This window comes from Vigna unguiculata, chromosome 7, assembly GCF_037176805.1.
Source record: "Vigna unguiculata cultivar grain cowpea cultivar isolate G323 ecotype 2 chromosome 7, ASM3717680v1, whole genome shotgun sequence".
NCBI classification, from domain to species: domain Eukaryota; kingdom Viridiplantae; phylum Streptophyta; class Magnoliopsida; order Fabales; family Fabaceae; genus Vigna; species Vigna unguiculata.
In genome coordinates, this window is record NC_140798.1 from 40913022 (window position 1) to 40968103 (window position 55082).

General features: G+C 29.5%; 5 protein-coding genes across 11 annotated transcripts in view; 3 read left to right on the forward strand and 2 right to left on the reverse strand.

Annotated features, from left to right (window-relative positions):
• The window catches only part of SOL1 (carboxypeptidase D), an 8975-nt gene extending 8827 nt beyond the window's left edge, over positions 1-148 (reverse strand). Inside the window, exon 1 of one of the 2 annotated variants that reach the window (XM_028081655.2) lies at positions 1-148. This exon is cut by the window's left edge and continues 62 nt beyond it. In XM_028081655.2, coding sequence (XP_027937456.2) covers positions 1-41 — 41 coding nt within the window. In that variant the 5' untranslated portion in view covers positions 42-148. The other variant, XM_028081656.2, reaches the window with a different exon arrangement.
• Positions 149-12911: 12763 nt separating this feature from the next.
• Positions 12912-33922, forward strand: GI (gigantea protein (GI)). Of its 4 annotated transcripts, none has more exons than XM_028079747.2 (15): positions 12912-13153; positions 13826-14047; positions 15265-15336; positions 15515-15569; positions 15684-15826; positions 16205-16479; positions 22145-22200; positions 26749-26986; positions 27076-27226; positions 29285-29494; positions 29607-31193; positions 31925-31993; positions 32303-32521; positions 32980-33072; positions 33238-33922. In XM_028079747.2, exons 2-15 carry the CDS (start codon positions 13940-13942, stop codon positions 33535-33537), a joined length of 3576 nt encoding a protein of 1191 aa, XP_027935548.1. In that variant the 5' UTR covers positions 12912-13153; positions 13826-13939; the 3' UTR covers positions 33538-33922. The 4 variants fall into 4 exon arrangements, with proteins under 4 accessions (XP_027935548.1, XP_085532259.1, XP_027935547.1 ...); XM_028079746.2 differs by having other exon boundaries at positions 12918-13153; positions 13906-14047; XM_085676133.1 differs by lacking the exons at positions 32980-33072; positions 33238-33922 and having other exon boundaries at positions 31925-32059; positions 32303-32456.
• A 1674-nt stretch (positions 33923-35596) lies between these two features.
• On the forward strand, positions 35597-37289 carry LOC114192803 (small ribosomal subunit protein uS13z/uS13y/uS13x). Its single transcript, XM_028082624.2, has 4 exons — positions 35597-35737; positions 35847-36007; positions 36102-36290; positions 36967-37289. Exons 1-4 carry the CDS (start codon positions 35735-35737, stop codon positions 37070-37072), a joined length of 459 nt encoding a protein of 152 aa, XP_027938425.1. The 5' UTR covers positions 35597-35734; the 3' UTR covers positions 37073-37289.
• Positions 37290-38313: 1024 nt separating this feature from the next.
• Positions 38314-42145, reverse strand: LOC114190748 (UDP-rhamnose/UDP-galactose transporter 6-like). Of its 3 annotated transcripts, none has more exons than XR_014996599.1 (7): positions 41954-42145; positions 40949-41141; positions 40380-40564; positions 40103-40303; positions 39651-39812; positions 38756-39104; positions 38314-38530 (listed from the first exon to the last, which is right to left on the reverse strand). XR_014996599.1 is itself a non-coding variant. In XM_085675651.1 (6 exons), exons 2-6 carry the CDS (start codon positions 41076-41078, stop codon positions 38814-38816), a joined length of 969 nt encoding a protein of 322 aa, XP_085531777.1. In that variant the 5' UTR covers positions 41079-41141; positions 41954-42144; the 3' UTR covers positions 38647-38813. The 3 variants fall into 3 exon arrangements, 1 of the variants encoding a protein (XP_085531777.1); XR_014996598.1 differs by having other exon boundaries at positions 38314-38645; positions 41954-42143; XM_085675651.1 differs by lacking the exon at positions 38314-38530 and having other exon boundaries at positions 38647-39104; positions 41954-42144.
• Positions 42146-48997: 6852 nt separating this feature from the next.
• On the forward strand, positions 48998-51622 carry LOC114190080 (uncharacterized). The gene is made up of 3 exons (XM_028078845.2): positions 48998-49314; positions 49538-49618; positions 50995-51622. The coding sequence occupies exons 1-3, from the start codon at positions 49156-49158 to the stop codon at positions 51328-51330; spliced, it is 576 nt and encodes a 191-aa protein (XP_027934646.1). The 5' UTR covers positions 48998-49155; the 3' UTR covers positions 51331-51622.
• The last annotated feature ends 3460 nt before the right edge of the window (positions 51623-55082 follow it).

A 55082-nucleotide genomic window follows, 5' to 3' on the forward strand; every position in this document is an offset into this window, starting at 1 on the left:
AAAAGGAGAAGAAAGAATAGCAGGTTCGTCTTCATAACCATGGACGTGGACGGAGATGTCGGTTTCAGGCATCAGACTAAGGTTGTTTGTTCGTTTTCCTGCGATTTATCTGGGTCACGCTCACGTGACGTGAAAAATCGAAATTTTCAAATTCAAGAAATGTTGTTGCCTTTTCTCTATTTGGGCTCTAAATGGCTGTCTCTTTCAACCTTCAGCCACTTTCTTCCTGCACCTCCATAACTTTCTTCCCGCACTTTCATAATTTTCTTTTTTTATTTAGATGTATTTTTTTGAGTTTTAGATAACGTAGTTAGAAAACTTTTTAAATTTTACAATCTTTAAATCATTTTTTATATTTTTAGACTACAAAATATATAAATTAAAACTAACTTCTAAATTATATAATTTAGAAGTGAAAAATGACTTCCAAATTATATAATTTGGACTTTTTTTAAAACAAATTTCAAATTATATAATTCAAAATTTATTTTACCTCTGAATTATATAATTAGAAATTTATTTTTTACTTTTAAATTGTATATTCTGAAAAAAAAAATAGGAAAAATAATTATGGAGGTGCATGAAGAACTGCTCAATCTTGATTCACCCGTTTGTGACTTTCAAGGCCCATCAGATTCTTTTGATATATTCTTTGAGAAAACAGCTTTTCACATCGTAAAAGTTATTTTCACCTTTTACAAACTTTATAACAAAAATTATTCGTTCAACTAAACTTTAAGCTGAGATAACCTATTATTCTTGTAAGACCTACTATTTTTTGGCTTATAATATGATGAAGAGATGCCAACGTTTAAAGTCAATAATAGCACTATCTTAATTAAAAATTGAATGTATTCATAGAGAAATTATGCGGTATTATTCATATATTACTTTCATGCTATTTACATCTTAAAATAATGAATCCTTACTAATTAATTACGATTACCTTAATGTACAGAAGTTATTTCACTAGATGCTACAATTAATATCTAAACATACCCTTTAATTCAGTTTGAGTCACTTCACTTAATGCATTCAGACAATGGTGAATTGATTTGGATAAACCAAGTTTGGTAAATGATTGTTTTCTCCACGATGCTTGAAATGACGCATCCTCAAATAACTACTATAATCACAAGTTGGGATAAAACTGTAGCTTCAACTTGCAAGATTTTCTTTTGTGCCAAACTGCTTTTAAAGTGGATAAGATTGTATTTTTCTAACAAAAAATACAAATCAATATATTCATCACACTGGAATGCACTTGCTTAACAAAAAAACCTAATTTTTCTCATAATCATAAATCATATTAACCTGAAATTTATTTGAAAATCTAATAACCATCATCATTCATTTGATCACAACAAAATACAGTTAGACACGGACAAATCTGAGAGTAAACAGAAAAAGAAAAAGAAAAAATAAAAAGTAGGAAAGTGAGAAGAATTAATAGTGGAAAACGAAGTGAAACGTTACATCAGAGGGTGATTAATTCCTCTTATGCTAAGTAGCCGCCCAAAACCTTTATAATAGCATATCAGTTGCCGACACAGTGACGATTGAAGCGCGTGAGCCTACACATAAAGCACCTAACACCCTAATTATGGACACGTGTACGGTGTATGCTACACGATGCCATTGTTAATGTAAAGTATTTAATCGTTAAGTCCATTACGGTAAGAGATTGTTCGGGCGTTGAAACTGACAAGTGTACCAATTCTACCTGGCTATCGTTATTCCGTAACCGACCACATTCTTCTACCGCGCTACCTTATTATCATCATTCTAGATTCTTCTAATAATCATACACAAAAATTGTTTTAATTTCGTAAATGTCTATATTATTTAGTTCTTCATTAGTATGTAATAAACAACGGTTAGCAAGACATTGATCAAATTGCAGTCATTAACTAGTTATCACATCTGCTTTCTTTAGATATATAATAATTGCATCAAATTTATATCACCGCAAAGATGGAAACTTTTCGCTAAAGTAACACTGAATAAAAATAAATCAATTTAAAAAAAAAGTAATATACTAATGTTACTTTTAATTTTGAACTATGCCAGCAAAACCTTCATCATGTTGTTGCATGTGAGTTTGGCATTAAGGTTTCCCATAAACAAATAATGATTTATTAGTTTATTGTCGAAACAAAGATTGATGGTTCTCTCGACACTGCAGCAAATCGATAACAAAAATGGGACCACTCTGTAAGGTAATTTTGAACACTCATTAACATTAGTCATTTTTTACAGTAAAACCTCTAAATCCTTTATTTATTTTATTTAGCTTTTATTTTCAAAATTCATCGCAACATTAATTGTTGATACTGTGATATGAAAATAAAAAATAGAAAAAAAAATTCTATTTAAGAAAAATCATAAACAACTGAAGAAATGTGATATTTTTACATGATGCACGTTTAATGCGGGTTCATAATGTACATGGAAAAGTTTAAATTATTTTAATATGTTTTCTTTTTTCCATATAAGAATTCAAAATCTAAATCATTATTTTAATTGGATGAATATTTTTACAATGTTGTTTTTTCATATTTAAAAAGGAAGTTAGTTGCATGAAAATTTGTTTTAACTAACCCCGAGGCAGAAAAGGGTGTTTTGGTCAAAGCAGGATTGGAGAAAGGTACGAATCCGAAGCACGTGAAGACAAGCCAGTTAACGGAGCCAATGAAAACGAACCAGCTAAACCATATGCGCTATAATATATGTTTTTAGACAAACAATGCGTTTAAAATAAATAAGATTTTGAAGAGAGAAATTTAGAAGATGGCATGATGTGGATGATGATGATGGTGGTGTGATGATGATGGTGATGATGGTGGAGGTGGGACCCAGGTGGAGATTGGAAATTTGAATGTGTAGTTAAGCACAGTGAGAGAATTAGATTTGTGTATATCTTAAAATGAGAGGTGATTGGGTATGGCGGAACCGAGTTGACACGGTGGACTCGGGAGCGAGTGAGGGAAAGAAATATCGTAGGGGTGCGTGCCTCTACGACCAGATATTTCTTAGCTGACCCAAATGCTGCCCGGGAGCTCCCAGCCACTAGTGTGCCACGTGTCGTCTCAAGGGAGCGCGATGCGTTCTCCGGGCAGGGACATGTTAAAAGGTCAATGCATACTTCAAATCGAATGAACAAATCTGAATCTGGTATCATCAGGATTGCAAATAAATACTCACACAGACAAAATCATGAGAAAACACGACACTACACTCTTTAACTGTGACAGACTTACTTATATAACCTAAATATTAAAAAATGACTTAAAACATCGTCTTTAGAGTTTTTAATTAATAAAAATATTATTTTGAGATGAATGATAATAAGCGTAATATATTTATTCTACACTTTTTCATTTGAATTAATATATCGATTATATGACAATTAAAAAAAAATCTAAATTCCATAACCATCGTCAACCTTATAAAAACATGAAAATCGATTATTATTTTATTATAATAAGAAAACATAACATCTTAAATTATTTTTTAAAGACTACGACACTTACACCAGTGTAATATTTTGATTAAATTAAAACAATTATAAATTAAAGTCTAAATAAATATTATGAAATTTGTCTATGCAAATTTAGTAATATGCATCTATCTTCACTCTTATTTTAATATGAATTCCACAAATATTAACTTTTAATGTTAAAAAAAAAAGATATTTCGAGAATATTCAATTGAAAAAAATTGTTCAAAATTGGAAAGAGTATTTTATATTTAATTTGATCAAGACTTGTATATAAGACCCACATTATTTTTTTATTCACAAATAAATTTCAATGTACGAACAAATCTATTTAATTTTAAAAATGTTATCTTTGTGGAGTTTAAAATCAAATAAAAAGTAATTGGTAAAACTCTTATATATCTTATATTATATATATATATATATATATATATATATATATATATATAATATTTTCATTCATAAGTCACTCTAATAATAAATTGACTTGTTTATATACCGTGAACTCACATGTTACGTGAATATAAGACAATGATATAAAGAAAAGCCAAATATAGAAATTTAAATTGTTATTATTGGTTTAAGAAAAATAAAGAAATAAATTGTTTTTTATGAGTTTATCATCTGAAAAGAAAAACAAAGAACAAGAAAATATATATTATTGGATTTATTGTTTTATTATTTTTGAAATTAAATAGTTGTAATACAAAAAAAGGGTGTTTTAAATTAATATGAAAATATATAAAATGGTTTTTTTATTTTCACTCACTCTTCGGTACATTTAGAGAAGTGAAAAAACACCAACTCATTTTCTTATATTTTGTTCATTTACGTCGTAGTTCTCTTCTTTCTCTTTTTATTTCACTTTTATTTTCATATTTTCTAATTTTTCCAAATTTTCTTCACATTTTCACTTTTAATTAGACATGTAAAAATTAGTCAATCCAGTTTGCACAAGTTAGGTTACCATGAACTGGGTTAAAAATGAGTGTTAACTCGACTCATTTTATAGTGAGACAGAACTTTTGTAACTCGACTCAACCCATCATAAGTTTAAGCTAATCTACATAAAAAAATAATTATTTATTTATTTTTAAATATTCAACTATTTAAATAATTTTTAAAGCAATCTATAAAATGAAAATTCAATAAAATTAAAGTAAAGTGAACCAACCCTACTTGAATCATAGTAAGCCATTGACTCACATGTTATAAATCATTTTAATGTCTTTACTTTTAATCTAAACCAACATATACTACATACATACATGTATAAAAAAATACAAATGTATTTATAACGGTGTATAAAAAATTCCAATCAATATATTGTGACAAAAGTAGGCATGTGTATCTTAAAACGTAGTTCATTATAATTTCAATCGTTAACTTTATATAATTACTGATTTGGATGCATTTTATCCTTTAAAGTATATTATTTTCATTTTATCATCAAAACATCAGATATATTTTAAGTTAAAATGAGAAATATAGGTTTTGTAAAAGTGATGGTAAAATAATAAAATTAAGATTATTTTTCATTAATGTCACTTAAATAATAAAAAAATAGTCACATTCTTTTACGAGAGTGTGGTGATTAATACGAATAATTTATCAAATCAATTTTCTCTTCTCCAAAAACACATCTATCAAGTGTTGATTTGATGACTTTGAAAAAATAAAAAAATAAAAAAATGGTCATTCAAGTTGAGAACAACATCTCACAATACTTAAATCATGTGAGACTAAATTAAACTCCGTAATACTTACTTGGAAGTTGACTGATATCACTTATCCTTATATATTGGTCTATTCACATTTTTACCTAATGTGAGACTTAAACTCATTGGTATTGTATCTTCCCCTCTATAGACCTAACAATGGTATTAAATTCGAAGGTTCGTATGGTGATCGACTCAGATGAATCATTGTATCGAAAGTCTTATAGACAGTGAGTCAAGTAAAGCGTATTCCGTTAAGATTAACAACACTAGAAGTAAGAGGTACTTGTAGACTCATAAATTCATTGTCTTGAAGTTTTTTGTTGAGAGTGGTGTCTTTTTGATATGTTGAACTTAAATCTCATTGGTGTTACATTTCTCCAATAACTTCCCCTATATAAACCTAACAGAGGGATAAATAGTTGTATTATTTTAGAAACACTTTTTTCTCTTGGAAAACTTATCGATAACTAATTGAAATATTTGATAAAAGTAATCACTACTATGACAACAACAAAAAGTGTTAATTTAACCACTTTGACAAAACAAAAGTTTTGAAAACGGTCATTCAAGGATATTTGTATTGTTTTTAGAAACACTTTTCTCTTTTCAAAAACTTATAGATAATTAATTAAAATGGTTTATCAAAATAATGAGTAATGATATATTATATACTTACTGAACAATATAATAATTTAATCTGTTATTATATTCATACATTATAGTTTTATATATTATCGAAGAAATTGACCTGTAACATTTTTTTATCATCAAAAGTATATTTGAGAGTTTTTTTCTTCCTTTGACAACATACAAAATTTTTAATTCAAGATGTTAAAATCAAGGTTTTTATTTTGTGAGAAAGAACGAAAGAACGAAGGACATTTATAAATCGATATAATATAATAAAAAAAATGAAAACTAAAAACTAAATAATTTGAAAACCAAAAAAAAAAAGTGGATGGAGATCGAAATATACATAAATTTTAATATATGACTCATGAATACATGTATTGGTATATTTATATAATTATTCCATGGCTTACATTTTTCTATTAAAAGCATTTTAATAATTATTTGAATAAATAAAAAAATTTACAAATATAAGTATGAAACTACATACTTTTGAGACATGGGCATTGACATGTTGAAGTTACATTATGATGGTAGGTTGGAAAGAAAACCGCAAGTGGAAAAGCATTTACCCTAGTTTAGGTTGTTTTAATATTTAATATTTAATATTTAATTCAACACATAAAAATCACTTTACACAAAGAAGAATCTTCCCTGTCAAGTAGCACTAGCAGCTACCGAGGGTATCTTTCAACCACCACTAAATAACGTGTCTAATTTTTAAATCTAAAAAAAAAAATGCACTACTCATTACTAAAACAACATTTACGCACTTTGAACAAATTTAATTGAATGTTCTCCTTTCATGAACTAAAAAATGGTTTCTTTGTTTCATGAAAAAAAAAAGTTATTGAAGCCAATGAGTTTAAGTCAACCCTCTGCGTGATATGCCAAGAATACAAGTTGTGTCTGCCACGTATGACCAGTCAGACCATTGTTCACTCCAAAATTATGGACCTCCCAATTTTGTCAAACACGTCTTTCGTTGACTTTTGAAATGCCATCATTCTTAAATTATATTTGCAAAAGGAAAACTTGGTCATCGTCTTTTCCTCTTTTGATATAAACAAAACAAAAATATTGTCTTTTACATCAATTCTAGGAAGTTACGAGAAGCAAAACTCATAAAAGACACCACATGAAAGATTTTCTTGGATTATGTTTTATAGTGTCGCATTATTTATTAATTAAAATTAAGAATAAGTTAAATACATATGTTTTCTTTTAAAATTTAAGATTAAGATTATAACGGAATTTTAAATTTTAATGTGCATACTACTTCAATACACAAAACAGGTTATATGTTGAATTTATTGTATTGACATCAATTGTCTTGTGACAGAGATAGACTAAATGGATGTGTCACTTAGATTGTTGCACTTTTAAATGAAAAGAATTGTGTTCTAACTAATGGTTATAATTTTTTGTCTAGTGGTAAACATTTGATCCTGACGATTGATATCAAATCCAAGGTCACGAATCCGATTTTCGGTGAACAATTATTAAGGAGAAATTATTGCGGACTGCACAATTGTTCCGTAGGTCGGACTAAGCCATAATCATACATTTGATCCTAACAAAATGATCTCATTTGTATATAGTCTTATTGTTTTTAAATTTCATATCTATTAATAACAACAAATATGATTACCCCATAAAAAGACATTCTTAAACGTATTATTATATTAAGATTTTATGTTGAGTATAATATTAATGGAGTGATGTCTCGTCTACGTTATTTTTTTAATAAATCTTTCGAAAAGTCTTCACAAAAAACTTTTTTTAAGAGGACGTCTGATTCTAAGAACTCGTGCGTGGGGATCGTAAAAATCAAACCCAATTGATGTGAGTTGGAATAAATGGAGAATCACCAAAAAAAAAAATGGAAGAGGTGAGAAGAATGGCATAATAAGTAGGAAGGAACGTTACTCCCAAATGACCTCACATTAATTTCCTCACAACACAATAAATATCTATCACAGTGCACTCGACAGCGCAACGCGCCAAACAAACAAACCAACAAAAACTCACCCACTATTTTATTCTATTATTCACCTCTTCTCCCTCCAATAATTCTAACTTTCCAATACCCACTTTCCTCATTTTCATTTTTTTTTTCCTTTCTCTCCAAATATTAATAAGGCTATGTCTATATTTTCGTTATAATAATATTCTGAGTGCGGTTAAAAATTACAGAAAAAAGTTTGAAAATCCGAAAAATAAAATTGAACTGCAGTTTATATTTACGTTTTTAATTCGATCATGTATTATTGTGTATTTCTTAATTATTTTAATACTTATTTAAAAATTGTATATACTTTAGTCGGAACGAATGTGTTGTTGAGTAATACCGTAATCGTCAAATAAAAACCTATGGTCCAAATTAAGTTCACGTGATCTTTTAGTTTAATGATTTTATAATTAAATACACGAACACGATCGATCTAGTTATTTTCGTTTAATAATCATGATTATTTTTTCCTATAGTTTTACACGTGTTCACGTGTCTTATGGGTGGAAAATACACTATTTGCGATCGATTCAATTTGTGAGAAAAAAAAAAATAACACGTAATATGAGAGAGAAAGAAAACATGGAGCGGAAAAATGTACAATAATTATAACACGACATAAGTGACAAACAAGGGATGCTAAAAATTAAGGATAAATTTTACAGATCATTGTACTTTTAATAAGTTTTTAGCAAAGCTTCCATAATTAAAAAGTCCATATATATATATATAATATGATCAAGTTGCTAATTTTATTAATTAAGGGACTTCGTTTAATATCTACAAGAATTATATTTTTACATTTTTCAAATAAATTAATCTGATTAAAGATTTTATTAATAAAAATACTAAATTCAGAAAAATAAATGTGAAGATAAAAAATAAGTAATTAAACTTTTTTCGATTATTATCATTTAACGATCAAGTTTTCCCTACCATCTAATGTTAAAACGTCTACACGGTGCTGATGATGTGACGAAAAATTGACATGCAAAAATAATAAAGTAGGGTTTAATAGACTATTAAATGTGGGGATTGAATCATGTAAGATCCACCATCACTTCTACTATCGTGAGGTTTATTCTTTATTTATATATATATAATTTTAACAAATGATAAAACAGTGTTGTAATATTATGACAAGAAAATTTCTATTAACAATCAATTTTAGATAAAGACAAATAATTACTATTATGAATAAAAATTATAATTAATCTTTAAATTAGTTTCTCAAAATTAGTTATCGAGTTTTCGCTACCAACAAAGTATATCAATTTATAATTTGGTTACTAAACATAAACTATCAAAATTTTGGCTTTTGTAATGGAATTAGTTTATAAATTGAAGTTTAAGAAAACCTAAAATCTATACAAGATAATAAAAAACACATAAAAATAACAAAAAATAAAAATTACAAACACAAACTTTTGTCTAGCGAGGCCCGCTCATCCAGCAAACACAAACTAGTTCGTCCAGACATTTAATATTTTGTAAACTTAAAATTAAATTATAATTTACTTAATTTCATAAATTATTTTTCAATTGTGCTTATGATCTTAGTGTTCTTTAAGTTCCTCATTCATAAAATGTTATAAACTTTAAGGAGACGTGTATCAATATTTGACATTGTCACAAATATCTTGAATTGTAAATGTTTCTCCTCATGTTACTTATATATGATAGGAGATAATGTTTTACCATACCCTCCTTTTTTAAGAACAAATGTCTTGTTAAATTCGTATCACTTGAAATTAAAGAGATATTTTATTATCATATCCTTGTTATTAAAGCGAGTTTGTCTTCAAATTCATACCACTTTAAGTTAGAGACATAGTTTTTGTTACCAAAATAACGAGTTTATAAATTAATCTCAAATTAATCAATAACTAATTTAGAGACTAATTATAATTTTTTATTTATAACAATGATTATTTTTATAACCAATATATATTTTTATTTTATAAATTTATATTTAAATTAATCACTATAATAATTAATAACTTTTAATCACTAAAATTAATTATTAATTATTTTTTAATATATATATATATATATATATATATATATATATATATATATATATATATAATAACGATGATTAAATAAAACAATATCAACCTCACTTAAACTAATAAAGTTGAAATATTAAGATTCACGTTTCTTTAAAAAAAAAGTGTGGATGATTTAAGATATATTTAATGCCTATGCCTATGAATTTTCTATCATAATGTTCACATTTAATTTTCAATTTTATTCTTTAAATAAGAAATTATTATTTTTTAAATAAAAATATTTATTTTATTAATTTTACTCTTGAACTAATTGTTTATTTAAATTTAATAATTTTTTTTATTTGACTGCTTTTATAAACTTAACTATTTTTTAATTATAAAACTACTTATAAAATAAATAAAAATTATTTACAGTAAAATTATAAAAAATATTTATATTTAATTTAATAATAATGATTTTGTATGAATTTTCTATCATAATGTTCACATTTAATTTTCATTTTATTCTTTAAATAAGATTTTTTTAAAATTAAAATATTTATTTTATTAATTTTACTCTTGAACTAATTGTTTATTTACATTTAATAATTTTTTTTTATTTGACTGTTTTTATAAACTTAACTATTTTTTTAATTACAAAACTACCTATAAAATAGATAAAAAATTATTTACAGTAAAATTATAAAAAGAAACGTGAGTGTTTTCACAGGTATAAATTATAATTCTAAATTCTCATTTTATAAAATCTATAATTTTCTCACAATTCATTCTTTTAATTTTTTATTATATAGGTTATGTTTTCTTGGTTAAAAATCACTTTGTATAAAATATTAGAGATTGTCATATGATGCCATCAGCTCTTGTTTAGAAGTAATTTTAATTTTTTTTTTCATATTTTCAATTATTTTCTTTTTGGTATGATATTGCTTGAGGTGGTTATAAACCTTGCTAATGATATATTAATGGTTAAACTAATTTGTGCTATAGTAAAGAATTTAAAATGTATAATGATGTGTTATTATTTTTGAATTTGAGTCTTTTGTCAATAAGTTAACATTTTCTGAAGCTATCATATTTTTCTTTTTTGAAATTTTAATTCAAACAGTTATAAAATATGTAATTTTGTTGAAATGATGATGACAAAGTGAGTACATGATCACGTGCAAAAAACTTAGTTGAAGAAATAAATTACCATAGTTTCATTGATAACTTAGTTATCTAAATAAAATAATAAATAACAAGAAGGTCCGGTCAACTCTACATTATTTTTGGGAGTGGATTTGTAAAGGTGTTTCATATTGTACATTATTTTTTATAGAAGTGGATTTGGAAAGTGCATTTAAGGGAAAATATATGTTATTTTTATTAAGAGAAAGATGGTGATAAATGAAAAAAAATTAGAACATTATTTTATAAAAATCAATGAATGATGTAATAGGTTTGAAAAATTACATAAAATATTTTAATGAATGAAATTAAGTGATTATCATTTTATCTTTTAATATAAAAGTGGTTTAAAATAAAATGTAATTAGTGTAAATTATATTACGTAAGACATTATTTAAAATAAAAAAAGTAAATATGATGAAATTATGATAAAATGTAATGTGATTGATATAAATATAAGTTAAAATAAACTGTGTCTATATCTAACTTATATTATTATTATTATTATTATTATTATTATTATTATTATTATTACTCTTGTTATTGTTATTTTTTATTTCTCTTCATTCAAAGAAAGAAGACCCATCTATCATCTACGTTTCGATGTTCACAAATTAGCTCTCATCACTCGAAACAAACGTAAATTTTACTCGCTTTTCTTTTCACGTACACAGAAAAACTAGGGTGAAAACATGTGATATGTTTAGTATAAGACATTGATGGTTTTAATGTATTAGCTCACCCAATGCATGTTTGTTGTGTGAACTACTCTTAATAACATGTAATTTTGCACAAAGAAAATATAATACACTATACATGATAGCCTAACAATAAGTGCAAATATATATATATATATATATATATATATATATATATATATATATGTGATTTTAAGAAAAATAAATTACTTATATTTTGGATCTCTTTTACTAGTTTTCTTCGTAAATTGTTTATTTAGATTCTTAAATAAATAATTGTTAATAAACATATTTAATATGCATAATTAAAAATTATGCATAGTCATATTTAACTTAAATAATATTTTTAATGATAAGCTCAAAATAAATAATATAAACCAATAAAATTTAAATTAATACTAACAGAGAGAAACTACAAAACATAATTCGCACATGTTAAAATTAATATTAATACATATAAATTACATTTTTAATTTTAAGATTTGGAATAGATTCAATTTTGGTCTCCCAATTTAAAAAAATAAAAATAAAAATGAGCCTTTGAGATTCACAAATTATAGTTTTAGTCAATACAATAGGAATTGTTGCGACGACTTAAACAACACAATCTTATAATAAAGAAGAATATTCGAAATAGAGTAATTTAATTGTAATTAAAATATACAGTGTTAAAAAATAAGTTATTATTTATTTGTATATAATAATATTTTTTGCTTACTAATAATAATAAATATACATATATTTTTTGCTATTAACTTACATTAGTAGTATTTATTTTACTTATAATATATTTATTTATATTATTAGTTTATATAGTGTCAATATTACTCAGTTTTGTATTATATCTACATATAATTTGAAAATAGAATTTTCATTTTTATTAATTAACTAATTAGCTTTATTTTACATGTCACTTATGTCAAATACAAATCACAGATTATAACAATATGAACCTGCAGAAATTTAAAGAATTTATTTAAAGTGAGTTATTTAATAGAACTGTAGGAGATGCAAATAAATTTAACCGAAAGCAATAGGTGTAACTACAAATAAGGGCAAGGTGGATGTATGTATGTATATGTGCAATGATGATGGGCGAACATGGATGTGGATACATGATGATGAATGTGCAGAGTAACATGACGTGACACAGGGTGTGAGGTGAGAGGAAAATATCATTGCCACGTATGCATTCAATCTAGGCTTCTCAGAGCTCCTAAAGATCTTCTCCTTCTTTCTCTCTCCCAGTTGTGTTTGTTTACCCTTTCTCTCTCTTTCTCTCACTCTGCTTTCCACCTTGAACCACCACCTCATAAAACTTCACAATTTCCCATTTTTTCACCTCCATCGTTTCATCTTTGCAATCGCCATGTTTACTTCCTGAAATAATTGCTTATGCACACAGAAGGACTCGGGTACTTTTTTTTGCTGATTTTTTTGTTTTATTTTTATTTAACTGATGTAATCATTTTCATGCCTTCCTGGTTTGTTCATGGTGTTTGTGTTAATTTCTAGACTGGATTTCATCGGCTCTCTCTCTTACCTTTTTTTTTTTTTTTTTTTTTTCTTTTTAAGAAAATTTTGTATGGTGAATCTGAGTTGTTAGATATTTAAGGGGCTTATTTTTTATTTTAATTTGTACTAGCTTTTGAATCTTAGCCGACCTCTGTGGTGTGGAGGGAAATTCCATATTTTCTCGTACAAAGTTTTATTCTCACTACTATTTTTGTTTTATTATTTCTTTTTATTTTGATTTTGCTCTGTTTTGTCAGTTTTTTTTTTTTTTCAGATTTATCTGTGTTTCTGATTTTCATTATTTGGGAAATAGTTTGGATATTTTATAGTGGTGTTAGAGTGAAAAGAACTTAGAAATTATCAGTAATTTTGAAAAGTATAAATGTTCTAGCAGCATAGAGCAACTAGTTGTCGTGCTAAGTATATACTGTTATCTCGAGATGAATTTGGCTGTCTTCCTATTGGCTTGCTCTCTGTCGAAAGTAAAGTTTTTTGTGAAAATTGTTTTGTTTTGATGGATATTGGTGATGGATTGATTACTAAGGTAAAAAGTATCTGGCCATGGTGAACAGGGAATGGTGAATTACGATATTTTAATTCTTGATTGGTAGCATGTTTTGGCTGGAATTTGGATAACGCTTTTAATTGTCAGAGGTAGAAGGAAACGATACCTTGAAAGTAGATAGATGTCTTCTTCTTCTTCTTCAATGGCTGCTCCCAGTGAAAAGTGGACTGACCGTCTTCAATTCTCCTCATTGTTCTGGCCTCCCCCACCAGATGGTCAACAAAGAAAGGTGCCATTTCACTCTTGATTCCCCCTCCCCAAGCCTTTTCTTCTGTAATGTTCTTTTCTCAAAGTAAACTATAACTTTAGTCATTGAATGCCAGTTGCTCTCTTTTATGAATTATGATTAGAATAATGATAAATTATAATATTTTGTTTAATGTTTCAACGTTTGGAATAAAGCTTTTTGGACTTCAGAAGTTAAGAAATGAAATTTCTATATGTCTACTTACTATTGTTGGAGTCCTCACAACCAATTGGTCTAGAGTTTGATCCTTGCTGCTATCATTCTCCTAATGTAAAAATTGAATTTCAGTGCAATGTTAGTGGGGCCATGCATTATCCAAACGCAAAGGGCACTTCTGTGTATTGGGAATGCAATATGAGTTGTCGAGAGATAATTGGTTCATGAATGGAATAGTATCAAGGGATGCATCTTTGTACTGTAGCCTTTGCATGAATCAGCATACGCACAGCCCCCGATGAGACTAGCAGCTATTTAAATTTAACGTTCTAGCTTTTTGATTTTTTTGATTCTCTGGTACTTTTGGGAACTGTTGAATATCCTGAAAATTTAGAGAACTTTCTTGTATGTCATTTCAAAGGTTTTGGTGGGAGTTTCGAGTAGTAATGGCTAGTGGAGACAAGATTCTGCATTGAAATGCAGAATGCTTAAATTTAGACCAGTGTCAAACTTAAGTATATTTTTTCCAGTTGCATCATTTAAATGGTATTTTTTGCTATCGTAGCCAATTATTTCTGAATTGTCTCCTTACTGGACTTTAGATAGGCTGGAGAGCTTTTCACTTGATGTGCAACTACTCTGTATGTGTGTGTTTCTAAATTTCATTGAGGCCTGATGATATTTCTTCTATTGATAAAAAATCCCCTGATAAAAATAGCCTTGGATGGGATGATATAATCAATTGATTTGTAATCTTTTCCCTACGTAGCTTTACAGAAGTTTGCTAAATAACCATGTTAAATGCCCGTCTTTGTATACAAAAGTCAGTGTTTTATGATACATGTAATAAATTAAAATCTCTTCAGTGTTATTTTAATAGTGAAAAATCAGCAGTCTTTTGGTAAATTGTAAGGCTGAGAGTAGTTGTTTGTCAATCAAATATGTGGATTGTAAACATTTTTTCATCTTTAGTTCTGCTATATTGAAAGCTTATTGTTGTTCCATTTTGTTTGTTTTTGTCTTATCATTTCTGCTTTTCCTAGGATCAAATTGCTGCATATGTTGAATACTTCATTCAGTTTACATCCGAACAATTTACTGACGATATTGCCGAGGTATGATAAATGCTCCCATATTTACTGATGAGCCTTGTGAACTGGAACAAAAACAATCTATATAAATTGTTTTTTATATTATTGTTATTGTTGTTATTATTATTACTATTATTATTTTACATGAGAAGCCAATGATTTTATCAAATGCCATTCACCCTGTTCTATATTATTTTGGCAGTTGATCCGTAACCGCTATCCGTCCAAGGAAATTCTTCTCTTTGATGATGTTTTGGGTATTTATGCTTTTTTGCATGTTAGTTTTACTTATGTTTGGCTCAACATATATGTTGTTACCACATTTATTTTTATCTTATGTGAAATAACTTTATATTTTACATTTCATCCAGCCACATTTGTCCTTCATCATCCAGAGCATGGACATGCCGTTGTGCTTCCAATTATTTCATGTATTATTGATGGGACACTAGTCTATGATAAGGCTAGTCCTCCATTTGCTTCTTTCATATCTTCAGTCTGCCCAAAAATTGAGGTATAAGTATAATCCCCTGTTTCATAGCAAAGTATCAAATTTGACTGAATGCCTCATCTTTAACATTATACATGGAAACTTTGCTTAACACATGACTAATTTAAAACCATTCAAATCTTTCTATTATGAAATAAAACAGCAAGTAAATCAGTTATTCAAATATGTGGAAATCTACTCAAGTAAACTTTGTAGAGAAATTTTAGGAGAATCAGTAAGAAATAAATAAATCAGGCATTTAGCTAATCCCTATGAAAGAAAAGAAGTCTCTTGCTTTGAGTTTTTCATCTTTGAGATTGATTTAATATAGCAACTATCTATCTGACTTCAGTTTTTTCAAAGTGGTTCTCTATTATTTTCATTTTGTGTATTATTTTGCAGAATGAATACTCAGAACAATGGGCTCTGGCTTGTGGTGAAATTTTGCGTATTTTAACTCATTATAATCGACCTATTTACAAAATGGAAAGACAATATGGTGAAACAGAAAGAAGCAGTAGTGGCAGTCATGCTACAACTAGTGAACCTATTAATGGGAAATCTGTGCATAATTCTTTGACACATCAGGAGAAGAAACCTATAAGGCCATTGTCTCCCTGGATTACTGATATATTGTTGGCTTCACCAGTAGGCATTAGAAGTGACTATTTCCGATGGTGAGTATTTCTTAGTAATTTGTTCTTAGTAAGTAATAAATAGTTTATCTCTATCAATTTATTTGGCCAGATGTGGTTAATTATGTATGCATGTATGTTTTAACTTTACTTGCACGTCCTAAGGGTTTCAGTTTAAGGTTTGACCTCAAACTCAACCATATCTCATGGTTCACAATTTCAAGAACCAAATGAAGATACTAATTGTGGTCCGATTCACTTTCAAACCATGGTTTATTAGATTTTGAAGTTTGGTTATTACCACTTGAAAAAAAGAAGGAATTATTGAATATATTTTGTGTTTGTAACACGAGCTCTAGTCCCCTATTATAGGCCTTCTTAGGGAAATAGGGAAACTAACATAAAAAGGAACATATGAATAATATTAAAAATATGAGATACTTATCTATTCTAATAATACCGAAGATGTTTACTACAAACATATTTGCTGCACCTGCTTAAGTCGGTGAATGATATCTACCATTCTCAACTTGCTAGTTAGTTCATAGAATCTTGTGATGGGGAGCATTTTGGTGAATAAATTTACCAATCGGAGTTCTCATGGGTGTGGGTGTTGTCTATAAGGCTACTTTCCAATGTCTCTTTGATGAAGTGCTGGTCAATTTCTACACGCTTAGTTCTGTCGTGCTGTATTGGATTGTAAGGTCATAACCAAATTATTATCATAGAATAGTCTCATACTTAAAGTCACCTAGAATGATTTTCACCCATAACATCTCAAATATATTGTGTGCCATAGGTCAACGCCACTTTAGTATTAGATCAAACAACTACATTTTTTCATTTTTACTAGTTTCAGCAAATTTTCTCCAAAAAGAACATGCGATACCTTGAGGTGATTTTCAATCAACAATTGACCTGACAGGTTGCATTTCTATACCTTTGATGGATAGTGTACCTTGTGAATAACAGTTCTATTGTACTGACTTTAAAATATTAGCGGATTCTATTTTCTGCCCACAGGTTTCTTTTGGGAATCATGCATAGCCTACCACACTCATAGCACGAGCAATGTTTAGGCTAGTGAGATAAATAGATGATCTTTCCCACCAGTCTTTGTTATTGAGTCTTCTCTACTATTGGTATTAGACTAAGTAATCTAGCGGTCCTAGAATCAATCAGTTGTAGTGTGGTCCAAAACATAGGTTGAATACCACAACCTTGTGCTTGCTATTGCAAAAGTATCTTGGCTCAATCCTTGCTGGCTAAACTTGGAGTGATGCATGTTGTTCCTATCATTCACTTTGACAATGTGAGTGTTGTCTCTCCTGCTCATAATCTAGTCCTCCATGATTGTACCAGACGAGGAGCTTGACCTGTTATTTTATTTATTATTTTTTAAAGAAATTTTGATTCAAGCTATCTTTCCAACCCAGTTTGATATAATGAGGTCCAAGCTCAAAGTGTATGATCCCTTATCCTGGTCTAGCTCTCACCCACCATGGGCTTGTTGGGTGAGTCTTAATCGAGTATACTTGATTGGGTGTATTAGCATCCAACAAAAGGGTCTATGTTGTGTAATTTCCTTTTGTTTGTATAATTGTAAGAAGTTTGTGATAGCTTGACCTTAACCAATTTGTTCGCAATAGTTGAATCTTAACCTGTCTATTAGCTAGCTTATTTAGCTTGACTCTATAAAATCATATGGTTTTCTATGAAAAGTCTCAAATCTATTTGTCGGGATTTCTTCTTTCTTCCAATCTTGTGGTTCCTTTTTTAATGGGAATTCCAAATGTTTTGCACCCAATTTTCATATTCCTTCACGAGATCAAGTATATACTTTCTTTGAGAGACAAAGATACCTTTTTTTGGAATGGACAACCTCTATCCAAAGAAAGTACCTAAGTTCCCAGCTCCTTCATTTCAAATTGAATTGCTTGCTTCTTCCTTAAAAACTGCTTTTTCAGTGTCATGATCATCACATGCACTGACCATGTCATAAACATAGAGGAGTGTGAGTTTACCCTGATAGGAATGCTTTATGAATAAGGGAGTTATCACCCTGGCTGTGCCTGTACCCCATGGAAACTTGGGTGAATCTTCCAAACCATCCTTGAGAAGATTATTGACAACCTAGAACTTGACAACCTGGTGGTTTAACTTTCCTTGGTTGAGGCTTTAAACATGAACAAAGGTGCTATAACAGAAGGACAGGGTAGAATACTGGCCATAACATGAACAAAAAGAAAGGACATTTGTTGTATTGAATTAAAGCCAATGGCATTAATCCAATCAACATCTAGAAGAGTAATCTCTGGAAACTTTAAGGAAGTAACAATTCTTTTTCGAAACCCTGTTTTGTTTAGGGTATCAAAGCCTAGCTAAAAAATTATGCCACTTACATTGAGACTTAGAAATTTGTTGTTTATGTATTATGTGCCACTATCAAAGAACAGTTGCATGATAAATTTTCCAAATTGAGTTTGAATCATGTAATAGAAGTTTATAAACAGCTAGAAAACTTCAATTTGCTCTTTCATGAAAAAAATCAGTGTAATAAAGGTAATTATCAATATAGAAGAAAAACATTTTGAACAAGATATATTACGATTGGAAGAAGACCCTCATATAAGAATGAATCCAATCAAAGGTTCAAGGATGATATGCTATTTCTCTCCCTTTTGAATAGAAAAGTTAAGCGTTTGCCAAATCTGGGAATCTAATTTTGGATTGAAAGATATACAAAAATAATATTTGGGAATTGAACTACTTATAGTTACTTGAGCACATCATTTTTGTAATTTGTATGGTATATCATTTTCAATATCAAAATTTGTATGGAGCTTATAGGTCTATGAAGATAAGGGCCAAGCTTGTGCTGCCGAATATTCAAATGCTAATTGGAAAGTTCTCCTATTGAAAGGAGATATATTTGTTGTGTGGTGAATTTATTGCGGATGACATGTTTTCCTAGAAAGTAAGAAATAAAGTGTTGTAACAAGGTACCTTGACTTGTTTGTTCAACTCCATTTCTTGAACAAAGAAAATATCAAATTCCTTGTGCTTTGTCTTGTTGGGAAGAATTGGGAGCCAAGGCAACGTTGCTTTTGTTGATTTGAAATATTGTAAGGGCAATAGTAGGCACAACCAGCTCAAATTGTAGGGTTTGGATCCTAAAGACTTCAGTTGAAATTTGTCCTATGTTAGGGCATTTCACTCGTGTTGAAACTAGAAATCAGCATTTAGTTTTGGATCACCAAGATACATATTTGAACCAATAAACGTTGCAACACATGGGAGTAGACAATGGTTTTGTCGGAGGCATCAAAACCTTGTGAATGGGTCATATGGAGAAATACGATAAAGTTGTATGAATATTTTTCGTTTTTTTCTTAAGTTAAAAGATGCTCGCATTTGTAAAACTTATTTATAAGTTAATTTTTTTTAAGATAATTTGAATTACAAAGAACCCCTTAGTCATCTTTGAAGTTTTGAGAATCACTTTATTCCCATGCACAACAAATGCCTTGCCATTGCATAAATCCCCAACACATAACAACAACCTTCTAGAGTAACATCATCCATTGCCTCCACCATATCATGCTTGTCTGCTCCACTATCATCTTCTATTCTCCTTGATTCATTTTCTTCATCCTCATTCACAACTCCCTCCCTTCTTAGGCTCTTGTGTCTCCTTTGTCCATTGTTGTCATCCCTCTTTGTGTAATCTCTCCTCTTCTTGGTTCCTATTCCCCTACGAAAATCCTTCTCCTTTGTGGTGCCTCGGGTTGTGCTACAACAATGGCATTGCTTTCAACCCAAGCAGTAGCTGATATGATGCAAAGTGAGGCTAAAGGGCTTCATTCTGAGGTCCTTCCTAACGAGGTTGATGAAAATGAAATTGCATCAATCATAGTCGTTGTAGTTGTTCTCCATGAATAGGTGACATGTGGCTTTGTGAGGGTCAGTGGCAAGGGAGATGTTGATGATGATGGAGTGGCCATAGCAGATGTGTTTGTTGAGGTCACACAAGGACCTTGGTAGGGATTATGGAGCAAATTAGGTCCTTTAACATGGGCTTTGTTGTTGCTGAGTGTCATAGAAGTGAACTTCCAAAGCAAGCTTCACACAAGTTGAAAAAAGCTCCTAGCTGTAGCTTTTCAAAAAGCTAGCTAGTGATCTATAATTCTTACAGAGGTACTTTCATTTTTTGTCAGAAATTTTATAGGTACTGCTTGACAAAACTGTCGCAAGAAGTTAATCTAAACATAAGTTGGACCCAGTCGCGGAACTTGGACAAAATATTCAGGGATGCCAAATTATATTTATATATTTGTTATATATATTATTTTTTCTTATTAAATAAAAAATCTTTTTATTTCCTCGATTTAAACTATTTTCAGAGTGATTCACATACTTTTCGATTCCTAATCTTCCTAATCATACATGATGGGTATTCTAATTTATGTTCCAAATTAAGGTTATTCATTATGTGCAATGAAAGTTGTAACACAGTCCATAATACATCTATCAAATTTTACCATATGTAGCAAAAAACACAAAATTCATAAATTTCATAATTTAATAAAATTCCTAAATTTCATAATTTAGGATTATATTAATTTTGGAAGAAATATAATTAGGGTTCATTTCAATTTTATAAAAGATTCCCAAAATCAAAATTAGGGTTCATACTAATTTGGGAAAAACTTAAATGAGGAAGAATATCATAATAAGAAAATCATAAATCTAACACACATAAATCATAATAGAATATTAATCTTGATTCATGAGAGATATTATGATGATACGTTTTTAACCTCTCTGGTCTCCAATCTCTATATCCGGACTTATCTTTTTACCTTTTTTTTTTTTGTTTTTTCTAATTGTTATGCCTTATTGATGACTTAATGACCAAAAACCTTATAGTCAAGAGACAAAATTCTAATTTCTTTTGTTAACCAACATCCATCAAATTAATTGTTATTTTAATTTTTAAACAATAAAAATATATGAAGAATCAATGTATATAAATAAGATGATGAGAAGTTGTTTTAAATTTAGTATAAATAATATAATAACATATAATACAATTTTAACATATATACAAATATAAAACATTAAAAATTTTTGGGGAGCCTATGTCATAGTGAAGTTCCGCCAGTGGCTGGGCCAGACATACCTTGAGTCAAATAATGATTCCCAACTCACAGAGGTACCCTAACACTGCCAATACAGGCTAAATATGCAAATTAACCATTGACCCACCTATTGAACTTGTGATCCAGTAACTACTATGCTTTATTTTACATAATTATGATCAAATCTTTCATTTGCGTCTCTCATCTCTCAACAATTACATATCACTTGTAAAGGATGAAATATAAGCTTGTTGGCAGTTTTTCCTGATTGTTAATTGAAATACATGGATTGAGCTGAAAATCATATTTCATAACTGTGAAAAGGAAAGCATTTGACTCATGTTCATTAGGGATTTCCAGTATTGGAATATAGCATAACTTAGTTCAGGGGTACATGATTTTGTTTATCTTCTCAGTAGTGTAAATTATGTATGGTTATAGTCTCTCCTTCTTTATCTTGGTAGAATCAAACAGCTTTCCATGGTATAATAATTTATTGAATTATTTTGTTATGTTTGCACTGAGCATCTTTGATTTTAGTCCATGACTTTGCTGTATGATAACAGGTGCAGTGGTGTTATGGGTAAATATGCTGCAGGAGAACTCAAACCTCCATCAACTGGTATGATAAATTTTGATAATTTAATACAGAATGCTGTTCTTTCTTTCTTTTTTTAAATTCCACAATAATATGTGAACAAATTCATATATAAAAAAGGAGTCATTTCTTTAGAAAGTAGAGAGTTTGGTTAGGTTGTATGTTTATTTTTAGTTTTTCGTAGCACTTAAAATCTGCTTCAAATACTTTTAACCATAGATTGAGTTTATGTTTACACTATATATGCACAGAAGTTGGATTTGCCTTGTCCGTGTGATCTTGTTCATTCCTCCCACCCTCTCTATTATTTATGACGCCTCTCTTCTATCCCTATCGGTTGATCCAAATATGATATGAAGATATTATTGAGCAATTAAGTTTAATTAGTTAGTGTAATTAAATTGCTTAAAACTGATGTAGATAGTTAATCTTATTCTATCTTCAAATAAGTTTAGTATTCTTTTTCCATTTTAAGACTTGAAGAGGATTTTTCTGTTTCAGTCTTATCAATCATAATGTACTCTGGTCTGTGACTTTATAGGGGTGATTTTCAGTTTTATGTTTTGAAAATTTCAAAAGTTAAACCCAGCTTTTGTTGAGTTTTCAGATTCAGTTTTTTAGATTTAGTTTTTGATAAATTGCTGCAATTTACCTTGTCCCAGTGGAAACTCTGCCAATATTAAAAAAGAAAAACATTGAAACATAAAATAATTGTAAGTGACAAATTAACTAAAAAAATGAAAACTGTGAAAAAAAAAATTGACAAAATAAATATTAACCATAGAAACTATAAAAATTGTTAAATATAAGTCACTCAAGCCATCCTATATAACCGTGAAGACTATTGCTGTGTTGACAGTCTTGCTAACATTGGACTGAAAATATATTAGACTTTACTTGGTTTGTATTTTTGCTTTGTATCATTAGTTTTGATTTTTTTTTGTACTAGTTATCAACTCTCAGACTTTAGATTTCTATAGCTTTTTTCTTTGGGAGAGTTGTTTTCTTTTACATGATTTTCGTTTGGTCTTCCATATTTTTTGTATCTGTTTTTTCTTCCTCTTTTATATACATCGTTCCATGTAATGATGGTAGCAGCTTTGAAAGTAACAAAGGTAGTGGCAGTGGTAGAGGTGGTGGTGAAAGTGATAGTAATGATGTCATGACAACAATAAGGTTATAAACAAACATAACAATATGGTTTGCTTAAACTAAACTAAATTTACAAATTGTTTTTTCTTGATTTTGAAAACGAATGTAAAAGTGTTTCAAAATTGAGTAAAAAACTATTTCAACTGGAATTTTACCGAATGCATTTTGATTGAAAATTGCATCTAGAAACCAAAAACTTGCAACTAATATGAGTGATGGCTAAATTAACTAGATTTTGATAATCTTGCCATGCACCTCATGTTTTTTGAAGAAGTATACCCTTGCGAGGCATCCAAAAACGAGGGAAAGGATAGAAAGTTCTATGCAGGAAGAGATGGTATAAGGCACTTCGAAATTTAAGATTGAAAATGTACAAATCACTAAATAGAAAGTGGCACGAACAAGGCTAGTGAAAACCTCTTTGGGGAGTTTCATGTGAAAAAGGAAAACTAATCTTGACCTTCGGTTTGGATAGAGAATTTCATAATTTCTAAGACATTTAAATACATTCAATTTGAATTGATCTCATTTCAAATTATTTCAATTTTCAAATGTTTTGTCCAGATAAGACAATTCAAATTTACTGAATTTTAATTTTCTCGTTTGGGAAAGAATTTCATTTGCCATCAAATGCAAGGACTTATTTATTAGTATTTCAAAAATATCACTATGGATTGTCTTTTTTAGTTGATCTTGGTTGGTATTATTTTTCAATAAATGTTAATCAAGGCTTTTTAATTGGCATTGACAACTTTTTTCTCAACTGACATTGGTCAATATTGTTTACAACTAATATCAACCACAATTATTTAGTTTGCATTGATTGATGTTATTTTTACTACATTGCTGACAAACAATCCACTTATTGTGTAGGGAAAGTTTCCCAAGTCAACATTAGGGAAAAAAATCCTAACAAACTTTTGACAGAGAATAACATTGGTGGCAATGATAAGAAAGTAATCATTGTAGACATCCCAAAGAAATAGTCACAAGAAGCACCAATAAAAAAAATGCAAGTTGACGACTGTCAAAAATAGTTTTCCTAAAATTGGACAAGAAATATTGACTTGAGAGAGAAAGATTAGTAGCAAAAAAAGATAATCCTATTTTAACAACATAAATATAAAAGTAAGTTTTATCAACTTCAAAAAGAAAACCCTAGTTGACATCAACTAAAAAGTAGCCCTCTCAACGACTTCCTTACCAAAATCAAGCTAGAAAGAAAATATGAAAGTAAGAGACAGTTCAAAATAATCCGTGTAAGTCTAAGTTCTACATTGAATAAAGTTGATAAAGTTAAACACTATAAGAAAAACGACCCATAAATCTAATGTTTTGAAGTTTTGGGTTAAAAATTGTGTCAATTACTTATGTGAGTTGGGTTGATGTCACATATCCTTAACTATGAAGTTCAGATATGGTTTCTATGGAGCGTTTCCGACATAGCTATTCAATTTTTTTTTTATTGTTACTATTTTGTTATAATTCGGTGGCCATTATCTAATTAAGTTCTGATTTTTTTAAACCAAGTCTAACTAAATATAAAAATTCAAAATCTGAAAGTGTATAAAATTAATTAAAAGATATGACAATATCTAAACAATTTAATAAGTAATTATTTAGTAATAATTGATTAAATTTTATAATATCTTAAATATGTCAATAAAACTGAAATTAATCATATATATATATATATATACACGGTAGACATTTGCTTAAGTCCATATTTTGATCTTGAACGTTTAATGTGGACTTAATTAGGATGCAGACTTATGAAATTTTAAGAGTCATATTGCAATATGGAATATTATGATTCATATAATTACAAAGAGTTGAGAATTTGTACGAAAACATGAGAGATATAAGAGATATGTTACAAGAGAAATATATATATATATATATATATATATATATATATATATATATATATATATATATAACAAAATATAAAGTCAAATGACTTTACGTGATTTTTTTTTCTAAGAATAAAGTCAAAAAATTATTGATCCGAGAATTTTCCCTTTTTAAATGCGGATTTAGGCAGGATGCGGACGGAATTAAATGAGTGCAGATTTAAGCGAATGTTTAATATATATATATATATATATATATATATATATATATATATATATATATATATATATATGTGTGTGTGTGTGTGTGTGTGTGTGTGTGTGTGTGTGTGTGTGTGTGTGTGTGTGTGTGTGTGTGTGTGTGTGTGTGTGTGTGTGTGTGTGTGTGTGTATGTATGTATGCGTGTCGTGTTCGTGTCTTATATTTTTCACTTTAGTTGTATCTGTGTGTCCGTATTCGTTTCTAGGCTTCCCTATCAGTCTCCCAAAAAAAAAAAGACTCAACCCATCAATGATATTAGAGTCGATGGTTTGTCTTAGTGATCAACGTAGGCTGTTGTGACGACAACAACTACAACTACAACACGAGATAACAACATCACAACCACAACTTAGATACAAGGGTCACTTTATACTTGAAGGGTAATATACCATATGAAAGGGACTCACATTTAGAGGGAAGATTGTTGAAAATAATCCGAGTGAGTCTAAATCTCACAATGAGTAGAAATGACAAAGTTAAACGTCATATAAGAAAAAATGTCCATAAACCCAGCGTCTCAGAGATTTTGAGTTAAAAGTTATGTTAATTCCTTATGTGGACTAGACTGAAGTCACATATATAATTTCTCCCTAATGAACCCCCTATGAAAAAACCCATCAGAGATGTGAATTTGAAATTCTTACTTTTTTTAAGGTGGAATTTGTAATTTTCTTATTTTGAGTAAATGCAATTACTCTCATGTATAAAAATATAGAATTTTGATTTCTTTTGAAATTTCTTACCCTAGCAACACATTTTTCGTAAAGCATTTTAATACCCTCTTAAACTTTTCTATTTAAACACACTATTAGTGTTTGTGTTTTTGATTGCACTAGGTCATTCTATTTAACCGTAGAATGGCCAACTGAAATCCAAATGCTTAATGTTGAAGAATTTTACAAATGCCAAAGCTATTGCATCCTGTTAGCTATATAATAATAGAACACCAATGAGGAAATATAATAATAGAGTACAATGTAGAAATCATGAAGCTTAGGATTTACATATCAAAGTTAACTTTTTATGTTCTTATTTTTATTTGTGATCTTGGTATATTTGTGTGTGTGTTTTTTTCTTTCTTCGATTGTGCACTTATTCATTGCAGTTAATTGTCATCGTTAACACAAGTCTTCTGGTGTGATTGATATCCTCCATGCACTGGTAGGAGATTAGAAATTAATTTTGTTCGTGAAACAACTCTGTAAAAAGTCAAGTTTTATTAAAAAGGGTTATCACTTATATATTGTCACTAATGTTTATGTTTTTAATATGACAAGGAGATGACCTTTTTCTTTTGTCTTTTAGCTTCTCGTGGTTCTGGGAAGCATCCTCAACTTGTGCCGTCGACTCCACGATGGGCTGTTGCCAATGGTGCCGGTGTGATATTAAGTGTTTGTGATGATGAAGTTGCTCGTAATGAGACTGCTACTTTAACAGCAGCTGCTGTTCCTGCACTTTTGCTTCCTCCTCCAACGACTGCTCTGGACGAGCATCTAGTTGCTGGATTACCGGCTTTGGAACCATATGCTCGATTATTTCATAGGTTATTTTTAACTTAAATACCTTTCTTGATTTTTAGTTGTTCATAAGTTCATACGTCTGAGAAAATATATATGCACCTAACCATTGCAGATATTATGCTATTGCTACTCCAAGTGCTACACAGAGACTTCTTCTTGGACTCCTAGAAGCACCTCCATCCTGGGCCCCAGATGCACTTGATGCTGCTGTGCAGCTTGTGGAGCTTCTTCGAGCTGCTGAAGATTATGCATCTGGCATAAGGGTAAGTACAATCCTGATAGACAGAATAACTGCAATGCTGAATTTAATGAAAACATGCATTTTTACTACTATAGTTTTTATATAAAATTTCTGTTATGCAACTTAATTCAAAACCCAATTTATATTGAAAAGTTAACATGTGGCTTGACTTTTTACATTGTTGAATATTTGGTTTTTCACTAGATTTTCTTTCACGTTATATATTTTTTAATAGTTGGTGAATCTGCTAATTTTCTTAAGTTTGTCACTTGTATGGTTCTGTTTCTTGCTATGTTAAACTAGTGGATGTTATAAGCTATTGTATCATTTCATTGAATCTTGGAAAGTGTGCATAAGTTGCTATAGATTTGGAAAAAAAAGTTAAACTACCTCTCCTAAAACTAGTTTCCATGTTATACATGAGAAGTATCCAGTGCTTTTGTTGTTGGTTAATCTTCACCAGAAAACTTGTTTTAGTGGAGTCGTCCTTTCCACCGTGAGTGGGTTAAATCAAATACTTGTAGCTGGAAGTTTTTTTATTTAGTGACATTTTTAGTAATTCATTTGCTTTAATTCATTTTAAGGTAAGGGGAATTGCACTTACTTCTTTATAATAACTAGCATGTTGACCAAAATTTATGGAAAATAGATTATGCAGATTAAAAATTTAAAAGTTTTAAAATGTACAAATTGAAGGATTTTATTTTTATATACTAACAATGTAAAAAAATCTGTACTGTCATCCAATTATAAATTATCATATGATTAAACATAGCAAATTTTGTAATAATTAATTTAAGTTGGTGATTATAAATGAACTGGCATGTAGCTTAGCCGACAATATATAAAAAAATTAAATCATTTACTGTAATTAGTATCACTTTATTACGATTAAATAATTTAAGTTACTATGATTAATAAAATAAAGGTAGTATGTGTTACTTTATTAAAACACAAAGAAAAGTGAGTGTCATTTACAAACTAGTGTGTGAGTGAGTGTTATTTAAGAAAATCTCAGAGGAGGTGAGTGTAATTTCCCCTAAATGTGATATTTGGTTTAACATGTATTTATAACCTTATGAAGCATTATGGAAAGACTTATATTGAAAACATATAACTAATTTTTTATTTTTTTATTATTTAATTATTATAAAATTTATATGCAGTTTTTAACTTTATATAGATGATTTATATGCAGAAGGGACAGTATCTTTATTTTAAATATTTGAATCTCTTATAAGAATTGAAAGTTCAAGGTCACATTGATTTTTTAGTCATCGTGATCATCACCCATTACTATGTTACCCGCATAGTCAACCAAAAAGTAAATCAATTAGAGAAACATCTATAGAACACTTGGTCAGGTTCACTTCGGATCATGTCATATTAGGCACAACACTTCTAAATCCCCCAAACCATGCGTTTTTAAGTCCATATTGAACCTTATAAAGATGACATACGTATCCACAACATTCCTCCTTAGTAACAGAACAAGGTGGTTGCTCCATATACTTTTCTGGTTCCATATCTCCATGAAGGAAGATCTTCTTAATGTCTAATTGATAAGATAACTAGTTTGCATAGCTGCAAAAAAAAAAGAAAAAAAGAGATGGACAAGGATTATCTTAACCGTAGAAGAGAAACAATCTTGGCTAACCACTTGGGTGTAGCCTTGAGCTACCAATTGAGCATTCAGTCTATCAATACTTCCATTTGGACCAACTATGACAATGTATACCCAATAACTCCAACAATGAACGTTGCAAGAAGATGAGGAACGTTTATCTATATTTGATTAGATTCTAATTTTGTCATTTCATCAATCATTGTGTGTTGCCATTCTGATGAGAAAGAGCTTCGTGTAGAGAGACCTAGGAATGATGATGACAGTAATCGCATAGACAAATGTATAGTGTGTAGGATAATAGTGCAACATACAGTATCAATTCTGTATGTGCATTGTAGTGGGATTACTAGCTACAGGATAATATCCTATTGTGCATTTTGAAATTTTCATCTGAAGAAACTCAGATTTAAAACCAATTGACTGATGTGTTTTTCTTTTCTTATGTCAATGAAGCTTCCTAGAAATTGGATGCATTTGCATTTCTTGCGTGCAATAGGGACTGCAATGTCCATGAGAGCTGGTATAGCTGCTGATGCTGCAGCTGCTCTGCTTTTCCGTATACTTTCACAGCCTGCATTACTTTTTCCTCCTCTTAGACAAGTTGATGGAGTTGAAGTTCAACATGAGCCTTTGGGTGGATATATTTCTTCCTACAAGAAGCAGGTTGTGTTCATGTTTACCAGTTAACATTTTTTAATGTTGTTCTAGATTTGTACAGTTATGCATGTAGGATTTTTTTGTACACTTATGATCTAAAACCTTTGTTGTTGATCAGATAGAAGTTCCTGCGGCTGAAGCCTCTATTGAAGCTACTGCCCAAGGCATTGCATCAATGCTTTGTGCCCATGGTCCAGAGGTTGAATGGAGAATTTGCACCATTTGGGAAGCTGCTTATGGCCTGATTCCTACAAGTTCCTCAGCTGTTGATCTTCCAGAAATTATAGTTGCAACCCCACTTCAACCTCCCATACTGTCATGGAATTTGTACATACCCCTACTTAAGGTCCTGGAATATCTTCCTCGTGGAAGCCCATCTGAGGCATGTCTTATGAAAATATTTGCTGCCACAGTAGAAGCTATTCTTCAAAGGACATTTCCACCCGAGTCCACTAGAGAACAGAGCAGAAAGTCAAAATACCTGTCTATCATTGGGTCTGCCTCTAAAAACCTTGCTGTGGCAGAACTTCGTACAATGGTTCATTCCCTTTTCTTAGAATCATGTGCGTCTGTAGAGCTCGCTTCACGACTACTTTTTGTTGTCTTAACTGTCTGCGTCAGTCATGAAGCTCAATTCAGTGGAAGCAAGAGGCCAAGAGGTGAAGATAACTATCCAGCTGAGGAAATCATTGAGGACTTACAAACATCTGAAAACCAGAAAGAATCAAAAAATAGGAAAATGAAGAAGCAAGGTCCTGTAGCAGCGTTTGATTCTTATGTTCTGGCTGCTGTTTGTGCTCTAGCCTGTGAGCTTCAGTTGTTCCCTTTGATTACACGGGGGAATAATCATTTAGTTTCCAACAATGTTCAAAATATAGCCAAGCCTGTTAGACTGAATGGATCTTCCCATATTAGACAGAATGGATCTTCCCATATTAGACAAAATGGATCTTCCCATGAGTTGCGAAATGGCTTAGATTCTGCAGTACGTCATACTCACAGAATTTTAGCAATTTTAGAGGCACTATTTTCATTGAAGCCATCTTCTGTTGGCACTCCTTGGAGTTACAGCTCAAATGAGATTGTTGCAGCAGCTATGGTTGCTGCACATGTTTCTGAATTGTTTAGGAGGTCCAAAGCTTGCATGCATGCTTTGTCTGTTTTAATTCGTTGCAAGTGGGACAACGAAATTCACTCCAGGGCATCATCATTGTATAATCTCATAGACATTCACAGCAAAGCTGTTGCATCTATAGTGAACAAGGCAGAGCCTTTAGAAGCAACCTTAATTCATGCACCTATTTGGAGGGACTCCCTTGTTTGTTGTGGTAGTAAAAGGCAGAATCAATGTGAAAGTAGCCGCTTTGACCCTGGGCAAACATCTATTGTACCTTCAACAGATACATTCCCATCAAAACCTAACCATACTTCTGAGAAAACCCCTTGTTCAAACGAAGCATCAGGGTGTTCCTTGGGTAAAGGTGTCTCTGGTTTTCCATTGGATGCTTCTGATCTAGCCAACTTTCTCACAATGGACAGGCATATAGGATTGAATTGCAATGCACAAATTTTTCTCAGATCCATGCTGGCAGAGAAACAAGAATTGTGTTTCTCTGTAGTTTCACTTCTATGGCACAAGTTGATTGCATCTCCTGAGACTCAACCTTGTGCAGAAAGCACTTCTGCCCAACAGGGATGGAGACAGGTACAAGTACAAATGTTATACTTCAGAAACTTTATCATCTTTTCTTTTTGAATATTCTTTTTTCTTCCAATGGTTGAATTGTGCATGTTTTTAACCTATAGTGGAATTTGAGAAGAAAAATTCTTTGATGGAACGGCCTAGTTCTTGTTAATCATAGAAGTTGGGTTCTGAAAAGCCAGAACTGCAGTTTGAGGATAAATAAGTGTATCATGTCTACAAACAAAAAACATGGGAAAGACTGCCAAAATTATGTAACAGATACATTTGAAGAAATTTCTGATCTGAACTTTTACAAAGCCGAGAAAGCAGCTTCCATAGGGATTAGCATTGAAAATTATTTATATTGAAAAAAAAGACTAAATAGTTGTTCTCATTAAAGGCAGATTAATTGATCAATTAAAAACCGCTACGCTACATTAAGCTGGATGAAGTGTCATACCAAGACAATCTACCACTAAGATGAGATATACTGGGTGTAACTTCTGAATTTCAAATGAAACTATAATAGTATGTGCCAACTGGTGAGAGGTATCGAAGAATTCACATTTTAGTTTCTTGTTTAAATACTACAAATTGGTAAAGGTTGACAAAGTTGCCCTATTGAGTTAGATGATAAGATAAGAGTTATAAATGTGTGCAATGTAATTGTGTGGATCCAAATATCTCTTTTATATCCCTATTTCTACTGTAAAAGGTTCATAATTGACTATTTTGGATTTAATGTTATGTAGGTTGTTGATGCCTTGTGCAATGTTGTATCAGCCTCACCAACGAAAGCAGCTACTGCTGTCGTTCTTCAGGTCCAAAATTTCGTCTTATCATGAAGGATTTCATAAATGACCTTGGCTGCTAACTTGGACTCGACAGTTACTATTTTTTTTCCAAAAATATGTCATTTTTTAAGCAGATTTCCAAATTTTAGGAACTATTATTTCCAATATCTATGAGAATTGGCTTTTACATTTACTGGCTAGAAAGTTCTATAGCTGATACTGAAGTTTCATCTATCCAATGTTTATTCGTTATATATTTCTTTTATAAATAATTATTGTCATTATTTCCTGCATTTTACTTGTTTAGTCACTTTCCTGGGCTTGTTTACTTGTCAGGCGGAGAGGGAATTGCAGCCATGGATTGCCAAGGATGATGATTTAGGTCAGAAGATGTGGAGAATCAATCAGCGGATTGTAAAATTGATTGTGGAACTTATGAGGAATCATGAGAGTGCGGAATCATTGGTAATTGTGGCAAGTTCATCAGATTTACTACTGCGAGCCACAGATGGGATGCTGGTTGATGGAGAAGCTTGTACTTTACCACAGCTGGAGGTAGTGTGTTTCAACATTGCCTTCTCTATACATTATTTAGCTAACTTAATATTTTTATTTTAGTACTCCAACCATGTTGTACACGTAATCAGCTTGGTCTCTTCAAAGTGTGAAGCCTTCAACAATTGGGCTTCCAAAAGATGAGCCTCCTTGTGTTGCAATATATTTCTAAGCCTTTCTATATCTATACAACCAGCATAGTCTTCATCTTAGGTTTTCGAAATGTGCACGTTAATGGACTCACACGACGTGACACATGCTGAGAAAGTTATATCAAAACGTGACTTAGAGATTACTAATCTTATGAACCATCTTTCTAATAATACATCATGATTTCATTTAACAAACATGAATTTTGAAGCAGCCATTAGTGGCAATGTGAAGGGAGAATTTGCTGTTTCATATATTTTTGTTTTATATCTAAGCTATATTTATGTTTCAATAATTGCAATGGCCAGTTATTGGAAGCGACAGCGAGAGCGGTTCAGCCAGTGCTGGAGTTTGGAGAATCTGGATTGGCTGTGGCAGATGGCCTTTCAAACCTTTTAAAGGTCAAAAATTTTCCTTATTGGAACTTAGTGAATACAAATATACTTTTAAATTCCAAGACAAATGCACATTTAGAAAAGGGCTATCCACTGCAAAACCAAAAACTCTTGTGCTTTTTCTTAGTCATGATTACTGATATATTTGAGCTGTAAACAAATCACATGCAGTGTCGTCTCTCAGCTACAATCAGATGCCTTTCTCATCTCAGTGCGCATGTTCGTGCTCTGAGTATATCAGTTCTTCGTGACATTTTGCATACTGGTTCAATCAGATTTAGTCCTAAACCTCGGAGAATAAATGGCACCCACAATCCCTCTTATCAATACTTCAATTTGGATGCCATTAACTGGCAAGCTGACATAGAAAAATGCTTGACTTGGGAAGCTCACAGCCGAATTTCAACAGGATTGTCTATTAACTTTCTTGATACCGCCGCCAAAGAGTTAGGCTGCACTATCTCCATGTGAAATGAAATCAAACTCTGCAACCATCCATCATAGTCTGTGACATTTTTTTACTAAACTTGTAGAAAAGAAAAACATACGTTATTGATGCTTATGGAACTAACGTGTTTACAAATAAGCAACATCATCATGCTAGTCCTGTTAAAAAGAGTCACAGTCATAATTCTAGTATGTTTATAGAAAGCTCATTTTGTATCATGCATGTATTGTAGCTAAACTAAGTTTTCACCAACAACTTGGTCGTGACTCTGGTCTCAATAGAACAGACTTGTACAGTAACGATAGACGAGGCTGTAACCAGGTCCTTTTCTTCATTATTGTCTCATTTTGTGTTATGTTTATGTTGATTTAGCTTGTAATGAAAGTCAGTGATAATTGTTTTGGACTACTGTGTGTTCTAGCGGGCATTTCCTTTCTTCAATCTCTTGATTTTGTAGGCTTTTTATCTTCTGTCTCTTTCATTGTCTGATTACAATGAAATTTTAGGAGGTTTTCGAGTTTCGCTTGATTCTAGTTCTGATCAATCTTTGTCATATATAGTTAAATATCATTAATTATTTTAGTTTGTTTAAAAACTTAATCACGTGCCAATCATAGAAAAGAGTGGTTTATGAAACGTTAGGCACTAGGCTGGTCTTGAAACTCAACTTTGCTTTATCTTTTACTATGTAAGAATTAAACATATTTAACAAACTGTTAAATTTCTTTAACAAATCTTAGTATATAAGGAGGCATTATTGATTTTGTTAGACATACTAATGATTAGTTGGCAATGTCACATATATTGACTAATTATAAATCTCATCAATGTAGCGTGGAAAACATTTTAAGTATGGACAAATAATTGTGAGAAGTAAAATTAGTTTATGTAAAATATTGGTAAAGTTTGTTTAATTCACATAATCATTTTCATGGTAATAAAACAATATATTAGAAACGTTTTAAAATTAATATAAAAATCTAAAAAATGTGGGAACAGTAAATTATTGTTTTTATTTGAAAATATTGATATATCATATTAAAAGAAATCAAATATTCATCATAAAAAATAAATGTTTTATTTGTTGTTTAATAATATTGTTAAAGAAACAAAAATAAGAATTTTGCTTTAATCAAGCAATAGAAAACAGAAAATATAAAGTGGGAGTAACTTTGAAAAATATCCATGGTGAGTCAAATAACATAAAATCTCTAAAATAATAATAATAATAATAAAACATATGTATTTTTTATAAAAAAATGAATATGTAATATTTATCAATTCATTACCTTGTTCATTTTGGTTTAATCTTGATTAGCAAGGAAGAAAAGCAAAACGACATAAAGTTAATCTTTCTTCTTGATTCACAAATTTATCTATTTATTGTAAAATTATATTAGTGACTTTCAGATTAGTCTTTGAAGTTAGAAAATAAAATATTCTAAATCGATGTGGGAAATTTTTTATTATGGCGTAGAAAGCATACGCCTACTTCATCAACAATTATATAAGAACTGTTTTTTATACTGTGAAACGCACAGGACATTTTAAAATATATTTTTTTATTATAAATATAAAATTTAAATAAATGAAAAAAATAAAAATACTAAAAATTAGAATTTTAAGATTTTAATTATATTTAATATTATTATGTGTAAAAAAAATTAAATAATACTATATAATTTGAGTTTTTAAAAATTTATACGTTTTAATTTATATTTTTAGTAAAAAAACTCGTATAATTTAAATTATATAAAAATGATGACTTTTTTTCAAATATTTAAAGTTTTTAAAATAAAAATTATAAATGAGATAGTAATGTAAATGTTTATATCTAAAAATTAAAATTAAAAATTAATTAATTATATTAAATTTATAACTAATATTTTTTAATTAATGTTAATATTTATATTTTTATTAATTAAAATATATTAAATTTAATAAATACTTAATTATATTAAATTTATTCGCCTACTTCATCAACAATTGTATAAGAATTTTCCCTTACTTTAAAAAAGAAAAGAAAAATCAAAGCCCAAACTGAGGTAATAAATGGGCCACTGAAGTTGAACAAGCCCACAGGACAAAACCCTAGAACAGGCTCAGCACATTTATATAACATCACTCGTTGCCAAACCCTAGAGTTTCAGATCCTCATTCAACCAGCACCGATAGCAGCGGCGGCGACCGTCACTCTCCAACGACACTTCCGCGGCGAAAATGGTACGCGACCGTCTCATCTCACCTCTCACTGCTCCTCGACGTTGACCGAAAAGTTTCAATTTTTTAGGAACCCTATCGGTAACTGAATTTGTTTTTACGAATGTTGCAGGCTCTGGTGGCGAACGAGGAATTCCAGCACATTCTCCGTGTGCTGAACACTAACGTTGATGGCAAGCAGAAGATAATGTTCGCCCTTACCTCCATCAAGGGTATTGGTAGGAGATTCGCAAACATGGTTTGCAAGAAGGCTGATGTTGACATGAACAAGAGGTACTTCTTTTGTTCGGTCAGTTTAATTGCACTTGGGTTTATGTGTCTTTGGGTTTTCTTGACATGAGTGTTTTTGCGTTTGTGCTGCTGTCAGGGCTGGTGAGTTGAGTGCTGCGGAGTTGGATAATCTAATGACTGTGGTGGCCAACCCTAGGCAATTCAAAATCCCAGATTGGTTTCTTAACAGGAAGAAGGATTACAAGGATGGCAAATACTCCCAGGTTGTTTCCAATGCTCTCGATATGAAGCTCAGGGATGATTTGGAGAGACTTAAGAAAATCAGGTCACTACTCATTTACTACCTCTATTCATAGTTGGGTTATTCAATTTTGTTGGGTCTGATATTTAGTTTCGATGGGATAGTTTGTATAACGCTGATGCGGTCTTTGGTTTATTTGTGAAATATGACATGTTTAACGAAGTGTGACAAATCTGTTGGTTTGTTGAATTTGATTTCGTTTTAGCGTAGTAGCTTGTTTAATTTGTTAGTTATATTGTAACTCGTTGCCTGGTTTGTTTTATGGATGATCTAGGGAATTAGATAGAATGGTTCTCGTTAACTAATAGTGACATCAGTCTTAATTGTAGTGTAGTTATATTGAAAAGAAGAAGTCTTTCATGATTAATTTGCTCTCTGTTAATCATTATCTTGAATTTGGTTTTGCTGCTATCCATTTAGGTGTAAGATGTCAGTGAGACTATTGAGTTTCCAATTACTTTTTATAACCTTCTTCACAAGTTTGACAGAAGCAAATAATTTTCAAAGACAGATAATTGAAGTATGTCCAATCTAGATATCGTAATTTTAGTGTAATGAGATTAGTAACTTACCATACCATAAATTTATGTAATTAAAAATTTACCAAGGACTTTTCTGGAGAATTTTCTCATTGCTTGTTAAGTATTGGTGTCTACGGAACGGAATTAACTTTTAGGTTCATGTCTTTTCTATTATGCAGAAACCACCGTGGATTGAGGCACTACTGGGGCCTTAGAGTCCGTGGTCAGCACACCAAGACAACTGGCCGTAGGGGAAAGACTGTTGGTGTCTCTAAGAAGCGTTAAGATATTATGTTTTGGCTTTGGAGATTAGATTTTGTTGAGGAGACAAATTTGAAAGAACACTAGACATGTTTTGCATACCGACTTTGTATCAGTTTTATTTAAATGCGGTGACAATTTCAATTTTGTTTGTTATTTGCGTTAAGCTCTACTTATGATGCTGGTTTTTTATTTGTAGAGAACCTTGGATATTATTGATGAAATTACATATTCACTTCAACCCCGAATCAAAATACTACCTTTTTACCTTTCCTTATCCAAGTAATAAGTTAAAGATAATTTTCTTTTTTGCCATTTTACAAAATTTTATAACATGGTAACATGATGAACATGCTTGAAATATTAGTCGATTGTTTTGTATAATAATGTCTTGGGTTGTGCGAATTATATAACTCATCTCATTGGGAATCTAGATTTTTCCTAGTTTTAATGCAAGAAATTAGAAATTTCTTCATCATTATTCACCTTGAAAGTCTTTTTCTTTTTTAAGTTGTCAACATAATCTGTTATTGCAAGTAAGATAAAAATATATTGGGTCTAATGGAATTTTCATATTTTCAATACGATTTGAACTTCTTTTGTCTTTTTCTTTTTTAAGTTTCAACATAATCTGTTATTGCAAGTAAGATAAAAATATATTGGGTCTAATGGAATTTTCATATTTTCAATACGATTTGAACTTCTATTGCCTCTTTAAGTCTCTGTCAAACATTAATCTGTTAATTTTGTACAAAAAGGAATCTAAATATTTGGTTTGTACAAATTTATTGAAAAAAACATCTAAACGTATTGTTCATAGTATCTCCCTGGTTCACTTTAGAACGAATAATCATATCCCAATTCGAGTTTCTATAAAGTCTCTTGTCTATTTAGGTCCTCACACAAGAGTACATCTTTCATGAGGTACTGAATCCAAATACAAATATTTATGAAACCTTTTTTTATATGGGTTACTTTTAACAGAAACTTTCAGATAAATAGTTTTCTGTGCAACTATTAATGGTTAAAGTTTAAACTTTGTCCTCTCTTTTTTTCATCATCACCTTCTTTGAAGTTCTTATCCACAATAAACTAAATACGCATGAATCAAGGTGGAATTGTGAGTACCATTAAAATCTTGTTCTTGACAGAATAATATTTAATCAGACTTTATTTAGCATCCGACCAATTATCCAAAATAAAAACCACATAATTTTTTATTTGCCTTCTTTGTATCAACGTTTAGATCCTACAAATTCCTAAACTTTCTTTGCAACTAATTTAATTTATTGAAGGCGTCCAACATTAATACTTATACCAGTCATCATATAATCTTACATGTGAGAGTATCAATATAATAACAACCTAATCCTGCACTTTCAAAAATAAGTCGCACTCTCATGGGGGAAAAGATACGAGGACCTTTCTGTATTCATTTGTGTGGTGTGAAAATTTTTCCGTCTTCACACACCGCTCTGTATGCTGTTTTTATTGACAGAACCAGAATGAAGAAGCAACAAGAACGGATGAGTGTCACTAATGAAGGAGATGAAAATTTTGCTTGGAACCTAGTAAGCCCTATAATGAAATATATTCACTGGAATCCAAAACAATAAATCATATCAATTAAAAGAATTACAAATGAGATTGAAATAATTAGGTTTTAATTTAAAATAAACAAATACTTTCCTGTAAAAAATCACTTACCCTCTTATCATCTGAACTTCTGTAAATAAAACCCCCATCATGAGTGAATGCTATGAAACTATTGGTTTTCTGTTTTGTTGGTTGGAAGAGAGTGATTCAAACGCTCCTTTCCACCAGGCTTTGATGAGGCATTGCCATACCATATCATTCCACACACAGCTATAACCATCCCTAAAACCACTTGAACATTAAGACCTTCCCTCCCAAAGAAAAAGAACCCCATTGTCAAAACAAGTATGGTCTTCATGTGGCCTAGTACTTGAAAAGAGACCGCAGTGAATCTGCCAATGCAGATAAATTGACTAAGGTTGGTCCCCACTGCTATAGTGCATGACAAAAATATGAACATCTGCAAAATCCAACCCAAATTGTAAGAAACTTGGTAAAGGTTAATACCAACCCAAATACCACAATCAAAAGCAACAAAAGTTCAATTTGTAATTCAATTTACTTCATTCTTGACTTTGTTCTATAATGTATGTATCATCTAAGCTATACACATTCAATGAAATTAAGACTAATCCTTCTGCGAAAATCGCTACATAAATCCCAAAGCTTCCCATGCTGAGTAAGTTTTTAGCTATATACGATAAATTTATAAAACTATTTTAGATGAATAAAGCACATTAATAAGCAGATTGTATATCTAAAGAAATGGGGCATTCTTAAACATAAAAGCATGCAAACAAAACCATATACCATATGCACGATTATCTTATCTACATGCATTTGAAGGTGAAATCAATATCGATTTTAACACAAAGTCATTCATTATACGTACATCCATGTGAATCCACAGATGCCTTTACTCACTTTCTCGGAGAAAACAAATCATCAAGGGTTTTCACATTGAATACAATGGCATTGGTATCTTTTTTTGTTTTCCAGAACTTACCAAAGACCCTGAACTATAAGCAAATTGGTCAACCCTGTTGTTTGTCAACAAGTAGTCTAGAAAAGGGCCCACAAGAAGTAGTGATCCAGCCTGTGCAGGTGCTGTGTGTCCCAATAGGTTGAAAGAACTGAGCGAATACTTCCTCTGAAGGAAATGGACATACTGCACATGAAAACATTGAAAATTCATTAAAAAAAATAGATTAACACTTCTTATACAAGTTTTTTACATCACAGGAAGGCTGATACAGAATCTACCTAAAATGCACTCAAATATTTAAGCATAACATAGAACACTTTTAAGACAGAGAAACTTCAAAATGTTTGTCATATTGCCTACCACTCTTTGTAATGTTGCCATGCAGAAGCATGAATCTAGATTTAATTATGATATTTTAAGTTTGAATTTTGAACTGAAGCAGTATGTCGCATATGGTGGAGTGTCACTCTTACATATTGTTGCATAGAAGTGCTCCACACTGCTACAAAGGCAGCAGCCAAACCTCTGGTGTTAACACTCACATCAGTAACCGTGCAAACACCAACACCCAAGAGAACGACACATATGCTGAGTTTCGTGCCTCTAGAGTACCTAACCTTGTCGAAAACAACTTCCAAAAGGCACGATACAGGTATCATACTCAGCTTAGTAATCTGCAAAATGGTTAAAAAAGAAATGTTAACTTCTGAATGCATTGATCGACAAATAGAGAAATTCAACCCAACTCACTTGATAGAATCCAACTGAGTTCCACATTAGACTAATATTCATTCCAACAACGGAGAAGTTAGCAAATAAAATAAATTTTAGAAGTTCTGGAAAGGGTAAATGCGAAGGCTGGATGTATCCCAGCATCTTTAGTATGTATGTCATCAAAGTTGTAGTAACGAAATGAAGACCTGTTAATGTTGTAGCTGCAGGCAAAGGCAAATCATATTTAAAAGATGATAAGAAATTAATCATAATATATTTATTGGGACAAGGCTTAAAATCTATGGAAATATCGAAAAATATTTTGTCAAATCTTAAATTATCCTCGAGTGTTTCCTATTTCCTCATTATCTCTTAATACTAGTTACCATATTTTCACGTATTACCATGATACGTTTTTTGAATTAGTTAGAAAATTAGGACTAGTATAAATAAGGGTTAATATTCTAGATTTTGTGAACATATCCAACAAATTGCACATTGTAGTATATCACAGTTAGTATTTCCTTCCATTATATCTAAAATTCCATTACTCCAACAATGTAAGTCAAGGAAAGACAACATTAAAAATTGGGAAAGGAATTTACCAAAACTGAAGCCGTAAGTCACCATCAAAGCTTTGTTTACAATGATAACTCCAACAGAAGTGACAACATTGAACACCCAAGCAGCTGCATCCACTGCTGCCTTCTTCTCAGCCCTGCTAGTCGTTGCCATGTTCTTGCTTATTTTTCACAAATTAACTAACTCTGATCTCTTCTAACTAGCCTCCATAGCATTCTGTTGAACCATTCAAATGATGTGCATTGGTCAGTCCATTTAAATAAACAAATACAAAGCCTGGTAAACTGGAAAACACGAAATTATCATATTTAATACAGATGGAAATGTGATCAACGGAATGTAAAACGTCAAAAGCATCAGGACCCAAGATCATTTATATTTATCTATAAACGGTACACTAGACCCAGCTGAAGAATGATAAAATGAACCACTCCTTGAATTAAATAAATCTTGCATCCAAAGAAAGCTGGCATTACAAATCTGTTCTAAGCATTCATAGTAACAACCCCTAAAGTTGTTCACTCATTTTCGGGGCAGAAGACAGTATGATAGCCCGTTTGAATGAAATGTCAATTCCAATTTGGCTTTACTGGGTGACACTTACCAAAGACAAAACTCCTAAATTCACCATAATGTCATATATCAGAAACCAATTCAAATAAATTGAACTCCAAAACGAAGCCACACAATTTGACAATGCGAAGCAATTCTGCGTTCTATGAAAAGAAAAATACAGAGTAAATAAAATTTAAAACTCTTATTTTCCATATCCATAATAAACAGATCCCAAAAGGGATCTCAGATCCAGAAGGGTGACGCTAAAATTTAGTAAATGGTAACGATGTTTTCTAAAAGAGAGATCATAATCAAACATGGGTAAGCTGGTATTTACCAAGATTCAATATTCCTAGTCCCTTTAACCAAGAAAAATATAAGATTGTATGAATGAATTAAAACAAAATAAGGGGTAAGAGTTGAGAAGGATTGAGAATGTGAAGAAAAAATAGGTTGAGAAGAAAGAAACTAACTGTGAATATAGAAGACATTGGGCGTTGGAATGAATGTAGCGTATGGAAATGTGGGTAGAAAGGAATTGAAGAATGGAGAATGCAGTTTGCAGATTGGAGTAGGAGTGGCACGCGCTATGCACCCAAGAAAGACGAGCATAATAAGCATGTTATGTTTCTCAAGTATCTTGTTTTGTCTAATCATGCACGTTCTTCCTCAGCTTTAGATTCATTTTGGAACAACACCACCATAGTAACTGTTTTCTTAAATAATCACAACAATTATATTAAACCATACTATATTAACTGATTCTTGCACTTTGAAAACAACTCTAATCCTCTTAAAGTGAGATATTTGTTCATTTATAGCATGAGTTTATTTATTAACTTTAATTGCATTTATTAACTATACTAAATGCTTAAGAAAATTTAACATTTAATTATTCTTGTTTTTTTATAATAGTAGTTTATCCATTTTTATTTGTACTTTTGAAATGTTGTGAGGATTAAAAGAATATTTAAGAGTATAAATTATTTAATAAATGATACTTGAATATTTTATTAATAAATTATACTATAAATAGATTTTTTATTATTTGAGTTTTATTTTATAAGAATACATTTTTGTAAAATAAATTTTCAATCTTTTTAGTGTTTTTTTTATAGATATTTGATTCGATTCTTCATTTATTTAATTATCAGAGTATGTTATAGGAGTTCTGGCGAAAAGTGTAACCATTTTATCAAATCAGAATTTTAAACATAAAAGTTCATTCTTTAGAGTCTTTTAGTGAAACCTATTACATATAAGGTTGTTAGGCGTGTATACGAGGTTTAAAGGCTCAATATGAATCTTTTTTCGATTAAAATTGTTAGAGTATGATCATATCATTAATCTAAATTCTTCTCTATGTGCAGATATTGCATAACGTGGGAGTAGAGGTCTTCAGTGGTAGTGAAACTCTTTTTGGTAGTGGCTCACAATCCTAGTAAGGGAAACTAATATTTTTTTTAATAATGCTTAAAGTGTTTAATTTGATGTGATGAAACTGTAATACATCATTTTACTGAAAGTAAAGTAACCATGATGATCGATTTGGTATATTGAAACTGTGAAAATGTTGAACCATCTAGTGTTCGCATGTGAAATAAACTATGGTTATATTATTTGTTAGATTTTTGAGATAAATTGTTCATTTCAAAATGATGTGTTAATGAATATGTATGTTTTGAACTTTGAAAGTTGGGAGATGAGTGATAATATATCAAATTAATTAAATTGGTGTTATATTATAATATTTTTAAAGTTAAATTATACTTATTTTAATGCTTAAGAGGAGTAAAAATAACTCAGATAGACCAAGGGACCAATATGATACATATAAGTAGTCATTGAAATTTGATAGGGCCCTAGGCATTGTGTAGTTGTCATTGAGCACTGGTCTCTTTTGGTTGGGTGCTATCTGAAATTTAATTCTAAAGAGCTCCAAAGGTCAAAGCACGGGCGTTGAGCATTAGCGTCTTTCCACTAGGCGCAAACTATGATATAAGTTCTATGAAGCCTTTGTGTTACCCTTACTAAGTGGGGAAAGGACAATGATATATTATGCTTTAGATTACGTATATATGATGATTAATTGTTGAGAAGAGAAATGTGATGTTTGGATTGTATGAATGAGTGATATTAAAATGCTTTAGATTATATATGTGTAAGGATAAATGGTTTGATACGAGAAATGTGATATATGAATTGTGGGGATAATGAGAGTGTAATAACTTTTAGGGAGAGAACGTTATATTGTTTTGAGTTTAGGATGTACAAAAGGGTTTTTGAGGAAATTATTCTGACTTTGCTGGTATTTAACTCACATAGAATGAAAAATATTTAGTTGTGAGAATTGAAAAATGTTCCTACAATTTGGTGCTTTAGAAAATAGGATCGAACCATGTATGTATAATCAGTTTGAATTTATTCAATAAATGTGTCTTCCAGAAATAGAGTCAAATATATTTATATATGAAGAGTTTATATATTATGTTAGGGAGAGCATGGATAATCTAGACATTTAATTATTGTTGAATATATTGTAGATTATTTGAATTATTTAGTTGTGAATATTTTGAGTTATGCATCATTGAATCATGTGAATTTATATATATATATATATATATATATAATATAATCTATAATTATTAACTTAGTTAATTATTATGTAAATTTAATAATTAAAAAATATAAATAGTAACATAAAAGCATTCATAATAATAATTTTAATGATTTTTTTATTATAATACTACATCTATAATAAAGAGTATTCTGTTTAATAATAAACATATTTAGTATTTTTATTTTATTTTTTATTATATTACAAAACATTAAAAAATAGAAATAAATTATTTAAATGTTTTAAAAAATATTTGCACATTTTAATGGTATAATGTATTATAAATCACATTATCTTCTCATTTTTTTTTTCAATATATAGAGACACAGTCTCTCCCACCAATAAGCTGTCAAAGTTTATGATAATATCACATTATTCTTTCCTATTAGCTTTTTATTTATTTAACTTATAATAACTATTTAACTTTTTTGAGTTTTGTGATCTCTCCTTTTAAATAACACCATGAGTATGTTAATTTTGTCAAGAAAAGTTAAAATAATGCATATTTCATCATATGATATACAATAAAGTACCCTAAAAATATATATTTTTTCACTGTTTCTAAATAATCATTTTACTAGTAAGAATACTTTATTAGTAAATAGAAAATTGGGAGACAAGCTATGTTCAATGTACTTTCTTTTTTACTTTTGGATATAATTTAATTAAAAGGTGAGATTACAATAATATTGAAACCTGAATATTTTTTGTTTCTAATGATTCCATTGTTGTATAAACACTAAACTCAATTGGCATATGACTAATTGCTACTCATATTAATCCAACTTCATTTTCATTAAATATCCAATTTCAAATATTAAAGAAAACATACGAGATGTGCTCAATATTTATTTAATTATATATATATATATATATATATATATATATATATATATATATATATATATATATATATATATATATATATATATATATATTACACTGATAAAAATAACATGTCTTAAAAATTTTCGCATCGTTTAAGATAACTAAAAAGATAATAGGTGTGTTTGTCATTATATAATAGACTATAAGTTTATCTCTTTGTGTAATTAAATTCTTATTCTGAAGAATATGGATGTGATGTACTTAGAATCAAAAAGTTGAGAGTGTTATCTCTATGTTATAATGATGTTTGAAAATAAAAATAATAATGTTCTTAATCGATGATAATATTTCCCAACAAAATATTATATATATATATATATATATATATATATATAAGTTATTTTAAAAATATAATCAAATATTATCATGCCAATTTTTTTATTATTTTTCAAGGAGGAATTTGCTTAATAAGGACCATTTTTCTTACAGCAAACTCTGAGCAAAACTTTGATTCACTATTTTTATTTTTGTAATCATTTTTTATTATTCCCTAAAGTGATTTTACAGCAAAAGCCTCTAAAACATTTTTACTTCCAGCGGTCTCAAATCCCGGTGAATGATTTAAGATTTGTTGAACTAATTATATAGATTGAAAAAAAAAAAAAATCCAAATCACATTTAGCTTCTTTCATTCTTCCTCGAGAACTTTATATTCAAATATACAAATTTAGAATCACGCACTTTATTCTAAAAGTCCAATATCATAACATTTATTTTCAAATCTATTCAATCATTCCGTACCCATTTCTAAGAACTATTTTTCAGAACAAAATCATTCCAAACCTACCTAATAGAATTAATCCAATAAATATATCAACTGTTGATAAAATTATCTTTTTCAAAATTTTGTTTGTAATTGAATTCTCACAAATTCTGAAGTTTGAAACTGGAGAAAATTCTAACTTAATTTAAAGAGGGACAACAAAATGAGAGTATCAAGAATATTTCCACGTGTTAGAACAAATATTATGTAAAATAACTCTTCAAAGTTACAATAAAAAAAAATTGATATTTCTATTCGTATCTGGAAACTATGAATGTTCGACTATTAAGAAATATATTTTGTATTTGTCTCTTTAGCAACCTAATATCACCTCTTAAATAAAAGTTCACTATTAAAATAATTCATTGATCAGAAGTTCCATGCATACTTTGATTGATTAATTTCATTTATATACTAATAAATATATTATTGAGAATTCGTTTTCTCAGTGCACACACTTTTTCTTTATTCTTTAAATAATCGTTATTTTAGATTAAAATAATTATATTTCTATTTTTATCTTTTTAAATGTTTGTTAATTCTAATTTAAATATTTTATAAATATATATATATATATATATATATATATATATATATATATATATATATATATATATATATATATATATATATATATATATATATATATATATATACACACACAAATAGGAGTTTTTTCGTGTACATATTTTTCTTCCAATTTTGGTTTTAAGTAATTGCTATTTTAAATTAAAATAATTACATTTTCATTTTTTTAATGATCGGCAGTTTAATTATTTTATTATTTTATACATTTTAATAACTTACTTTTCAATTCAAATAATTATTTATAAAAAATATTTTGGTGTCTCCACATTTTTATTATTAATTATCCTTTAATAAATAACCATTTTTTTTAAATCAAAACAATTATTTTATTATTTTTATCTTTTAACTAACCTATTTGTTAGACTTAAATGTTTCATTTATTTATTTTAAATTAATCATTTTTAAACTAAAATAAGTATCTTTAATATACAACAAAATCATCTACAAAATAAATAAAGGTTATAAAATTTTAAAAATTATTTATATTTATATATATATTTTTTAATGTGAACACATAAGATCCTATAAAATAATGTCGATTTAATGGTGACGGTGATTTAAAAATAGTGAGACAATATTACTTTTAATATTAACAGGTTTTAGTATAGATATAATTGTTATAAACGAGTTTCATTATTTTCAATATACACAATATCTTTAGAAATCACTCTCTTTTAGAGTTTTATGACTTCTTTCTAAGGTTTCTCTTCCTCTATTTGCCGTATAATTGAAGATTTGAGACCGTAAGGGTAATCCTTGTGATAAATTTTTCAATTTAAATTCTCTATTTGCGTAAGTTAAGTTTCAGTCATTTTTTTGATCTTCTTATGTTTTTTGGTTGCACATGAGACTTTTTTCGCTTGCATGTGAGTTTTTAATCTTTTATTTGAGTATCTACTTATTAGTGATCATAACGGTATATCATGATCGTTCTTGTGATATTTCTATGTATAGACAAGAACATCATGTGAAGTTATAAATGTTTTGGTGTTCTTAGAGGTTTAGGGGAGTCTGATAAATTTGATGGTTTGAACGTTGATGATTGTTTTATTTTGATAATGGATTTTGGTTATTAGCATGAATCTATTTGGTGTGTATGTTTGATTTAAGTTGAAAGATTGATTTCATGCTTGTGTGATTTTGTGTTGGTTTTTGTGATTGATTGAATAATTTAAAATTTGAGCAATTTAGCAAATTGGTACAAACTCAAATGCTTTACAACAATTAGTTTTAGTTTTAATTTGAGTGTAGATGGAATACTTTTATAATCATATATCATGTAAAGATGTAATATACTTAATATATTTTATACACTAAATCACCTGTTTTGAATATTATAATAAAATGTTATATTTTATTAATTTTAAGCTATTAGAATGAGATATTACACATGTACATGTATTTTTACCAGAACGCATGTGTTTTGGTCTATGTATAAATAGGATTTTTCTTAATATATATATATATATATATATATATATATATATATATATATATAATTCTTACAACTTTGCCTTAATTTAAATAAAAATAATTACATTTCCATTTTTACCTTTTAATGACCATTAATCCTTATTTAATTATTTTATAAATAGATTAAAATTTACAACTATATAAATAACTATAGATAAAGAAGATAATATTTTTATCCACAATTATTATTTCTATTTTACTCTTACTGACGGTTTTTTTAAGAAATATAATTGTTAAGTAATTTTTTTGAAAGTAACCACTATTTTAAAATCTTTTATATAAAATCATTACAAATTTTTCTTTTCTTTCTTTTTTTGTTTTTTTCATTATATTTGTAATTTCTATCACTATTTTAATTTACTTATAAATGTTAAAAAAAACGGATATACAAATCGACAACGTTTGTATTTATACTAGTATTAATAAACATTGTTCTTTAGTATTTAATAACAAATCATTACATATTTTAATTTTATTAATTTTAGTAATAAATATTGTTAAAGTCATGATGACTTTTAACAATTGATATTAATTATGTGTTCAGTTTCAATAAAGAATATGAAAAGAAAAATTATCTGAAAGAATGAAAAAAAAAAGAGTATAACGGAGAATATTTTTTTATTGTTTAGCAAAGAAGAAAAAGAAGACAAAATAAGTAATATTTTATCACTGGTATGGTTGTGAAAAAGTGAAAAGAAAAACAGAATACACACATACTAATTTTTTGTTATTACATTAAAAATAACTTTTTTTTATTGTTTTTCATCTGTTTCTGCCTAAATACAGAACTGTTTATATTAGATTATGTGTCTTTCCACTCTGTACTATTACCAAACAAAATACAATAATTTCTTTCTATTTTTCCATTTTCTCTGGTAATAGGTATTTTGTCAAGAAAACAAACAATGTTTAAAAATATTTAGTAGTGAAAATGGGATAAGATGTAAAAATAATAATAAAACAAAAATATAACTATGATAAAACACATTTAAAAAATTTATTAGTTATTTGTTGTAAAATCTTACAATAAAACATTAATTAGAAATTTCATTGTATTTTATGAGTGCCATTAGCCCGAAAAGAAAGAAAAGATTGTTTCTTGAAAAGGTAAAACAAAAAAGAAAGATTCAATAAATAGCATTGTATAAAGAATCAGATTAAATTGATTAAAGTTGGATATTTTCACCAAAGTGGTTCAAAGCAAGGGACAAGCTTTTATTACCAATCCATGGAGTGGAATAATTTTTGTATTGGTGGAAACCGATGAAAACCGAAACGCCCTCTTTCTCCTTCACGCATAAAACCCACTCACAACTTCTTCTCTTCAATTGGGCACAGGCACAATCATGGCGAAGAAGAGAAAATCCATAGCCTCAAGCATGGACGAGGTGGACCGAACCATGTACGCTTCATTTTCCAGTGCTGCCAATTCTCTCTCACACCTCTACACTCTCTCCATGAACCGCCACAAACTCTCCTTCCAAGCCGGTGAACGCCACTCCCTTGTAACGATTTTCTCTTTTATCCTCCAACCCCTTTTCGTTCCATATATTTCCTGGACTTTTCCAAAATAAAAAGACTATCTTTTTTTTTTTTTTTTTCATTTTTAAATTCTTGTTCTCGATTGCAATTGAGTTCTTGCCTCGGCATTTTTACTGTTTGTGTCATGTGTTTAGGGTTTAAACTATGTAATTTGTTTTAATTGGTGTGAGCTGTGTCCGATTTCAGGAAAAGCTTTATCAGTGGATCCGGAGGCAACAAGAGGGTGGATCAAGAGTTGCACCTGTTGATATACTCGGCTACATTCAGGTTGGTTTCATTCTATGGTTCTTTTTGTGTTTTGCATGTCATTGTGAAGCAAACAAAATGAGAGAGGCTGAGGAATTATGGCGTGCTGGTTACTGAGAAGATGATGCACATGTATCGTATCAAAGAGCTAGGCTGATAGCTAGAGGAGCTTTGAGCTAGTTTTGCGTTGTTTCTTCCCTAGAGACAAATGAAAGTTTTTTGTGGACTTTCAACCAATCATAACTGAATAACAAAATGGTCATTTTTTACCAAACCTGTTTATAAACAAGCCAAACGGTTTTGTGTAAGCTTTGTAGTCAACCTCATTTGGTGAGATAAGGCTATGTTTCTTTTGTCTAAGCTTTTCCTGATCACACTGTTGAACAATACTGCTGGTTTTGAGAAGGTTCATGTTAATCTTGTTGTCCAGATTTTGATTTAGTTCTCTGGTATTGACGTTTGCTTAATTAATCAGTTGTGTTTTTATTTCTGTAGGCTGGATTTACGCAGGTCTTTACCTTTCTCTAAATTACTTGTTTTCTGCCTTGTCTGTTGCAATTTTACCTTGTTATCATTCGTTTATTTGTTTCTTTTCTTAGTGGAATGTCAATTTTTTCCCTTGAATTAATGGGTGATTTTGTTGATGAACTGAAATTTATAAAGTAAGTGTTTTGTTTGCCTATATGCAAGTTATAACGGAGAATGTTGGAAAGGTTTCTTAGTGTGAGGCATGAATTTTTAAATTAAGTTTAACTAGAGAAGGTCTGAAAATTGGGTAAATTTTAAACGGGAGAAAGCCATCTTGATTTCTCCGATAGTTGTTGCCCTTTTCTTTCATGTGATCCTTTCTCTCTTTAAATTATCATTTTCTAAACTTTAGTGTAATTGCTATTTTAAATTTTTGTGGAAACAAGTGTTTGAAATTTTATGTTTCACTCGTGGGCTTTGAGAAGTTGCAGAATTACATTGGGGAATGCTGATTGCCAAAAGAAGTAGAAAATACATAGGTTTGACAAATGAACCCAAAGTGAAATGGCAAGTAATATATAAATACTTGGCAAGTATTATATGTTACTTAGGTATTTTTGTAGCATTTTAGTTATATTTCACGTTTGTAATGGTGGCTAGGAAGGACAGAAAATGCAATGAAACATTCTTTTTTTCCTTCCGTTTTAAGATTTTTTAAGATTGTCAGTTTTTAAGAAATTGTTATCTCAGAAACTTGTATGCACTTGTGGCTAGTTAGATATATTGCAGTTCTGAAAAAAAAAAATGGTTGATAACATGGCAGGTTTGGGTTACATGGGGATGCCTTTGTACTTCATGCAATGTAATATTGTTCTTTGTTGTTACTGATCACAAATTGCATGAATGAAATCTGATTTTTCTGCTGACAGAATGAGCTGGATTATTGTGGAGAGGAACCGTGTATGTCACCTAGAATTCCACAGCAACACCAACAATCACAACCACTAATGCATGCCACTGTCACTGGTTCAGGCTTTCCCGTAACTACAGAATTTCCTGGCCAGACACTTATGGGGCAGGGACTCAGGTCTGAGCACAGTGATAATCAATCAAAGAATTCCGTGTTTTCAAATGCGTTGTCAAATCCTGTTCGTCAAGTTGGTGAGGTAGGGAACTACACTGAAGACAACTTTCTTCAGCAGCAAAGCAGGGACTCTGCTTCATTCAGTTTCAATGATGCTGCCATGGACATGCATTCAGACTAGTCTTCTGTTTCATCTACTGAATGTGTTTGCTTCACCATCCCTCTACATTACCTGCAGAAAGATTGAATAATCAGCGGAAGGGCATATCTGAGTTTTGATCTTTGTGTCCCTACAGAAAACAGCATTAACTTATTACAACGCATGCTTGTACCATCCAAGTTGAGTAATGGCTTAGGTCTTCAATGTTCTTTGTAAAGTTTGTTGTTGAAATAGTTTAAAGGTATCAAAATTTGTACCCTGATTTCTCTCAGATACAAACTTTATTTCAATGTAGGCATTACTTCTATTTCAAGTTTTCTACCTAAACCTGTCCTCAGGGCCGACTCAAGGATTTCAGGTGTCATGGATGTCCTTCTCCTTCTAATCATAAATATTTTTGTTGTACTTTTTGCTGCAAAATTATCCATAATTCTTTCATAATCAATAATTTTTTTTAAATGTTTTCAGTAAAACCATTTAATCTTTTTCTTTAAAGTTATATGTTTATTAAAAGTTATATTTTAATTACGATGTGTATATACATAATTTTTTTGTGGCTTCCAAAGTGGTTCACCTTGACCATGCTGAATGCTACAATCAGTCCTTTTCACACATTCTGTGCGCTGCAATTCACAACTTCAGGCATCTTTTGTATATCCCTTTGGTTTTCATATCTATTTTGTTAATCCTTATAGCTTATTCTCTGTTGTTTTCTTTATATTATTGTCAATTTGTGAAGAGAGAGAATAAAGACACGATTTAGCCGCAATTCATTCAGCCTTTTTAGGATTAACTTAACAGAGTTCTCAAGTGATGATTCAGTATTGTATACGTTTGATTAAAGCTTGATAGTTTCTAAAAGAAAGAAAAAGAGAAGGGTCTACCTTTGACAAATGCAGTGTCCAAGCATGGAATGAGAATAGAAGGGTAGAAAACTTGCATTGGCCGAGAAGGCATCTTAGCATCAGAAGAATACTTGAAGTCAAAGAATAAGATTGTGTCCATGTGTAGAACTAGTATTATTGCCAATACTACATACAGATGAACTTGTCTTGAAAAATTAAATATCGACATAAAAACATTGATTATTAATTTTAACTCTCATTGTCAACTTTTGACATGATTTAACATGTAAAACATGTATGTATTTGCATATTTTTACATGTGCAATTATTTAACATAAAAATGAAATAATTATGCAGCAATTTTTAAGATCTCATATTTTTTTCCTAAAAATGTATAGTTTTTTAAAATTGATTCTTTTCATAATTTTTACATTTAGTAAAATGTGTGAATAGGGGTATTTGAGTATAGTTCATTATAAAAGGGTTATGGGAAGTAGAAATTCGAGGAGGCAATTTGAAATATAGAACTTTATGAAACGCCCTTAACCTTCCTTTCGGCCCTAATCGCTTATATGGTCAAACAAATATTTAATCTAACTTATTAAATTACTGTTCACATATGACATCATCATCATAAATTAATTGGAATTAACTAATTTAACTTTTTATTCATATAGAATAGATAATTTAGTATTTTATCACAATATAATTATTTAATTATTTTTCATAATAAATATAGTTTGATTATATTTTGTGAAATATAAATTTTATCTTGAATTTAGGGTGTGATATTTCATATCTTTTATTTTTTATTTTTTTATTTTATAATAAATTTTAATGTGATGGTAAACCATGAATAGATTTTGAGATGTAAACATAACTAATGAAAAAAAAAGATTTTTGAGTGGAAAAGAAGATTGTTTAAACTAAAGAAAAAATAATAAAAAATAAGAGAAATAAAAAAGGAAAATTGACAAGTGATTTGATATATATAATAATTTTAAAAAATTATAAAATAATATAATTTATAATTTTATTATTAATACTATCAACATTATTATCAATTTTAATTTTTTATTATTAGTATTTAATTTATATGTTTTTATTATTATTATTATTATATATATATATATAATATGTAATGAATATAATCGATAATAACATAATTGATTATTTCTGTTATGTTATTTCAACTTATTTTTACAGTTCACTTTTTTATTATAGTGAGAAACTCTTTTATGTATGTAAATTATTACTTATATTTATTTTCGTAAGTTATTTTATTACTTTTATACAACAGAGTCAGAAACAAACAGTGTAAAAGATAAAACACATGTATTTAAGACATGTGTTTGATATCTATTTACATCCTTTTAAATTGCTTTGTTCATATAAAAAAGTGCTAGAGAATATATTAAATGTATATTTTGAATTTTAAAGATAAAATATACATTTTGAATTTTATTTGTTGCGATATCAGTGTGTTTTTTTTTTTAATTTATTAGATGAACGAATAATCATCTTATTGTAACGTAATACTTACAAACTTGACAAAGTTTTACACATAAAAGTACAAGTATTGAACATTATAGTTTTTAATGGATGGAATTGATTTTTATATTCTATTACAACTTGGTAATTTTTTAACTGATATTAAAAGCCACAGTAATTTTTATTTGACTCTAAATAAAGTAATTAAATTATATATGAATGTTAAGAAATTTTGATTATCTAAAGGTAGTGGCATTCATTAGTTTTCTTAATTTCAGCTTCAAAATATACTAATATGAGATGAATAGTAATTGTAAATTATATGATAGTGATTAATTAAGACAAAGGTGGGACCCATCATGGTGATTGAAATTAAAATTGATGCAGTCATGCAGATGATGATGGTAGGTATAGCAGCCTAAAACCATTCACATTTTCAAATGAAGTCATTTGGTATTCATTTCGATCACAATGACATATCATCATTTTTCTCGTAAACAAACAGATTTCATATTATTTTCATTAAATATTAAAAAATAAAACATTGGTTCCCATATCCGAGGTGATAGGTTTTAAGATGTGATATAAGTTTTATTTATAGCACGTGATAAAAGGAAAATATAAAAACTACTTCTATAATTTCTGTTTTATCTCTTATTAAACACCTTAAATCATTTTCTATAATTTTTATGTCCAAATCTGATGAGTAGTATTATTTATTTGAAAGAAAATGAATGATTGATGCAAGAGAGTGGTGGAGTCTCACAATGATAACGTGGATGAGGAAAAAGAGAATTCTCATTGGAACTTTCATGTTTTACTCTTCAAGCTATCATACGAGTGAATTGTTTTGTACTCCAAACTTCCATCGAGGCATTTCGACTCACACTTCTAAAATTAAGTTAGGATGCTGATGTTTTTGGTGTTATATTTTTCTGTTTCACTGGTAATTTACAATTTTAGTGGTGAAGAAAAGGTGTAATTGAGTTGGGCTAGAGTATTGTTCTATGGTTGGATATGATAACAGGATATACATGAATTTTGCTATTTATACTATTTTCAAAAGAAAACTTTTATCTTTATCTCCATATTCATGAATGAAACTTTTGTTCTATCATCATAATATTTGTGATATACATACGTACGTTTACCATTTGCAATTTTCATGTTTCAATATAAATATTAATGAAATAAAGTTGATAAATATAAAATATTTTAAATATATATATATATATATATATATATATATATATATTCAAATTTAAAAATATTTTAAATGTTATTTTATTCTCATTCGTTCTTCAAGTTCTAATAAAATGTTTTTTTAAAATATTAATAAAATTATTATACGCAACTGGAATAAAATTACATAAAGAACAAAAATTAAACTAATAATAATTAAAATTTATAATAAATTTTTTACTTTTTTTTACTTTA

What these genes read in the sequence shown, in the direction of transcription:
- GI (XM_028079747.2), top strand. Translation starts at nt 13,940, where the DNA reads ATGTCTTCTTCTTCTTCTTCAATGGCTGCTCCCAGTGAAAAGTGGACT. An exon ending in ACTCAAACCTCCATCAACTG is followed by an intron (nt 22,201 to 26,748) that starts GTATGATAAATT and finishes TTTGTCTTTTAG; the next exon opens with CTTCTCGTGGTTCTGGGAAG. An exon ending in TTTCTTCCTACAAGAAGCAG is followed by an intron (nt 29,495 to 29,606) that starts GTTGTGTTCATG and finishes GTTGTTGATCAG; the next exon opens with ATAGAAGTTCCTGCGGCTGA.
- LOC114192803 (XM_028082624.2), top strand. An exon ending in GATGTTGACATGAACAAGAG is followed by an intron (nt 36,008 to 36,101) that starts GTACTTCTTTTG and finishes TGCTGCTGTCAG; the next exon opens with GGCTGGTGAGTTGAGTGCTG. An exon ending in GAGAGACTTAAGAAAATCAG is followed by an intron (nt 36,291 to 36,966) that starts GTCACTACTCAT and finishes TCTATTATGCAG; the next exon opens with AAACCACCGTGGATTGAGGC.
- LOC114190748 (XM_085675651.1), bottom strand. Translation starts at nt 41,078, where the DNA reads ATGGCAACGACTAGCAGGGCTGAGAAGAAGGCAGCAGTGGATGCAGCT. An exon ending in ACTCAGTTGGATTCTATCAA is followed by an intron (nt 40,304 to 40,379) that starts GTGAGTTGGGTT and finishes ACCATTTTGCAG; the next exon opens with ATTACTAAGCTGAGTATGAT. An exon ending in CTTATAGTTCAGGGTCTTTG is followed by an intron (nt 39,105 to 39,650) that starts GTAAGTTCTGGA and finishes TGGATTTTGCAG; the next exon opens with ATGTTCATATTTTTGTCATG.
- LOC114190080 (XM_028078845.2), top strand. Translation starts at nt 49,156, where the DNA reads ATGGCGAAGAAGAGAAAATCCATAGCCTCAAGCATGGACGAGGTGGAC. An exon ending in CCGGTGAACGCCACTCCCTT is followed by an intron (nt 49,315 to 49,537) that starts GTAACGATTTTC and finishes GTCCGATTTCAG; the next exon opens with GAAAAGCTTTATCAGTGGAT. An exon ending in ATATACTCGGCTACATTCAG is followed by an intron (nt 49,619 to 50,994) that starts GTTGGTTTCATT and finishes TTCTGCTGACAG; the next exon opens with AATGAGCTGGATTATTGTGG.